Here is a 70,245-nt window from a genome sequence, read left to right on the forward strand (position 1 = left end):
TGATTCTTGCCAATTCCTAGTTTCTTCTTCACTGCTTTTAGGCTTCCTCCGTTCCTGAGAGCATGTTCAATTCTATCCATATTAAACTTCCTTATGGCAGCTGTCTTACGCTTGTTGATTACCTGCGAAAGTTCTGCCAGTTCTATTCTAACTGGAGGGTTAGAGGCTTTCATACATTGCCGTTTCTTGATCAGATCTTTCGTCTCCTGCGATAGCTTACTGGTATCCTGTCTAACGGAGTTACCACCGACTTCTATTGCACACTCCTTAATGATGCCCACAAGATTGTCGTTCATTGCTTCAACACAAAGGTCCTCTTCCTGAGTTAAAGCCGAATACCTGTTCTGTAGCTTGATCTGGAATTCCTCTATTTTCCCTCTTACCGCTAACTCATTGATCGGCTTCTTACGTACCAGTTTCTTCCGTTCCTTCCTCAGGTCTAGGCTAATTCGAGTTCTTACCATTCTATGGTCCCTGCAGCGCACTTTGCCGAGCACGTCCACATGTTGTATGATGCCAGGGTTAGCGCAGAGTATGAGGTCTATTTCATTGCTAGTCTCGCCGTTCGGGCTCCTCCACGTCCACTTTCGGCTATCTCGCTTGCGGAAGAAGGTATTCATTATCCGCATATTATTCTGTTCCGCAAACTCTACTAATAACTCTCCCCTGCTATTCCTAGTGCCTATGCCATATTCCCCCACTGCCTTGTCTCCAGCCTGCTTCTTGCCTACCTTGGCATTGAAGTCGCCCATCAGTATACTGTATTTTGTTTTGACTTTACCCAACGCCGATTCCACGTCTTCATAGAAGCTTTCGACTTTCTGGTCATCATGACTGGATGTAGGGGCGTAGACCTGTACAACCTTCATTTTGTACTTCTTAAGTTTTACAACAAGACCTGCCACTCTCTCGTTAATGCTATAGAATTCCTGTATGTTACCAGCTATGTTCTTATTAATCAGGAATCCGACTCCTAGTTCTCGTCTCTCCGCTAAGCCCCGGTAGCACAGGATGTGCCCCCTTTTTAGCACTGTATATGCTTCTTTTGGCCTCCTAACTTCACTGAGCCCTATTATATCCCATTTACTGCCCTCTAGTTCTTCCAATAGCACTGCTAGACTCGCCTCACTAGATAACGTTCTAGCGTTAGACGTTTCCAGGTTCATATTCCAATGGCGGCCTGTCCGGAGCCAGGGATTCTTAGCACCCTCTGCAGCGTCGCAGGTCTGACCGCCGCCGTGGTCAGTTGCTTCGCAGCTGCTGGGGACTGAGGGCCGGGGTTTGATTGTTGTGTTCATATAGGAGGTTATGGCCAAGTACTGCACCAGGGTGGCCAATCCTGCTCTTGTGAGGGAATGCGTTACCGGTTCTGGTCACCGGGATCAGGCCACACTCCAGGACTGTTTATGCAATTTTATCAACACGCGGATTTTTTTTTTAATCCGGTGGAAAATTGCGCGGCACCGGGATTCGAACCCCGGACCTCTTGCACGCGAGGCGGGTGTTCTACCTCTACGCCACCGCTGAAAAACACCGCTGGAACGATGTCAACAGACGCATAAATGCGGTCCAGCCGTGCGTGACTAGAGCCCTCAAACCGTGTGTACTTCACAGCACGCGCTCCTTAGAGGCGCTCTGACACATCCACAAGGTCCCAGTTCTCTACAATTCGCGACAACACTTCCGTGCTTTTGTCTCTAAACCCACGAACGCTTGTTTTATCCCGCGCACTGAGGACACAGTTGAAATCGCCCATTACTATGAGCTGTCTTCCCTTGCATAGACGCTCTTCAACGTGGTGAAAAAACTGAGCCCTTTCATCCACCTTATTGGGTGCGTACAAGCACAGAATTCGCCACTCGTTGTTGTTGAACGAAAAATCGACGACAACACACCGGCCCGACACACACGAATAAATTGCATGCACCTCTAGCCCCGGCAACTTCTTAACAAAAAGGACACAGCCAGCGGATGTGCCCACCGCATGACTGACTACGGCAAAAAACCTAGACGTGAAACGCCGCACCATAATGCCGGTCTCTTCTTCACCATCGACTTCCGTCTCCTGCACGGCTAGCACATCAATGTCGTGCTCCGTTAAAAGCCGGTAAAGTTGGCCTTGCTTTCTTTTCCCTGCCAGTCCTCGAACATTTAGAGTGGCGACTTTCAACGGACACGTTGGAGCCATTTTAACAATAGGGCAAGAGAAATATGCTAGCTTGTGGTGCTTACCTCTCGCGTCTAGCACGAGGCTAGACGCCGCCATCGCCGCCAGTGCGGTCCGGCGGAAGAACATGAGCGTGTCCTAGGGACTCCGAATTTCCGGCACGCTTGTCTACCGGAACGTTAGGGCGCGGCCGAAACGATGAACGCCGGCCTTGCGGCGCCTTTGCCGGGGGCTCCTCGGCTCCAGGCATAGCCGTCTGGTCACCGTTTGCGCTGGTTCGGGCGTGGGAACGCTTCGCCGCAGCGGAGACGCCGGTCGGCGTGCGTGCATCACTCTTGTCCGATTGCAGCTCGTTCGGACCCTTGGGCTCGACGACCTTGGGCTCCGGAGTGTTCTCCCCATCCTTTCCGGTTGTCTTGTTTGACCTAGTCAATTCATCCGCTGGTTGTTGACTCGCTGAACCGTCCCCAGTGAGGGCGTCTCCGCCGGTAAACGCTGACGAGTCAAGTGGCCCCGTCTGCTTGCCCGCCTCGTCCGTTCCCCTCGCTGCATCCTCGGCTTCAACGACGTCCATGAGTTCCGCGTTCTCGTCCGTCTTTCCCAGCCCGGTAGCCGACGTGTAGGTACGGACGCAGTCAGCGTCCGCGTGTCCGTAGCGTCTGCACATCGAGCACCGGGGCACCTTGCAGTCACGGCGAACATGGCCCGTGCCATGGCAGCGCAGGCACTGCATCGGCCTCCCGGGTACCACCACAAGGGCCAACTCACCGGCGACTCGAACCTGGTGGGGCAGGTCGTCCACTTTCATTCCCGGCTTGAGCTTGAGCAGCACGGTTCTCGTGGTTGAACCCTTCTCTCTCATGCCTTGGACGCGCCAACGCTCCCGCGTCACCTCGGTTACGTTCCCGAACGCCGCAAAAGCAGTCCGGATGTCTTCATCTTGCACTCCGTGGAGCATCCAATGCAGCCGCAGTTTAACCTGCTGGTCCTCAGGGTCAATAACAATGCAGCGGCGGCCTTTAACTTGCAGCTCCTTGAAAGCAGCCAGTTTCCTTGTGGCTTTCACGCTGTTGAACGTCACCGCCCACACATGGTTGATCTGCTACGCTCCCAACGCCACGACTTCGGGGAGCACACCAGCGTTGGCGAGGGCGTCTCGAAAATCTTCGACCCTGTAGGGCCTCACCCGCACGTCGCCGTGCAAAAACAACGTGTTTAAAACAACACGACCGGTGGGCAGAGTAGGCAGCACGATTTCATAGTCCTTTTCGTCTTCGACGCTGCTCCTGTTTCCGCGGCCGGCAAGGGCCGCAAACGCCGCTCCAGCGGAGCTCATGATCCTGCGTCCGTTCGCTAGCGCGTCAAGAAGTAGAATGCCACTATACTAATGAGGAGACATGGCAGGCGTCAGTTAAAGCACTCTATACACGATGGGAATAAAAGTGCAAAAGTTTTCGCACAACTTCGTTTGCAAGCGCGCGAAAGATACAGACAGATACTTTTTTTTTCTTTATTGCCAACATGGCACAATACAGTGGAAAAACAACATCATAACATCACATTAAATATGCTAGCTTGTGTCTGGCTAGCATATTGGGTTAAAAACGCTTTACGGTCAGCAGTTTGTCGAGATAAACACACCAATCTGGCTTTTCTTCCTTCTGTTTGTACACATCTTGTAAATATGCGATGCTTTCGTTGAGGTTGTCCCGGGCTGACCTCGCATTGACGTCCGCATTACGCACTGACATTCTGGTTTTCCAAACACTGTGCATTACTAGAATCATCAGCATATCGTACGGCACACCTTCGCTTTCGACCGGAAGAAATCGAATGCCGTAGGGTGTGAGCGGCAGTTCCTTTTTCAGGGTTCTTTGCAAGATGTCCCATAGGAATACGGCATCGCAACAATCGAGAAACATGTGCTCGATTGTTTCAGGCCTTTTGCATATTACACAGTCTATCGACTATGGTACCAACAACCCTTTTTCCTTTAGCCACGGTATTGTAGAAAGTGTGCCACTATGGAGCATGAAAAAGAAAATTTTGACTGACGATCGGATAGTCATTCTTTTAACCCTTTTTAACACATTGCTGCCTGGCCCAGGATTGTACATCCTTCGATACAAGGGAACAGGCATCATCACATCAATTAGGTCTTTGTAGAGGTGTTTTCTCTTGACCTCGCTGAGATATTCCATTGAAAATCTTACTTTTAGAAACTGGACAGCCACAACAATTTCATGCATACATCCGCGAACATTGCGTTGCATATGGGCGCATGATGACACAATGACATCTGGCAATGCGTTCGCCAATCTCACTTGCATAACACTTCTTAAAAAAGGATTTCTTTGATTGCGATAATATACGAACCTAGAGACAATTTGTCTCACGAACAAATGAATCGAACCCAGTCCTCCCGATCGCACTGGAATGAACAAATTTGTGCGGCTCATCCTTTCCCATGACGAGTTCCATACAAAGACAGCCAACACTCTATGCAGACGTTGAATACTCATGCGCGACATGTGCAACGCTCGCAAAACATACCATACTCGAGCAATAATAAAAATGTTACACACTGTGGCACGGGAAAACATTGATAGGTCTCGTCCTCCCCATTTTTGTGTTTTCTCTCGAGCCTTGTCTGTATGTTCTTTCCAGTATTCTTGTGTATCCTTGTAATGTTGTAGTGGTACGCCTAGGTATTTACTTGGAGTAGTCGTCCACTGAATGTTGGCGTACGTGACAGGCACACTATCCCATTCACCATGCCAGAAACCCTGACATTTATTCCAGTTTATTCTGCTCCCTGTGTATTGACAGAAAGCTGTGGCATCTTTTATCGTATTTGTTACACTTTCTCTATCGGTACAGAAAACAGCTATGTCGTCGGCGTAAGATAATATTTTGTCTTCACAAGCCATAATACGAAAGCCTCTTATTTCCTCATTTTGAATAATCTTTAAACAAAATGGCTCTAAATAATTGCTAAAAAAGTAGTGACGACAGAAGACACCCTTGTTTCACTGAAGAGACGACATGGATGCTTTTGCTGACTTGTTTGTTAACTATAATTGAGGCAGAGCATCCAGTGTACGACATTTTTACACCTTCCAGTATTATTTTCCCTACATTTACATATTCCATAAAGGCAAACAATATTTCATGCTTAACAAGGTCAAAAGCTTTTTTCCAGATCTATTTGGAGCATTGCCACGTGGTTGGAAAAAACATCACAACACTAAAATATTTCTTGCTATATGAATGTTCGTTGTTATGCTCCTACCTTTAATTCCGCACGTCTGGTGTGGTCCGACTATATCTTTAATAAAACCTTGTAGTCTTCTTGCCAAGACCTTCATGAATATCTTATAATCAATGTTAGAGAGGGTTTTTTGGCCGGTAAGAACCTACCAATAATTGCTTAAGTCGGTCGTCCGTTTTAGGAATGAGAATGATATGTGATTGACGGAAGGAGAGGGGAAGCTCTCCTACGTCATATGCCTCTTGTATTACCGCATGCAATACTTTAACTATAGGAGTTTTAAATTTCTTATAAAACGCTGAACCCAGTCCATCGGGACCGGGCGACTTTCCGGGGTTCAAATCATCGATTGATTTTTTCAATTTCTGTTAATGTAATTGAGGCTTCTAGGACTGATTTTGCATTCTCATCTAGTTGCGGCATAAGTGGAAGAAAAGCGTTTCCAAATCCCTTGTTTACTTCTTTCCTTTCACCGAACAATTTCCGAAAGTGCTCTACGAAAGCATCTTCTATATCACTTTTCTTATCTTTGACTGCACCTCGGTACCTTATTTCTTTGATTTATTTTTTTGGTCGCGTATCTTTTCTCGTCAGTAAGGGCGCGTTTGTTGGGCGTTTCACCCATCCACAAATGCTCTGCACGAGCCCGTATCACTGCTCCTCCATAATTTTCGACATCGATGAGCTCAAGTTGTCGCTTGACGTCTCGAATTTCTTCACTGCGCAGGCCGGGGGTAACACTTTCTTGGCTGATCAAGAAGTCTAACTGGGCTTGCAGTTCTTTTTTCGTGTTTAATTTTACTGTGCTTAAGTGCAGAAGCCCGTTCTATCGCCTTAATCTTTATTTTTTTCTTTGAAACGCTCCCATCTGCCAATTATGTTCTGGTGATCTTCAAGTAAATCATTAAGGTTTTCCATTGCGTACTCTACGAAAGGTTTGTCATCCAATAGATTGTCATTCAGTTTCCAGAGCTGGCAAGTAAATGTACTTTTTCTTTTTTTCTGCTCCAAGCGAGAAAGAGACTAAGCTGTGGTCGCTGAAAGAAACATGATTGACTGTGTAATTACTGCACAAAGGTACAAGAGCTGTCGATATATAAGCTCTATCTAGTCTAGCGTGGCTATTTCCTTGAAAATGAGTGAACTGGGGGAAGTTACATGAAAACAAAGACCGCACGTCATATAATTCGTGTTCACCCACTATTGCGCTTAAAAATATTGCACTTTTATCTCGAATAGGTCGTTTGTTCACTCTATCTTCTGGTTCACAAACACAGTTGAAATCACCCAGTAATATGACCAGCTTATCGCATAGCAGGTGTTTTTCCACTTCCTCAAAGAACACTCGCCGGTCATGTTCCTTGTTTGGTGCGTACACGTTAATAACCCTCCAATTTTTCATTGCGAAGGTGAAATCACAAACAATATTGACTGACATTCACAGATTCCTCAACAATCCCAATAGAATTTCGAAGAAATAGAGCACAACCTGCTGACAAACCTACTGCATGACTTATGGCAAGATTGTACCGATTTCTAAAAGGTGATACCATGCGATCACTTTGTTCCTGCGTTTCTACCTTTGTCTCTTGAACTGCTACGATATCCAGCTCATTTTCTAATAGCGGGCGACTAAGCTGGTACTGTCGTCTCCTAGACGCCAGACCTCTGATATTTATCGTCGCTATGCGTAGTGCTGTGCCTGATTTTAAAGCCATTTCTTTTTATATGTTCTGCAAAATGATCGCATAACAGTACCCCTTTACAATCTGAAAAATTAGTTAGCATAGTATAACACTTACAGCGAAGATGAACCTTGCAGACACATCACGTATGCAGTACAATGTGCGCTATAGGCATCTTCTAACCGGTAGGCTTCACGACACTTGCAAGTGAGTTCGCTCAGAGTCCCCACGTCTTCCCGAAGACCCCAAAGGTTGCGCTGCGCGGAGAGTCGGCGTCAAGACGGAGGTTTTTCCACCGGCCGCCGCTCAGCGGAAAAATTCGGCCTCTGCTTGAATAAAGACCGTCTTATGCCAAGTCCCTTCGGCGGTGGTTCTGTCTCTTCAACTCCATTGTCTGCTTTCTCGACGCTCTCCTCCAATGGCCGCTTGGTGGGCTGTCCACTGACGCTTTCGACGACGTCCATGCAGGTCTCTTGGGTTTCTTCCCCTTTTGTATCCTCGCTGGTAGGTTGACAGGCGTCCTTCGATGTGATGGCTTTTTCCACGGCCTGGTCTTTGGTATCCCGTTCGCGCTCTGTTGGTTGACGCCTTTCCTCCAAAAGGGGTTTGTTGGCTGCCAGCGTTACCATTTTGCGGACTGTGGTGTCCTTTGACGGCTTCGAAGCTTCTTCAGCGTCGTTTTCATCCATGAGAAGTTCGGATGAATCCTCGCCACTCGTAGGCCCGGCGACGCTGGCGTACGTCTTAGGGCATTGACCTTCTTCATGTCCGAATCTACGGCAGGCACTGCATTTTGGAACCCGGCAGTCGCGGCGAATGTGCCCCGTTGCATGACAGCGCAGGCACATCGGCGCACGGCCTGATACGACCACCAAAGCTTGTTCACCTGCGACGTTCAGCTGGTGTGGTAGATCTTCCAGCTTAACGCCTACCTTGAGACGCATGGACACCAACCTGGTTGTGGACCCCTCGTCAGTGATTCCGTGTACTCGCCACCACTCTCTGCTAATTTCTGTCACTTTTCCATAAGGAAGGAAGGCCACCCGCACGTCATCATCTGGAACGTTGTGCAACAGCCAGTGCACTTTCATCCTTACATCTTGGTTTCCAGGATCAATGACGACGCAGCGCCGGCCCTTGACCTTCAATTCGCTCGCGGCGAGTAACTTCTTCACGGCTTCGGCATTACTGAAAGTTACGGCCCACACGTGGCTCATCAGATACGCCCCTAAGGCGATCACTTCAGGAAGCAGCGATAAACCAGACAACGCGTCGCGAAAATCTTCCACTCGGTAAGGCCGCGCTTGAACATCTCCGTGAAGAAAAACTGTATTAACAACAAAACGACCTGTTGGCAAATTCGGCAAAATCAACTCGTAGCCTTCTTCAGATGAAAAGTTCCTGTTGCCGCGGCTGGCAATAGCCGCTGTAGCCGCCCCAACGGAGCTCGTCATCGCACAACCGTTCGCTTCGGTGGCCGGAAATGGAAAATCAATGGAACCCCGGTCTCCCGCGTGACAGGCCACTATACTAACGAGGAGACACGGGAGGCGTCAGTTAAAGCACTATGTACACGATGGGAATAAAAGCGCAAACGTTTTCGCACAACCTTACTCGCAAGCGCGCGAAAGATACAAACAGATACTGCAGATAATTGTCGCGGGCGCACCTAAGTGTGTCTAAAAAAAAAGTAGTAAAAAACATTACTCCCCGTCGGGGAATCGAACCCCGGTCTCCCGCGTGACAGGCGGGGATACTGGCCACTATTTTTTTTTCTTTATTCACATAATGACATACATATATAAAAACACGTTGGTCTACTTGGACCAAGGTGATAAGCTAAAATTTCTTGAAATTCACCAAATCATCAAGAATACCCAACCAGTCAGGCGGATCTGCCTGTACACGATATATCTCACGTATGAAAATAATCCTCTCAATAAAATTTTCTCGTGCTGAGCGCACATTCACATCACCGTGGGTGACCGCCATCCGTGTCTTCCAAAGACTATGGAGGCCCAGGAGCATTATCATATAGTACGGTAAGCCCTGATCGCTGTCTACCGGCAACAAACGTATACCCTGTGCTGTTATCGGCAGTTCCTTTTTAAGAGTACTTTGCAAGACGTCCCAATAAAATATTGCATCCCAGCACTCAATGAAGGCGTGCTCAAGTGTCTCCGGCTTGTTACATAGCGCACAGTTTGTCGTCCATAGTACAAATATTCCTTTGTCGGCTATCCATGTTTTGACCGGAAGGGTAGATGTATGCAATTTAAAGAAGAACGACTTTACGCTTGCTCTCACAGGCATCTTTTTGACTCTTTTCAAAACATCATGTCCTGGGCCTGCATAGTATTTCATCCGGTACAAAGACTGGCATCATAACTTCAACTAAATCCTTGTAAAGTTTCTTTCTTGTTACTGTGCTGAGGTACTGAAGGGAAAACCGAGCTTTTAGTATTCGGAGGGAGTCGACTACCTCCCGCAAGTAGCCTTTAAGCCGATAGTTTACAGGTAGTGCACTAGACACAATAAATTCAGGCAGAACGCTTTTCAAACGGACCTGGATCATCGTACGCAAGTATGAATCGCTTTGGTCTCGTAACAATACAAAACGAGAAACAATCTGACGTAAGAATAAATGAGACAATCGAAGACCACCATCTCGAACAGGACGAAACAAGTTGGTTCGGCTGACCCTTTCCCAAGTGGGACCCCAGATAAAAACAGCAAATACTCTGTGCATTTTCTGTACATTCACACGGGTCATCGACAAAAATTGGAGGACATACCACACTTTGGCAATTAAAAATAAATTACAAACAGTTGCCTTTACAAACATTGATAACTCACGACCTTTCCATCCTCCGGTTTTCTCTTTTGCACGCGACGTCTCATCCTCCCAGTATTGCACGGTACTCTCGTAGTGCTCAAGCGGCACCCCGAAATATTTCGGAGGAGACACGGTCCATTGTAAATTTGCAAAGGCAGACGGCGTGATGTCCCAGCTTCCGTGCCAAAACCCGATGCACTTCTCCCAACTGATCTCGCAGCCGGTTTGCCTGCAATATCTTTTAGCTTCGCTTATCGCCTCGCCTCTAGTACACTTTGGCGATCTGTACAAAAGATTGCGACGTCATCAGCAAATGCAAGCACTTTAACATGCGACGATTCAACTTTATAACCATTGATTTTTCCATTGCTTATTAGAGATAAACAGAAAGGCTCTAAATAAATTGCAAAGATCAGCGGTGACAATGGACAACCTTGCCTCACTGATGATCTGAGTTTAATGTTGTCTGTTAGTGTCTTATTCAGCACGATGTTTACCATGCAGTCATTGTATATCATTTTTAGGCCATCGAGTATGACTGTGCCTATGCTAGCATGTTCAAGGATACAAAAAAGAGCTTCACGCGACACACGATCGAATGCCTTTGCTAAATCTAGCTGCAACATGGCGACCCGCCCGCCAAAAATCTCACAGCACTCAAGAATACTACGGGCTACATGCACATTTGTACAGATAGAGCGACCTTTTATGCCACATGTTTGGTGTGGTCCAACAAGAAATTTGATGACGCTCTGCAGTCGTTTTGCCAACACTTTCATATAAACTTTGTAGTCGGTGTTCGTGAGCGTTATCGGACGGTACGCACCGACAGATAGCGGCGTAGCGTGGTCGTCAGTTTCTGGAATCAGCACCACGTGAGCAGCACGAAAAGAAAGCGGCATTTCTTTCGTTTCGTACGCTTCCGTGATGACCGCATGTAAAATGGGCGCCAGTTCATCGGCATACGCTTTGTAGAATGCGGCACCGAGGCCGTCTGGCCCAGGTGTCTTCCCCAGTGTTAGTTCAGTTATCGCCTGTTTTATTTCGTCTACGCTAATGGGTTTCTCCAAAAGCGCTCGAGTATCACCATCTAACCTTGGCATTAAATCAAGGGTATCCCGACCCAACAGAATGCTCCCGCTTCTTTCTACACCTATAGCGCTCGACAAATGCACGTTCAATTTCTTTAATGTCGCTGGTAATATTGTTCAGATACGTAATTTCTCGGATTTCATATTGTGTTGCGTATCTCCTTTCGTCACACAATGCGCGCTTATTAGGAGTTTCGCCCATCCAGATCTTCTCGGCTCGCGCCCTTATTACTGCTGAACGATACTTTTCGACGTCCATAGCCTCGAGCTTCCCCATAACTTCACGTATATCTTTACCGTATATCGCGGGATTTGAGACTTCCATGCTGATCATAAAATCAAGCTGGCATTGCAATTCCTCGGTTTTTTTTCTTTCTTTATGACGGAGCAGTGTTCCCCTTTCAATAGCTGTCAGTTTGACTTCGTTCTTGAATTGGTCCCATTCAGCCGCACGGGACTTTGCTGCAATGCCGGCCATGCTTTCTATTTCTTTCTTTACTTTTTCGTTAAATATATCGTCACCCAGTAGCTTAACATTAAACTTCCATAACTGCCAGTTGATTTGCGTTTTCTTTTTCTTGCCACCAAGTGTGACCATTACAAGACTGTGATCACTAAAAGAGACATGCTTTAATTCATACTTAGTGCACATGCTCACAAAGTCAACCGTGGCGTACTCTATCGAGCCGCGCACTGCTTCCACGCTGGAAGTGTGTGAAAACGGGTTGATTTCCATTCGAAAGCAGCCAGCCCAGGTCCTCCAAATCATTCTTGCGGATTAGTGCATCCAGTACCTTCGCACTTTTGTCGCGGCTAGGTACAACTTTAGCTCTGTCCTCTGCCATCAGCACACAATTAAAATCACCAAGCATAACAATACGTTTCGAACACTGCAAATAACACTCGATTCTTTCGAAGAAGGCTACGCGCTCAGTCTCGCTATTCGGTGCATAAACACAGATCACTCTCAAGGCAGACCAGAAAATAAAGTCTATAATAAGCAAGCGTCCTGCTTCCGATACAACAATGCTCACATCCGAGATGACTATGTTATTACGAATGAATATCGCGCAACCACCAGATGTGCCCACAGCATGACAAATACAAACATTGTAGCGCGTTCGAAAGGTTTCCACCATGCGGGCCGTCTGATCCTCACTTTCGATTTTAGTTTCTTGCACTGCGACTAGATCTAAGTCATTTTCAGAAAACAGGCGGCTCACTTGGTACTGCCTTCTCCGGGCCGCTAAGCCCCTGACATTCAGTGTGGCTACTCGCATTGGCTTTTCAGTTTCACCGTGCATATTATGTGAGGAGCAAATGGGTCGCACAGCGCTCACCTCTGTACATGACCACACAGCATTCGTTTCATTGCAGTCGGCCATTCCTTGCAGTGTTATGTCTGGCACATCTGCAGCTTCTTCAACGGATGGTTGCAGCGCGACAATTCATTGCCGTCCGTGTGCTTAAAAGTCTTACGCGACATGTTGTACAGGCACCCGTGAAGTGCAGACCCGAGCGCCTACTTCGGCGCCTTGTCCGCCTCGCGTTTATCCAGGGGAACGATGGGCTTCGACCTGAATGGTGAGCGACGTACCCGTGCCGCTTTCGCAGGCGGCTCCTCGGCATTCAGGCCACCATTCGGGTCGTCGACTTTCACCGTCTCGATGTGCGCCCGCTTATTCGACGATGTAGTCACGTCGGTCTCCATTGCGCTCGGCGCGTTGCGATCCGTCGTTGCTGCTGAGCCTTCATTGCCTTCTTTCGACCGGTGCAGCGCGTCCTTTGACAGGTCAGGCTGCCTTTCTTGCGGTGGCTGCTGCTCGCTAGGCAACGAAGTAACGGCCCGCTGCAAGGGGGCGGGGACCGTGGCCGGGGGCGTTGGTTGTGGTTCCAACTTCGTGCTTTCTACTGCCGCCGTTTCCTCAGCTTCTGCCTCGTCCATGACGAGCTCAGAAGAGTCAGTACTCCTTATGGGCCCTGTGACGTTCGCGTATGTAGGCGCACACTGACTTTCGTCATGACCGAAACGTTTGCAGCGCGAGCATCGTGGCACCCGGCACTCTCTGCTAACGTGTCCTTTTCCCTGGCAGCGCAAACAAAGCGGTGGCCTTCCAGGCACCACTAATAAAACAGGCTCTCCGGCGACACGCAGCTGGAGCGGGATATCATCACTTTTAACACCAGGCTTCAACTTGAGGTTCACCAGACGCGTAGTGGAGCCCTTTTCTGTCACGCCCTGAGCGCGCCAGCGCTCTCGTGAAACTTCCGTAACTTCGCCGTACGGCGCTAAGGCCTCGCGTACATCTTCATCGCTGACGTTATGGAGGACCCAGTGCATTTTAAGGCGTAAGTCTTGGTTGTTGGGATCAACCACCAGGCATCGCCGACCCTTGACAGTAATTGTTGCAGCGGTTAGCAGTTTGCTCTTAAATGTTACGGCCAACACGTGGTTCATTTGGAAGGCTCCCAAGGCGAAAACCTCGGCGAGCACTTTCAAGCTGGCCAGGGCGTCACGGTAGTTCTCAACTCTGTACGGCCGATCACGGATATCGCCATGCAAGAAAACTGTATTAAAAACAATCCGACCTTTCGGCAGTTGGGGCAGCATCACTTGGTAATCCTGGTTGTCTTCATCAACATTCCTGTTTCCGCGGCCAAGATGGGCCGCTGATACCGTTCCTTCGGAGCACATGATAGCACGTCCGTTCGCCTCGGCTCCTGGAAGTGGAATCCGGGACACTAGCCACTATACTAACGAGGAGACATGCCAGGCGTGTGTCTAAAAAAAAAAAGAAGTAAAAATATTGCACCCCGTCGGGGAATCGAACCCCGGTCTTCCGCGTGACAGGCGGGGATACTGGCCACTATACTAACGAGGAGACATGCCCGGCGTCAGTTAAAGCACTATATCCACGATGGGAATAACAGTGCAAACGTTTTCGCACAACCTTGCTCGCAAGCCCGCGAAAGAAACAGACAGATTCTGCAGATAATTGTCGCGGGTGCACCTACGTCTGTCTGAAAAAAAAAAAGAAGTAAAAATATTACTCCCCGTCGGGGAATCGAACCCCGGTCTCCCGCGTGACAGGCGGGGATACTGGCCACTATACTAACGAGGAGACATGCCCGGCGTCAGTTAAAGCACTATATCCACGATGGGAATAACAGTGCAAACGTTTTCGCACAACCTTGCTCGCAAGCCCGCGAAAGAAACAGACAGATTCTGCAGATAATTGTCGCGGGTGCACCTACGTCTGTCTGAAAAAAAAAAAAAGAAGTAAAAATATTACTCCCCGTCGGGGAATCGAACCCCGGTCTCCCGCGTGACAGGCGGGGATACTGGCCACTATACTAACGAGGAGACATGCCCGGCGTCAGTTAAAGCACTATATCCACGATGGGAATAACAGTGCAAACGTTTTCGCACAACCTTGCTCCAAAGCCCGCGAAAGAAACAGACAGATTCTGCAGATAACTGTCGCGGGTGCACCTACGTGTGTCTAAAAAAAAAAAAGAAGTAAAAATATTACTCCCCGTCGGGGAATCGAACCCCGGTCTCCCGCGTGACAGGCGGGGATACTGGCCACTATACTAACGAGGAGACATGCCCGGCGTCAGTTAAAGCACTATATCCACGATGGGAATAACAGTGCAAACGTTTTCGCACAACTTTGCTCGCAAGCCCGCGAAAGAAACAGACAGATTCTGCAGATAATTGTCGCGGGTGCACCTACGTCTGTCTGAAAAAAAAAAAAAGAAGTAAAAATATTACTCCCCGTCGGGGAATCGAACCCCGGTCTCCCGCGTGACAGGCGGGGATACTGGCCACTATACTAACGAGGAGTTTTTTTTTTTTTTTTCTTTATTGCATGGAAATATTGGTAGTGTCAAATCAATGCAGTTACATTACATATGAACATACACGCATACAAAACAAATTCACACACAGTATGCAGTCCAATGACAGTTCAAAATTCTGGCAAACAAACACAAGCGTCCAGACGCGAAATCCATTATGCCCGGCGTCAGTTAAAGCACTATATCCACGATGGGAATAACAGTGCAAACGTTTTCGCACAACCTTGCTCCAAAGCCCGCGAAAGAAACAGACAGATTCTGCAGATAACTGTCGCGGGTGCACCTACGTGTGTCTAAAAAAAAAAAAGAAGTAAAAATATTACTCCCCGTCGGGGAATCGAACCCCGGTCTTCCGCGTGACAGGCGGGGATACTGGCCACTATACTAACGAGGATTTTTTTTTTTTCTTTATTGCCGGTCTTCGACATACACATACGGCATAAACAGATACACTTCATAATGGTAAAAGCAATGACCGTCTTGGGCCGTTGCGAATAGTTAAAAACACTTGATTACCGCTAGTTCATCCAATATATGCATCCATTCGGGTGGTTCTGTTCTCGTTTTATAAGCTTCACGCAAATATAGCACGCTTTCAATGAAATGCTCTCTCGCAGGATGAATAACAAGCCTCTCATGACGCTCATCCATTCTTGTTTTCCACAGGCTATGTAAACATATTGCCATAAACATGTCACATGGCATATCTGCGTTCTCAGTTGGCAAGAAGCGGATGCCGTACGGTGTTATCGGTAATTCCTTTTTTAACGTTCTTTGTAGGATGTCCCACAAGAACATTGCATCTGAACAATCAAGAAAGATATGCTCAATCGTCTCTGGTTGCCTGCATCTTGAGCAGTTTACTGACCACGGCACAAAGATTCCCCTTTCTCTTAGCCATGGCTTCACTGGGAGCGTTCCACTGTGTAAATGGAAGAAAAAGGTTTTTGCGGATGACCGTATCGGCATCCGCTTCACTCGCTTGAGCACGTTTCTTCCTCTGGATTCAACGCGGTACATAGAACGATAGACAGGCACAGGCAATGATACATCAAGTAAATCTTTGTACAGTCTTTTGCGTTTAACAGATGCAAGGTAATTCAATGAAAAGCGCGTATGTAGGAAGTCAAAGGCCAATACGACTTCTCGCAGGAAGCCTCTGAGCCTAGGTCCTGTGCTGTAATCGGAGGACACAACGAATTGAGGCAACGCGTTGCTCAAACGTCTTTGAAGGACTGTGCACAAGAATGTATCTTTCTGATCACGTAGGAACAAAAATCTCGACACGACTTGTCTTAAAAAGAGATGAACCAACCCTAGGCCTCCACTTTTCACTGTTCTGAACAAATTAGTGCGACTAGAGCGCTCCCAAACGGAACCCCAAATGAAGATGGCAAACTGCCGGTGTATTCTTTGTATGCTGACTCTTGATGCACACAATGCTTGTAAAACATACCAAATTTTGGCCACTAAAAACACATTACACACTGTTGCTTTTGTGAATATTGATAGTTCTCTCCCACCCATCCTTGCCGTTTTCGCCTTAATTTCTGCGACCTCTCCTTGCCAATAATCTTTGGTGTCCTGGTGGTGTTGCAGAGGTACCCCAAGGTACTTGGTAGGCATATTCGTCCACTGCATTTTTTCAAAAAGTGAAGGCGTGTCTTCCCATTGTCCATACCATGTCCCAATCGACTTGCCCCAATTAATCGCACTCCCCGTCATTTTACAATACTTTGTCACAACATTAACGGTATTGCTTACACTTTGCTTGTCATCACAAAAAACAGCGACGTCATCCGCGTATGCTAACAATTTTACCTCACTGTAACCGACCCTAAAACCCCGGACATGGCTCTCTTTTATTATCTTTAGACACAGTGGCTCGAGATATAGGGCAAACAGTAGAGGCGATAAACCACATCCCTGTCTTACGGAAGACCTGACGGCAATGCTGGGAGAGAGTGTTCTACCAACGATTACCTTTGTGGAAACGCCTGCATAGCACATTCTGATCCCTTCTGTTAAGATTGTTCCCACATTCACGTGCTCCAAAACATTGAAAAGAATTGTGTGTGTCACTCTATCGAAAGCTTTTTCTAGGTCCAATTGTAACATGGCCACCCTACCAGAAAAGTCGTCACAATGCTCAAGTACTGTTCTTGCTACGTGTACGTTTGTAGTTATTGACCTCCCCTTAATGCCACATGTTTGATGTGGCCCTATCAATCGTGTTATTATACTCTGTAGCCTTCTGCCCAAAACTTTAGTGTATATCCTATAGTCTGAGTTTGTTAAGCTGATTGGTCGGTAGGCTCGCACGGATAAGAGTGATGAGGGATCAGTAGTTTTGGGTATCAGGACAATATGACTCTCGCGAAACGACGGTGGCAGTACCCGCTTTTCATAGGCTTCTGTGATAACGTAATAAAGAGCTGCAGCTATATCTGTTTTGAAAGCTTTATAGAATGATCCACCCAGTCCATCAGGTCCTGGCGTTTTCCCAGGGCTCAGGTCATCTATAGCCTGCTCTATTTCCTTGATGCTTATTGGCATTTCTAATCTATTTCGTTGTTCATCATCTAGACTTGGCAAAAGGTGTAAGAATTCATTTTCGAACCCCTGTTCGCATTGCATTTCATGTCCTAAGAGTTCGCTGTAATATTCTACAAAGGCAAGTTGGATGGTTTTCTTATCACGTACTATTTCATTACGGTATGTTATCGCATTTATCTCCTTTCGTGAGGCATAACTTTTTTCATCCGAAAACGATCGCTTTGTAGGTTGTTCTCCGCACCATAGATGTTCTGCGCGTGCGCGAATGATTGCGCCCCGATATTTTTCCTTATCGACAAGTTCCAACTGTGCTTTCGTTCGCTGTATTTCTTTAGCGAAACAACCAGGACGGATGCTTTCCAAGTTTAAATAAAAGTTGAGCTCACTTTCTAATTCTATTTCATTTCTTTTTTCTTGGTGGTGTAAAACGCTGGACCTTTCTATGGCAATTAACTTTGTTTCTTGCTTAAAACACTCCCACCTTTCCGTGCAGTCACTGTGAACACCTAATAACAGCTCTTGAATGCTATCTTGAATTCTTTTTATAAATATTTCGTCCTGCAGCAATTTTTCATTGAATTTCCAAAGATCCCAGTTGAAGCTTGACGGCTTCTTTGAACCAAGCGAAAAACGGACCAAACTGTGGTCGCTAAAATAAACATGCTTGACTTCATAATCACTGCACAATGGCAACGCTTCCCCAGAAACATAGACACGATCCAGTCTGGCATGGCTGTCCCCTTGAAAATGAGTGAACCGAGGTGTATCATTATTGGCTAAAACGTCGCCTATATCCTCTAAATTATGCTCTTCAACGAGTGCTGCCAAGAGGAGCGCACTGCCTTCGAGACGAGACAGATTACGGGCTCTGTCTTCCACTTTGCAGACACAGTTGAAATCTCCCATCATGACCATGGTTCTCTCACACTTCAAGTGACATTCCACGCTTTCAAAAAAAACCTTGCGCTCAGCTATTCTATTCGGCGCGTAAACACAGATAGCGCGGAACTTGAGATCGCAAAAGATAAAATCGCACATTATAATACGCCCGGAATCATCACTAAATACATTTTCCACATTTATACCAATATTATTGCGTAGAAAGAGCACACAGCCCCCTGCTCTACCAACAGCGTGAGAAACGCACACATAATATCTAGACATGAACGTTTGGACTAGGCGTTCGGTCTCTTCCTCAGTTTCTATCTTTGTCTCTTGTACAGCAATAATGTCCAGATTATTTTCGATGAACAGGCGATTAAGCTGGTACTGCTTCTTCTTTGCCGTAAGTCCCCGCACGTTAATCGTGCCTACGCGTAAGGGTGTTTCAATGCGTATCGCCATTTCTACGGTGAAGAGATCAAGACCAATAGATATCAATAAATTTGTAGCTCACGTCAGTGACGAAGGATCACTCACATTACCGTGGCGAGTCTGCGTTCAGCCTGCACTGTTGACTGGTCTTCCATCGGCAGATCAGAAGCAGCAGGATTTTCCACCACCCCCTCCCGACCCCCCCCCCCCCCGGCACGGGAAAAAACACGCGAACGCACGACCTGTTAAGTCCGCTGCGTCGCCGCCGCCTTTCTGTCCGGCGGTATGGTTGGCGTTGGTCTAAAGGTTGGCCTCCGACCAGTTGCTGTCTTCACAGGTGGTTCGCCCGCACTTTGAGTGCTCGCATTCTGCTCTTCGCCGGTACTTTCTTCGTGCGTTCTTTTGGCCGCTGCCGCTGCTTTGCTGGTTTCCGTAGTGTCCATTACGCTTGAATCGTCCTCACTCGTTGCTACGGTGGGTTGCTTGCTTGTTTCAGCGTCCTTAGCTGATGTAGTCTTGCCAGATGTCGGTATGGCTTCACTCGCAACCTGCTCTACATCTCGTTTCGTAGAATTTGTGGCTGGGTCTTTCTTTGAAAGTGGCGCCAGAGATGGTCTCGACGCACTGGCACTTTCCTCTGCGTCGACTTCGTCCATGAGGTGCTCGTTGACGACTTCCTCACTTCTCGATGGCCCCGCAACGTTTGCATACGTGCGCACGCACTGACTTTCTTCGTGGCCGAAGCGTTGACACACAGAGCAACGTGGCACGCGGCACTCGCGCCTGATGTGCCCCGTACGGTTACACCGAAGACACAGTGGAGCACGACCTGGCACGACCACTAGCGCCATTATGCCTGCGACTCGTAGCTGATGCGGTAGATCGTCACGTGCAACGCCTGGCTTCAGCTTGAGGGTCACTGTACGCATAGACGACCCCTTGTCCGTGATGCCTGGTACACGCCATTGCTCTTTTTGGACGTCGTTGACTTTCCCGTATGGAGCAAACGCCGCGTGTACGTCTTCGTCGTGCACATTGTGCAGCAACCAGTGGAGTTTAACCCGGACATCCCGGTTGTGTGGATCCACAACCAAACACCGTCGTTCCTTGACTTGAACTTCTGTATACTTCAGCATTTTCTTTGTCGCCTCTGCACTCTCGAACGTCACCGCCCAGACGTGGTTCATCTGGAAAGCCCCCAAGGCGACCACCTCGGGGAGCAATTTCAAATGAGCCAGCGTGTCGCGAAAATCTTCGACACGGAAAGGTCTCGCTTTCACGTCGCCGTGAAGAAAAACTGTGTTTAAAACACACGAACCTGTAGGCAGTGGCGGCAAAACAACATGGTATTCCGGTTCAACGGACGCAGGCATCCTGTTTCCGCGGCTTGGCATAGCCGCAAACACCCACAAGTGGAAAAAAATAGAGACAGCTACTGGGGTGGAGTGTCAAGTGCGGCACCGCTTGCGCCTACAAACAAGAAGGAAAAAAGAAACACTCCCCGCCGGGGAATCGAACCCCGGTCTCCCGCGTGACAGGCGGGGATACTGGCCACTATACTAACGAGGAGATATGCGACGCGCCAGCTAAAGCAGTATATAGACGATTTGAAAAAAAAATGTGCAAAAACGTTCACGCAATATTACCCACAAGTGGAAAAAAATTGAGACAGCCACAGGGGTGGAGTGTCGAGTGCGGCGCTGCGTGCGCCTACAAACAAGAAGAAAAAAGAAACACTCCCCGCCGGGGAATCGAACCCCGGTCTCCCGCGTGACAGGGGGGGATACTGGCCACTATACTAACGAGGAGTTTTTTTTTTTTTCTCTTTATTGCATGGAAATATTGGTAGTGTCAAATCAATGCAGTTACATTACATATGAACTCACACGCACACAAAACAAATTCACACACAGTATGCAGTCCAATGACAGTTCATAATTCTGGCAAACAAACACAAGCGTCCAGACGCGAAATCCATTCAGGTACGGGAACATATGTAGCAACCACACTACGGACTTGAGCAGTCTCTTCACGGAAGATAGACCTTGTCGAGCGAGGTGGCTCGGCATGTCTGTCGATCATTCGACTTCTCCATAATGAATAAAGTCCTAATAACATAAACAAATCGTATGGTGTATTACTGGCTGTCTTTTTGAAAGGAAGGAACCGGATACCATAACATGTGAGAGGAAAGTCTTTTTTGAGAGTTCTTTGTAGAATGTCCCAAAAATGAAATGCGTCACGACAAAGTATAAAGCAATGCTCTATTGTCTCGGGTTGATTGCAAAGACTACAATTTGTATTCCAGGGTACGAACAGTCCTTTTTCCTGAAGCCACGTTTTACTGGCAGTGTGGAGGTGTGCAGCTTAAAGAAAAACGTTTTCGCTGCAGGCGCAATGCACATTCTACGGACACGGCAAAGAACATCTTGGCCAAATAGAGACAGATACGGCTTTCGGTACAGAGGTTCAGGGAAAAGGTTATCTATAAGTGCTACATTTAGCGACGTGCGATTAACGGTAAACAAATATTCAAGCATGAATCGGGCTTTTAAGAAGGAAATAGTGTCGACAAGTTCCTTTAGGAAGCCCCATAACGGTAGTTCTTGAGCAAAGTTTGTCGTGACATAAAGAAAAGGCAGGTGTGACGCAAGACGTGCTCGATTAACTGCGAGAAGGAATGGATGACGGACATTTTTATGGTAAAATAAGCGCATGACCAATTGTCGCACAAACAAATGCACAAGACCCAGGCCTCCCTTTTCAAGCGGGAGAAAAAGGTTGTCCCTTCTCATAGCTTCCCATGATGAATGCCAAATAAAACATGCAAATATTCTATGAAATGCCTGGACATGGACACGTGAGCAGTGTAAGACCTGCAGAACATAAAGAAGCTTTGAAGAGAGAAATGTATTGCATGCCTTAGCTCTCGCAAAAATGGAGAGATCACGTCCCTGCCAGGTTGTCACCTTTCGACGAATAGTGGTTATCGTGGACGTCCAATGAGGTCCACTATTACGGAAGTTATCGAGAGGTACTCCAAGATATCGCAACGGAGACTGATTCCAATGAATGTTCGCGAATATAGAGGGAGTGAGTGCCCACATGCCTAGCCAAAAGCCTCTACTTTTTTCAAAATTTACAGTAGCTCCTGCAGTCTCACAGAAACGCAGGGTAGCGTCTATTGCCTTGGCAATGCTTGGCTTATCGACGCAAAAGAAGGCAATGTCATCTGCACAAGCTAGCACTTTAATTTCCACATCGGCATACCTGTATCCTTTAATGCTCGAGTCGCAAAGCACGCTTAAGCAAAGCGGTTCTAAGTATATGGCGAAGAGTAAAGGCGAGAGAGGACAACCCTGACGAACGGATGACTGTACCTGTATTACATGCGACGCGCAGGCTAAAGCAGTATATAGACGATTTGAAAAAAAAAGAAAGATATGCAAAAGCGTTCACGCAATCTTACCCACAAGTAGAAAAAAATTGAGACAGCTACTGGGGTGGAGTGTCGAGTGCGGCGCTGCGTGCGCCTACAAACAAGAATGAAAAAAGAAACACTCCCCGTCGGGGAATCGAACCCCGGTCTCCCGCGTGACAAGCGGGGATACTGGCCACTATATTAATCTCTTTTTAGGACAAGTCGTGTCGAGATTTTTGTTCCTACGTGATCAGAAAGATACATTCTTGTGCACAGTCCTTCAAAGACTTTTGAGCAACGCGTTTCCTAAATTCGTTGTGTCCTCCGATTACAGCACAAGACCTAGGCTTAGAGGCTTCCTGCGAGAAGTCGTATTGGCCTTTGACTTCCTACATACACGCTTTTCATTGAATTACCTTGCATCTGTTACACGGAAAAGACTGTACAAAGATTTACTTGATGTATCATTGCCTGTGCCTGTCTATCGTTCTATGTACCGCGTTGAATCCAGAGGAAGAAACGTGCTCAAGCGAGTGAAGCGGATGCCGATACGGTCATCCGCAAAAACCTTTTTCTTCCATTTACACAGTGGAACGCTCCCAGTGAAGCCATGGCTAAGAGAAAGGGGAATCTTTGTGCCGTGGTCTGTAAACTGCTCAAGATGCAGGCAACCGGAGACGATTGAGCATATCTTTCTTGATTGTTCAGATGCAATGTTCTTGTGGGACATCCTGCAAAGAACGTTGAAAAAAGGAATTACCGATAACACCGTACGGCATCCGCTTCTTGCCAACTAAGAACGCAGATATTCCATGTGACATGTTTATGGCAATATGTTTACATAGCCTGTGGAAAACAAGAATGGATGAGCGTCATGAGAGGCTTGTTATTCATCCTGCGAGGGAGCATTTCATTGAAAGCGGGCTATATCTGCGTGAAGCCCATAAAACGAGAACAGAACCACCCGAATGGATGCATGTATTGGAAGAACTAGCGGTAATCAAGTGTTTTTAACTATTCGCAAGGGCCCAAGACGGTCATTGCTTTTACCATTATGAAGTATCTGTTTATGCCGTATGTCTACGTCGAAGACCGGCAATAAAGAAAAAAACTATACTAACGAGGAGACATGAGAGGCGCCAGCTAAAGCAGTATATAGACGATTTGAAAAAAAAAAGATATGCAAAAGCGTTCACGCAATCTTACCCACAAGTGGAAAAAAATTGAGACAGCTACTGGGGTGGAGTGTCCAGTGCGGCGCTGCGCGCGCCTACAAATAAGAAGGAAAAAAGAAACACTCCCTGTCGGGCAATCGAACCCCGGTCTCCCGCGTGACAGGCGGGGATACTGGCCACTATACTAACGAGGATTTTTTTTTTTTATTCGCTGATTGGTACATCACGTGCAAAGAACAACAGAACAAAACGCATTTACAGCAAAAAATGACACTCAAAAATGTTTAAAAACGTCAAACACGCTTTGTTTGACGTGGGGATGATTATAATGACATGAGGTCATTCAGAACGGGTAGCCATTTCGGCTGTTCTTCGCCTGCGCAATATACATCCCTGGTGTGAGCTATACTTTCTGTAAAGTATTCTCTGGCTGGGCGTGCGTTTACATCCGCATGCCTCACCGCCATACGCGTCTTCCAAATTGCGTGCATACTCAACAACAAAAACATATCATACGGTATGCCACTTTCACACTGAACCGGCAGAAAACGAATACCGTATGGTGTTATAGGGAGGTCTTTCTTTAAAGTTCGCTGAAGGATGTCCCAGTGAAATACGGCATCCCAACAATCCAAAAAGATGTGATCAATACTTTCCGGCTTAGGGCACAAGAGGCAATTGGTACTCCACGGAACAAATAGGCCCTTTTCCTCTAGCCATGGTTTCACGGGCAACGTACCAGTATGTAGCTGAAAAAAAAAAAGGTCTTGGCTGATGGCCGTACTACCCTTCTTTGTATTCTTTTAAAGATATCTTTTCCGGGCCCGATTGCATACATGGTGCGATACAAGGGTTCTGGCATCATTTCGTCGATAAGATCTTTATACAGCCTTTTTGTCTTAACTTCGCACAAGTACTGCAGAGAAAAAGGAACCTTTAATATACTGAAAGCCGATACTACTTCGCGCAGATAACCACATATACCCATTCGCCCTGCACAAGAAGTCGATACAATGAATTCAGGTAAATAACAGCATAGTCTAACTTGTAACATTGTGCGCAGGAATGGATGACTCTGATCTCGTAGAAAAGTAAACCTCGACACCATCTGTCTTAAAAACAAATGGGCAAATCCCAGCCCACCAGCTCTCACTGATCGAAAAAGATTTGTACGACTCATGCGTTCCCATTGGGATCCCCAAACAAAAGTGGCAAAGATTCTGTGTATCTTCTGAATGTTTAGCCTATGCGTGCACAGCACCTGAAGCTTTTTTTTTCTTTATTACCTTCTTGGTACATGACAATGAAAGACATACAAAACACTAATATCGCTTTACAAGTAAAAGATGTGAGCGGTGCACTGGCCAGCTCACACCAAAGGATTAAAAGCGTTTCAGTTTGGCGAGGTCATCCATTAATGGGAGCCATTCCGGCTGTTCTTTTTGAGCCTTAAACACATCTCTTACATAAGACACATTTTCAATGAAATACTCTCGTACAGGGAGGATAGTTTCATCTGCATGCCTAAACGCCATTCGATTTTTCCATATACTGTGTAAGCTGATAAGCATAAACATGTCCCACGGCACTTCGTCAACGCTATCTACCGATAGAAATCTTATGCCGTAAGGTGATATTGGAAGCTGCTTTTTTAAAGTTCGTTGCAAGACGTCCCAGTGAAATACAGCGTCTGTGCAGCGAAGGAACATGTGATCTATAGTCTCCGGTTTTCTACAGATTAGACAGTTTGTGGACCATGGGACAAATATTCCTTTCTCTTGTAGCCATGGTTTCACGGGCAGTGTGCCAGTGTGCCGCTGAAAGAAGAATGATTTTATTGAGGGCCGCACCGACATCTTTTTCACTCTCTTCAGTACATTCCCTTCATAGCCAACACAGTATATGGAACGGTACAAAGGTATAGGCAACATAGTATCAATAAGGTCTTTATAAAGTTGTTTCCTTCTAACATCAGCAAGATACTGTGCAGTACTGTGTACTGTGACTCGGCAGCAGTGGCGGCATGTGGACGCTTTTCTGAACATAACACTGCTTTTCGCAGCTCCTGTTTCTTCCGCAATCCTGTCGCCGGCCTGAAGTGGGCGTCTACCTGGGCTTCGATCGTCGTGGCAGTGGCACGTGTGTGTGGAAACCAGCGATAAACTGCAACCAGAGCGGCGCTGCAGGCTGCCGGCTGCGGGGATAAAAGGCTGGACTCGTGAACCACACGGCACTCGGCAGCAGTGGCGGCATGTGGACGCTTTTCTGAACATAACACTGCTTTTCGCAGGTTGGTAGCGTTTCTATTACGCCTTTGTAGCTGAAAATTTGCTGTCGCTGCCCTGCTGCCAACTTGCAAAACCTGTGTATTTTGGTTGTTGCTTGCTTCTTGAATTGGTTGTTGCTGCTTCTTGAAGTCCCAATGTCGGGAAACAATACTTGCCTTTCCTGTAATGAGGCTGTTGACCCCAAAGAGGCGTTTATGTCTTGTGTGGAATGTACCCAATCTTACCATATTGGAAACTGTGCTGGTCTCACAGAAAAGCAATTTAAAAACCGAAGTGCGTCATCAAAGCAAAAAATGGACATGTCCCAGTTGTAAAGCAGCTAAGCAGAAAGAAGAAAATCAGAGTGATAGAGTAACTCGAGAAGAGTTTGCCGGATTGCGGTCCCTATTGATCAGCATGAATGAAAAGCTCGATGGGCTGGTGCCCCTGAAAGAGACGGTTTCTAACATCGAAAAAAGTATTGAAGTAATGTCTGACAAGTATGATGAATTGCTGAAACGTCTTGCTGTAGAAGAAAGCGACACAAAAAATGTGAAAGAAAGGGTAGAGAAGCTTGAGCAAAAGGCCCGATGTAGCGAGACGGAGACTGAAAAGCTAGTCGCTGAAATCAATGAACTTTAATGGAGAAGCCGTCGGTTAAACTTGGAATTCCATGGAATCCAGGTTACTCCGAACGAAGACTTGTTGATGAAAGTAAATAGCGTGGCAGGTTTGTTAGAAGTCCCAGAACTGAGCAAACTCGATGTTGATACCATTCATCGCCTTCCGGCGAAAGCAGGCAAGGTCCCAGGAATAATCGTTCGATATGCCCGACAAGCCACCAGGGATAAATGGTTGGAAAATAGGCGGAAACTTAGAGACAATGAGAGCAGTACTTTTATACTAGAGAATATGACAACCCGATGCCGGCAACTGTTTCTAACAGCGAAAGAGTTGGCAAAGAAAAAGGGCTACAAATATGTCTGGTTCAGAAATGGCAAGATTTATCTGCGTAAGGCAGACGGTGATTCTTCTGTCATTGTGCGCAGTGAACGTGACCTTCCGACATGATCTATCTGAACAGTCAATCTTGATCATATTGCTTCTTTTAATATTTTATGTGTGAATCAACACGTCACAACTTTCTTCTGCCACATGAATTGAATGCTGTTGTCTCGGGCTATCAAATAAGCGCTTTGAAATGCCTTCACATAAATGTTCGTTCCCTTTGTAACAAAGAAGATTCTATCGAGCATTTTATTTCGAGTTTTTCATTTCAGTTTGATGTGGTAATGCTCACTGAAACGTGGTGTAAAAATGATCATTGTCACTTCGGGTTTACACCTTATCAGTCATTCTCCTTAAATCGCCCAAATCGTCGTGGCGGAGGCGTAATGATGCTACTAAAGAAAGGGATGCAATGTGAACTGCTTTCTCGTTTCTCTGTTTCTTGCTGTGATTACGAGGTTTTGACTGCGAAAGTGAACAATTCTGTTTTTTCTGTATGTTATCGCCCGCCCGATGGGAATGTTGAGAGCTTTTTTGCGTTCTACGAAGAGTTCTTATCATTTATTTCTGAGGCTGGTTACTTTGTTCTATCTGCTGGCGATTTTAATATTGATTTGTTAGGAGATTCAGCAGCCAAAACCACTATGAATATGCTCATTACTTCAAACGGGTGCTCAAACCAAATCAGTTTGCCTACTAGGATCACAGAACATAGCGAAACTTTCTTAGACCTAATTATTACTAACTCGGTAAATGAAAATAACATTGCGGGTGTGATGACCTGCGACTTGAGTGACCACCTTCCTACCTTCATAATATTAGATAGACACAATCATCATAGTAAAAAACAATTTATAAATGTTCAACTAATAAATCCTACTCGCCTAGATGCCTTTAGGAATGACGTGCTAAATTCTGATTTCGAATATCTTCTTGCGATTAATTGCGCTGACAAGGCGTATAACATGTTCGTTGATCACATCGCTGAAATATATAAACGATATTTTCCGCTCAAGCAACTGAAACTCGGTAGGAAAATACGCAAGCCTTGGATCACCCCAGAGCTCATTAAAAAGATGAATAAGAAGAATACTATGTACCATCAGTTCATAAAAACTAAAAATCCCCAAAAACTTAAGGAGTTTAAGATATACCGAAATCAGCTAAATAAAGAAATAAAGTTAAGCAGACAAAACTATTTTCATGCGGAACTTGACGCCTGCTCTCGTAAGCCTGATCTTTTGTGGAAAAAGTTGAACACTGTTTTAAATCGCAGTAACTCGTCCCCAAAAACAGATAAACTTAAAATCGGTGAAGTCGAGATATCCGGTTGCGCCCTGGCAAACTTATTTAATAACTATTTTGTGCAGTCTGGTGATTATTTTCCAGTGTCTGAATTTTCAAGATTCATGCCCCCTAGTAACCAATCTACTTTCTTTCTTGAGGCCGTTAGCGAAGAACAAGTTCGGTCTGTTTTTATGTCTCTTCAAAACAGCTCTAGTTGTGACGTTGAAGGTATGCAAGTTCGACCGCTTAAACATATTATGGATCTTATCGCACCGATTCTTACCCATATATTTAATCTTTGTTTTTCAAGTGCCGTTTTCCCACAAAGAATGCAGGTGGCTAAGGTTACGGTACTGTTCAAGAAAGGTGATCGAAATGACATCAAGAATTATCGCCCTATCTCAGTGTTGCCAATATTTTCAAAGGGTTTAGAAAAGATTATTCATGAGCGCCTTTCAATTTTTTTTCAGAAATATGACCTTTTAACCCCAGCTCAATTTGGATTTAGAAAGCATAGGTCTACGGAACTAGCCTTGATAGAACAAAAAGAGTTTATTTTGTCACAGTTTTCAAATAAGATGGTTGTACTGGGCCTGTACATTGACTTCACGAAAGCATTTGACTGCATTGTTCATTCCATTTTACTCAAAAAACTTGAATTGTATGGAGTGCGTGGCCATTGCTGGAATCTTATAAAATCTTACCTTGGCTATCGGCGGCAGTATGTTCAAATGGGTGAGCACTGTTCCGACCAAAAACCGATTGCAAGAGGAGTGCCTCAAGGCAGCATTCTTGGACCTTTTCTTTTTAATATCTATATAAATGATCTGGTAAATACATGCGCTGAAGCCAAATATATATTGTACGCCGACGATGCCAGCATATTTTTTTCCGCTACAGACTGTGAGCAAATCAGCTATATAGCAAACTCCGCCCTTCTAAAAATTCTGGAATGGTCTGTAGCAAATCAGTTAGAAGTTAACACCAACAAAACTAAGGCTGTGCTATTTAGACCGAAATCAAAGCTGGTAAATATGAACGTAGAACTTATTTATGGTACTAGAAAAATAGAAATAGTAAGTAGTATTAAAATTCTTGGGGTCACGTTTTCGCAAAATATGTTGTGGAATATTCATGTAGATTCTGTTTGCACTAAATTGTCAAGTGTCGTTGGTATTTTATCCAGGTGTAGGTCTATATTACCTTTCAGCGTAAAAAAGCTGATATATAATTCTCTTTTTTACTCTCACCTCTCTTACTGCTTTTTGGTATGGGGATCTACCACAGTAACAAACTTAACAAAGGTGTACGTCCTACAAAAAAAGATAATTAGGCTTATTTTTGATGTCCCCTACAATTCTCATACACATACTCTGTTCATTAAAGCAGATATAATGCCTGTCTGGAAATTGTTTAGCTATAGACTAATTGTTGCCTTTAAGTGCGAATTAAAAGAAAATCGAAACTTCTTTCGCAACCTAGCCAAGCTAGAAATAAAGCCTACATCCTACACTATACGTCAGTCTGAATACTGGAAGGTGGTCACTCCCCGCGCTAACTATTCTATGGGTACACTATCGTACTTTTTGCCTAAACTTCTTAATGATCTGAATAAATGTGGAATTGATTTAGGTCGCACTACAGTTCGCGAACTGCGCCACGTGATATGTCATTCTAATATTGATTTCCTTGTGATACATTAAATCGAATCAATTTTGCGTTTCTGTATGATTGTATTCCTGTATGTTTCATGTATGCTCCAGTGCTGCCTTGTAGAGGGGACCGTGGGCTCTAGTCAAGCTGTTTCAGCAGCTTTTACCCACGGCCCCTCCATCGTTTGATGGAAATAAAGCTTATTATTATTATTATTATTATAAAAGCGAACTTTCAAACACTGAAAAGCGCGCACAACCTCCCAAAGAAAGCCCCGCACCCGTACGCGTCTCACAGGGCTGTATGATACAACATATTCAGGCAGTGCCTCTTTCAACCAAATTTGCATTACCATACGCAGGAAAGCATCTTTTTGGTCTCGGAGGAACATAAATCTTGACACAAGTTGCCGAAGAAACAAATGAGCCAAACCTAGGCCACCCTTTCCAACGGACAGAAATAGATTTGTCCGACTTGTCCTCTCCCAACTCGACCCCCAAATGAACACTGCGAAAACTCGGTGCAATCTCTGGACGCTGGTCCGTGACATACACAGTGCCTGCAGCACATACCATACCTTGGCCACCAAAAAGAGGTTACATACTGTGGCCCGAGCAAAAATTGAAAGATCGCGGCCACCCCATTTGTGCGTACATTCGCTGTGCGCTCATTTTCCGCTTCCCAATATTTTGCAGGTTCTTTGTATTGGTCTAGTGGCATTCCCAAGTACTTGACAGGTGACGTCGCCCACTGAACGCTCTCAAACATTTCAGGCGCATAATCCCATTTTCCGTGCGAGAAACCGAAACACTTTTCCCAGTTTATCACACTTCCGGAGGCTTTGCAAAACCTAGCCGCGTCCTTCACCACTTCAGTTAGACTTTCCCTATCTTCGCAAAATATGGCGATATCATCCGCATACGCAAGTACTTTAACTTCAGTGGACAATTTTGTGAAGCCACGCACTTTTTCGTTTGATATAATGTTCAGGCAAAAAGGTTCGAGATACAGTGCAAACAACACTGGAGACAATGGGCACCCTTGCCTCACGGAAGAACGAACTGTGATACTTTCACTCAGCTGCTTATTAACAATAAGGTTTGCCGTACAACCAGCATATGCCATTTTGACACCTTTCAAGAGCACTCGGCCGACATTCACGTGTTCGAGGATACAAAACAGAACTTGGTGGTTGACGCGGTCAAAGGCCTTTTCCATGTCCAGTTGCAACATGGCTACAAGTTTATCAAAAGCATCGCAGCATTATAATATGCTCCGTGCTACGTGAATATTGGCGTTATCGTACGTCCTTTAATCCCGCACGTTTGGTGCTGGCCTACGATAGCTTTTACTACATTCTGCAACCTTCTGCCCAGAACCTTCATGAATATGTTATAGTCCAAACACGGGTCCTGGCACGAGCTGAAGACTCCATCGTGAAGCACGGCCTGGAAGCCTACGTAGCTTAGCCACCCTTATCCCTTACCCCTTCTAATAATAAAGTTGACACTCACTCACTCCACATTCGTGAGACTTATGGGCCGATACCCTCTGTCTGACAATCTCTTAACCGGGTCTTCACTCTTCGTAACTAGGACGACGTGACTGCTTCGGAAGGACGGAGGCATCATCTGCTTTTCGTATGTTTCGTGAATTACGCTGTGTAGAATATGCGCCATGTCAGACTTAAACGCTTTGTCAAAAGCTGCGCCCAGCCCGTCGGGACCAGGTGATTTGCCGGAGCTTAACTCGTCGATTGCGCTCTCTACTTCCGCTGCACTAATCGATGCCTCGAGCCCCAGCTTGACTTCATCCTCTAAGATAGGCATCGGTGCCAAAAACTCCGCCGCGAGGCCTTCTTCAACACGTGACTCGTGACCCAGTAGTCCTTCGTAATAATCAACAAACGCACGTTGAATAGTATTAGAGTCACGAGCCATTTCGCCCTTGTACTCTATCGCTTTTATATCGTTCTTTACCGCATATCGTTTTTCGTCGCACACGGACCGCTTAGTCGGCGTCTCGCCAAACCACAACCGTTCTGCACGTGCGCGTATGACCGCTCCTTTATATTTCTCTTTATCCATCAGTTCTAACTTATTTTTTGTTTCTTTTATTTCTTTTTCGTACTGGCCCGGCTGAGCACTTCCCAACCTCAGCAGCAAATCTAAGCGGCTCTGAAATTCTTTTTCGTCTGCCTTGTCGCTAAGACGCAGCGCACTCGCTCTTTCTATAGCGATCATTTTTATTTCTTCCTTAAAATGTTCCCATTTTCCAATAACGTCCCTCTGATCACCCGTTTGCAAACAGTCAATTTTTTCTTTTACTGTAAACACAAAACGTTCATCCTCAAGAAGCCTTATATTAAATTCCCATAGTTCGCAGTTGAACTTCGACCTTTTGGTCTTCGTTCCTATTGTAACCATTACCATGCAATGATCGCTGAACGCAACGTTTTTAATCAAGTAGTCACTGCACATTGGGACCAGGCCAGCAGACGCATAAACCCTGTCAAGTCTTGCATGACTTGCTTGTTGGATATGTGTGAACTGCAGACGGGCACCTTCTGACAGAGCACTCCCGACGTCTTCCAAATCGTGCTCCAGGACAATTGCATTCAAAAGTAACAAGCTCTATTTTCGACTGGTCGCGTTAGTAACTGTGTCTTCGGGCATGCATACGCAGTTGAAGTCACCCATCAGAATAATGTATCTAGGAGACTTGAGATAGGGCTGAACCATTTCGAAGAAAGCTTTGCGCTCATTTTCTTTATTTGGGGCATACACACACATTACGCGCCACTGTAAATCAAGATACGAAAAATCACACATCACAAAACGCCCGTTGTTGAAAACTAACAGATTCTTCAATAACACCTAAAGAATTTCGAATTAAAATGGCACACCCTCCTGACGAACCAACAGAATGACACACGCATACATTGTAACGGCTTCTAAAAGGCTCAACCATGCGGTTCGTCTGAGCTTCACTTTCCACCTTGGTCGCTTGCACTGTCAATACGTCCACACCGTTCTCAAGCCGGAGGCGACTTAATTGATACTGACGCCGCCTCGCTGCCAGTCCCCTTACATTAAAGGTGGCAAATTTAATTGCTGCTTCTGTTCTGCCTGCCATTTACGCGACAAATTAAATAGGCCGAACGGCTTCGTGCTCACCTTCAGTCTTAATACACCGAGAAGTGAAGCTCAGCAATTTTCCCTTCTCAAGAGTTCTCGAGCCCACCCAAGAGGCGTGCTCGCTTTCTGCAGCAGGCTGGCGTAGCCTCAGCGCGCTGGTCGTCGTAGTCCCGTTGTGGGTCGCCTCTCGTCCCTTGTCCCTCTCGTCCCTCTCGTCCCAATTTCTCCTTTATTGTTTGCTATTTACTTAGAGCCCTTTTGTTTGAGCATAATTCACAGTAACAAAGTACGTGGTTTTAAGCTTATGATGGCGGAGGTCAAATTATTGTCTTATGCTGATGACATTGCCGTTTTCTGTGAAAACAGAGAAAGTATTAGCGAAGCTGAGACAGTAGTCGACAAGTATTACAAGTGGTCCGGTAGTGCAATAAACTGGGATAAATGCGTAGGTCTGTGGCATGGCACCTGGGAATCAATGCCAGATTTTTTCGAAAATGTGAAATGGAGGGACGTACCCACAAAGTATCTCGGGGTGCCACTATAGGGATATAAAGATCCAGATGAATATTGGAAGGACGAAACAGAAATGCTGAGAGAGAAAGTAAATAAGTGGGGAGGGAAGAACTTCTCGATATTCGCCCGGTCAACAGTCTGCAATATCTTTTTAGCAGCAAAAGTTTGGTACGTGCTTCAGGTGCTGTGCAATTCCACTTCCGGCCACCGAGCGTGACGGACGTGCGCATCATGTGCTCCAACGGAGCGGTATCAGCGGCCCAGCTTGGCCGTGGAAACAGGTTTGCTGGCTCGAGTGACGAGGATTATGAAGTTACTTTGCCGCGGCTACCAACAGGTCGAATAGTTGTAAATACGCTGTTTTTGCACGCCGACTTCAGAGCAAGGCCCTACAAGGTCGAGGATTTTCGCGACGCACTGGTTCGTTTGGCACTGCTCCCCGAGGTTGTCGCCTTGGGGGCGTACCAAATGAATCACATCTGGGCTATCACGTTCAAGAGTGTTGACGGAATGAAGAAGCTGCTTTCAGTCCGTGAAGTGACTGGTAAAGAACGACGGTGCATTGTCATTGATCCCGACGACCAGGACGTGAGGATGAAGATCCACTGGATTTTGCACAACGTGCAAGACGAAGATGTGCGAACAGCCTTTGCACCTTACGGAACGGTGACGGAAGTCGCCAAGGAACGCTGGCGCGTTCAGGGAGTCATGAACAAAGGTTCGTCAACGCGTTGTGTATCCTTGAAGATGAACCCTGGAGTCACAATTGCTGACCTGCCTCACCAGCTACGCATCGCTGGAGAGCAGGCCCTCGTTGTGGTTCCTGGAAGAGCCCCGCTTTGCCTAAGGTGCCATACTTCAGGACACGTCCGACAGCAATGTAAAGTTCCCCGTTGCAGTCAGTGTCGTCGCTTCGGCCATGACCAATCGCAGTGCGTCAAAACGTACGCAAATGTCACAGGGCACATGAGAGGAGAAGAAGACTCCGAACTTCTCATGGATGCGGACGAATCCGAGGAGGCAGCAAGAACAGCAGAAAAGAATACGCCGCAGGCAGCGCCTAACGACGTCAAGGGGGGCGTGGCAGCGACACAGACTGAAGACCAGACCACTGCGTCGAAGCAGGCTGTTGTAGCCCCGAAGATTGACGCAGCGGAGCTAAGCACAAGTACTGCTACGGAAACAGTACATGGAAAACCTCAAGAGGAGGGGAAGGCATGGACGTCGTCCAAACAAGCATGAGTAGTGCTCCAGCAAAGAGGACACACGACAAGGCCTGTGTCGAAGAGGTTCAGCATCCTTCTGCGAGTGTCGACGAACAACCCCCCAAATCGGGAGGGCAGCGCCGGCCGACGTTTCGCCCGAAGGCCAACATGCCGCCGGCCAAAAAGCCGGCGAAGACTACACCGACGTAGCAACCATGGCTCCCTTCTGGCTTGACGAGGGACGAGAGGTGACCCACAACGGGACTACGACGACCAGCGCGCTGAGGCTGCGCCAGCCTGCTGCAGAACGCGAGCACGCCTCTTGGGTGGGCTCGAGAACTCTTGAGAAGGGAAAATTGCTGAGCCTCACTTCTCGGTGTATTAAGACTGAAGGTGAGCACGAAGCCGTTCGGCCTATTTAATTTGTCGCGTAAATGGCAGGCAGAACAGAAGCAGCAATTAAATTTGCCACCTTTAATGTAAGGGGACTGGCAGCGAGGCGGCGTCAGTATCAATTAAGTCGCCTCCTGCTTGAGAACGATGTGGACGTAGTGGCAATGCAAGCGACCAAAGTGGAAAGTGAAGCTCAGACGAACCGCATGGTTCAGCCTTTTAGAAGCCGTTAAAATGTATGCGTGTGTCATTCTGTTGGTTCGTCAGGAGGGTGTGCCATTTTAATTCGAAATTCTTTAGGTGTCATTGAAGAATCTGTTAGTTTTCAACAACGGGCGTTTTGTGATGTGTGATTTTTCGTATCTTGATTTACAGTGGCGCGTAATGTGTGTGTATGCCCCAAATAAGGAAAATGAGCGCGAAGCTTTCTTCGAAATGGTTCAGCCCTATCTGAAGTCTCCTAGATATATTATTCTGATGGGTGACTTCAACTGCGTATGCATGCCCGAAGACAGTTACTAACGCGACCAGTCGAAACCAGAGCTTGTTACTTTTGAATGCAATTGTCCTGGAGCACGATTTGGAAGACGTCGGGAGTGCTCTGTCAGAAGGTGCCCGTCTGCAGTTCACACATATCCAACGAGCAAGTCATGCAAGACTTGACAGGATTTATGCGTCTGCTGGCCTGGTCCCAATGTGCAGTGACTGCAATGTGCAGTGAAAACGTTGCGTTCAGCGATCATTGCATGGTAATGGTTACAATAGGAACGAAGACCAAAAGGTCGAAGTTCAACTGGGAACTATGGATGTTTAATATAAGGCTTCTTGAGGATGAACGTTTTGTGTTTACAGTAAAAGAAAAAATTGACTGTTTGCAAACGGGTGATCAGAGGGACGTTATTGGAAAATGGGAACATTTTAAAGAAGAAATAAAAATGATCGCTATAGAAAGAGCGAGTGCGCTGCGTCAAAGCGACAAGGCAGACGAAAAAGAATTTCAGAGCCGCTTAGATTTGCTGCTGAGGTTGGGAAGTGCTCAGCCGGGCCAGTACGAAAAAGAAATAAAAGAAACAAAAAATAAGTTAGAACTGATGGATAAAGAGAAATATAAAGGAGCGGTCATACGCGCACGTGCAGAACGGTTGTGGTTTTGCGAGACGCCGACAAAGCGGTCCGTGTGCGACGAAAAACGATATGCGGTAAAGAACGATATAAAAGCGATAGAGTACAAGGGCGAAATGGCTCTTGACTCTAATACTATTCAACGTGCGTTTGTTGATTATTACGAAGGACTACTGGGTCACGAGTCACGTGTTGAAGAAGGCCTCGCGGCGGAGTTTTTGGCACTGATGGCTATCTTAGAGGATGAAGTCAAGCTGGGGCTCGAGGCATCGATTAGTGCAGCGGAAGTAGAGCGCGCAATCGACGAGTTAAGCTCCGGCAAATCACCTGGTCCCGACGGGCTGGGCGCAGCTTTTGACAAAGCGTTTAAGTCTGACATAGCGCATATTCTACACAGCGTAATTCAAGAAACATACGAAAAGCAGATGATGCCTCCGTCCTTCCGAAGAAGTCACATCGTCCTAGTTACGAAGAGTGAAGACCCGGTTAAGAGGCCCATAAGTCTCACGAATGTGGACTATAATATATTCATGAAGGTTCTGGGCAGAAGGTTGCAGAATGTAGTAAAAGCTATCGTAGGCCAGCACCAAACGTGCGGGATTAAAGGACGTACGATAACGACAAATATTCACGTAGCACGGAGCACATTAGAATGCTGCGATGCTTTTGATAAACGTGTAGCCATGTTGCAACTGGACATGGAAAAGGCCTTTGACCGCGTCAACCACCAAGTTCTGTTTTGTATCCTCGAACACGTGAATGTCGGCCGAGTGCTCTTGAAAGGTGTCAAAATGGCATATGCTGGTTGTACGGCAAACCTTATTGTTAATAAGCAGCTGAGTGAAAGTATCACAGTTCGTTCTTCCGTGAGGCAAGGGTGCCCATTGTCTCCAGTGTTGTTTGCACTGTATCTCGAACCTTTTTGCCTGAACATTATATCAAACGAAAAAGTGCGTGGCTTCACAAAATTGTCCACTGAAGTTAAAGTACTTGCGTATGCGGATGATATCGCCATATTTTGCGAAGATAGGGAAAGTCTAACTGAAGTGGTGAAGGACGCGGCTAGGTTTTGCAAAGCCTCCGGAAGTGTGATAAACTGGGAAAAGTGTTTCGGTTTCTCGCACGGAAAATGGGATTATGCGCCTGAAATGTTTTAGAGCGTTCTGTGGGCAACGTCACCTGTCAAGTACTTGGGAGTGCCACTAGACCAATATAAAGAACCTGCAAAATATTGGGAAGCGGAAAATGAGCGCACAGCGAATGTACGCACAAATGGGGTGGCCGCATTCTTTCAATTTTTGCTCGGGCCACAGTATGTAACCTCTTTTTGGTGGCCAAGGTATGGTATGTGCTGCAGGCACTGTGTATGTCACGGACCAGCGTCCAGAGATTGCACCGAGTTTTCGCAGTGTTCATTTGGGGGTCTAGTTGGGAGAGGACAAGTCGCACAAATCTATTTCTGTTCGTTGGAAAGGGTGGCCTAGGTTTGGCTCATTTATTTCTTAGGCAACTTGTGTCAAGATTTATGTTCCTCCGAGACCAAAAAGATGCTTTCCTGCGTACGGTAATGCAAATTTGGTTGAAAGAGGCACTGCCTGAATATGTTGTATCATACAGCCCTGTGAGACGCGTACTGGTGCGGGGCTTTCTTTGGGAGGTTGTGCGCGCTTTTCAGTGTTTGAAAGTTCGCTTTTCTGCACAGTATCTTGCTGATGTTAGAAGGAAACAACTTTATAAAGTCCTTATTGATACTATGTTGCCTATACCTTTGTACCGTTCCATATACTGTGTTGGCTATGAAGGGAATGTACTGAAGAGAGTGAAAAAGATGTCGGTGCGGCCCTCAATGAAATCATTCTTCTTTCAGCTGCACACTGGCACACTGCCCGTGAAACCATGGCTACAAGAGAAAGGAATATTTGTCCCATGGTCCACAAACTGTCTAATCTGTAGAAAACCGAAGACTATAGATCACATGTTCCTTCGCTGCACAGACGCTGTATTTCACTGGGACGTCTTGAAACGAACTTTAAAAAAAGCAGCTTCCAATATCACCTTACGGCATAAGATTTCTATCGGTAGATAGCGTTGACGAAGTGCCGTTGGACATGTTTATGCTTATCAGCTTACACAGTATATGGAAAAATCGATTGGCGTTTAGGCATGCAGATGAAACTATCCTCCCTGTACGAGAGTATTTCATTGAATATGTGCCTTATGTAAGAGATGTGTTTAAGGCTCAAAAAGAACAGCCGGAATGGCTCCCATTAATGGATGACCTCGCCAAACTGAAACGCCTTTAATCCTTTGGTGTGAGCTGGCCAGTGCACCGCTCACATCTTTTACTTGTAAAGCGATATTAGTGTTTTGTATGTCTTTCATTGTCGTGTACCAAGAAGGTAATAAAGAAAAAAAAAGCTTCAGGTGCTGTGCACGCATAGGCTAAACATTCAGAAGATACACAGAATCTTTGCCACTTTTGTTTGGGGATCCCAATGGGAACGCATGAGTCGTACAAATCTTTTTCGATCAGTGAGAGCTGGTGGGCTGGGATTTGCCCATTTGTTTTTAAGACAGATGGGGTCGAGGTTTACTTTTCTACGAGATCAGAGTCATCCATTCCTGCGCAACATGTTACAAGTTAGACTATGCTGTTATTTACCTGAATTCATTGTATCGACTTCTTGTGCAGGGCGAATGGGTATATGTGGTTATCTGCGCGAAGTAGTATCGGCTTTCAGTATATTAAAGGTTCCTTTTTCTCTGCAGTACTTGTGCGAAGTTAAGACAAAAAGGCTGTATAAAGATCTTATCGACGTAATGATGCCAGAACCCTTGTATCGCACCATGTATGCAATCGGGCCCGGTAAAGATGTCTTTAAAAGAATAAAAAGAAGGGTAGTACGGCCATCAGCCAAGACCTTCTTTTTTTTCAGCTACATACTGGTACGTTGCCCGTGAAACCATGGCTAGAGGAAAAGGACCTATTTGTTCCGTGGAGTACCAATTGCCTCTTGTGCCCTAAGCCGGAAAGTATTGATCACATCTTTTTGGATTGTTGGGATGCCGTATTTCACAGGGACATCCTTCAGCGAACTTTAAAGAAAGACCTCCCTATAACACCATACGGTATTCGTTTTCTGCCGGTTCAGTGTGAAAGTGGCATACCGTATGATATGTTTTTGTTGTTGAGTATGCACGCAATTTGGAAGACGCGTATGGCGGTGAGGCATGCGGATGTAAACGCACGCCCAGCCAGAGAATACTTTACAGAAAGTATAGCTCACACCAGGGATGTATATTGTGCAGGCGAAGAACAGCCGAAATGGCTACCCGTTCTGAATGACCTCATGTCATTATAATCATCCCCACGTCGAACAAAGCCTGTTTGACGTTTTTAAACATTTTTGAGTGTCACTTTTTGCTGTAAATGCGTTTTGTTCTGTTGTTCTTTGCACGTGATGTACCAATCAGCGAATAAAAAAAAAAATCCTCGTTTGTATAGTGGCCAGTATCCCCGCCTGTCACGCGGGAGACCGGGGTTCGATTGCCCGACGGGGAGTGTTTCTTTTTTTCTTCTTATTTGTAGGCGCCCGCAGCGCCGCACTCGACACTCCACCCCAGTAGCTGTCAATTTTTTTCCACTTGTGGGTAAGATTGCGTGAACGCATTTGCAAATTTTATTTTTTTTCAAATCGTGGATATACTGCTTTAGCTGGCGCCTCGCATGTCTCCTCGTTAGTATAGTTTTTTTCTTTATTGCCGGTCTTCGACGTACACATACGGCATAAACAGATACTTCGTAATGGTAAAAGCAATGACCGTCTTGGGCCCTTGCGAATAGTTAAAAACACTTGATTACCGCTAGTTCTTCCAATACATGCATCCATTCGGCTGGTTCTGTTCTCGTTTTATGGGCTTCACGCAGATATAGCACGCTTTCAATGAAATGCTCCCTCGCAGGATGAATAACAAGCCTCTCATGACGCTCATCCATTCTTGTTTTCCACAGGCTATGTAAACATATTGCCATAAACATGTCACATGGAATATCTGCGTTCTCAGTTGGCAAGAAGCGGATGCCGTGCGGTGTTATCGGTAACTCCTTTTTTCAACGTTCTTTGTAGGATGTCCCACAAGAACATTGCATCTGAACAATCAAAAAAGATATGCTCAATCGTCTCTGGTTGCCTGCATCTTGAGCAGTTTAGAGACCACGGCAGAAAGATTCCCCTTTCTCTTAGCCATGGCTTCACTGGGAGCGTTCCACTGTGTAAATGGAAGAAAAAGGTTTTTGCGGATGACCGTATCGGCATCCGCTTCACTCGCTTGAGCACGTTTCTTCCTCTGGATTCAACGCGGTACATAGAACGATAGACAGGCACAGCCAATGATACATCAAGTAAATCTTTGTACAGTCTTTTCCGTTTAACAGATGCAAGGTAATTCAATGAAAAGCGCGTATGTAGGAAGACGAAGGCCAATACGACTTCTCGCAGGAAGCCTCTGAGCCTAGGTCCTGTGCTGTAATCGGAGGACACAACGAATTTAGGCAACGCGTTGCTCAAACGTCTTTGAAGGACTGTGCACAAGAATGTATCTTTCTGATCACGTAGGAACAAAAATCTCGACACGACTTGTCTTAAAAAGAGATTAATATAGTGGCCAGTATCCCCGCTTGCCACGCGGGAGACCGGGGTTCGATTCCCCGACGGGGAGTGTTTCTTTTTTCATTCTTGTTTGTAGGCGCACGCAGCGCCGCACTCGACACTCCACCCCAGTAGCTGTCTCAATTTTTTTCCACTTGTGGGTAAGATTGCGTGAACGCTTTTGCATATCTTTTTTTTTTTTTCAAATCGTCTATATACTGCTTTAGCCTGCGCGTCGCCTGTCTCCTCGTTAGTATAGTGGCCAGTATCCCCGCCTGTCACGCGGGAGACCGGGGTTCGATTCCCCGACGGGGAGTGTTTCTTTTTTCATTCTTGTTTGTAGGCGCACGCAGCGCCGCACTCGACACTCCACCCCAGTAGCTGTCTCAATTTTTTTCCACTTGTGGGTAAGATTGCGTGAGCGCTGTTGCATAAGTTTTTTTTTTTTTTCAAATCGTCTATATACTGCTTTAGCTGGCGCGTCGCATGTCTCCTCGTTAGTATAGTGGCCAATATCCCCGCCTATCACGCGGGAGACCGGGGTTCGATTCCCCGACGGGGAGTGTTTCTTTTTTCATTCTTGTTTGTAGGCGCACGCAGCGCCTACAGTGCAAACGTTTTCGCACAACCTTGCTCGCAAGCCCGCGAAAGAAACAGACAGATTCTGCAGATAATTGTCGCGGATGCACCTACGTCTGTCTGAAAACAAAAAAAGAAGTAAAAATATTACTCCCCGTCGGGGAATCGAACCCCGGTCTCCCGCGTGACAGGCGGGGATACTGGCCACTATACTAACGAGGAGACTTGCCCGGTGTCAGTTAAAGCACTATATCCACGATGGGAATAAAAGTGCAAACGTTTTCGCACAACCTTGCTCGCAAGCCCGCGAAAGAAACAGACAGATTCTGCAGATAACTGTCGCGGGTGCACCTACGTGTGTCTAAAAAAAAAAAGAAGTAAAAATATTACTCCCCGTCGGGGAATCGAACCCCGGTCTCCCGCGTGACAGGCGGGGATACTAGCCACTATACTAACGAGGAGACTTGCCCGGTGTCAGTTAAAGCACTATATCCACGATGGGAATAAAAGTGCAAACGTTTTCGCACAACCTTGCTCGCAAGCCCGCGAAAGAAACAGACAGATTCTGCAGATAATTGTCGCGGGTGCACCTACGTCTGTCTGAAAAAAAAAAAAGAAGTAAACATACTACTCCCCGTAGGGGAATCGAACCCCGGTCTCCCGCGTGACAGGCGGGGATACTGCCCACTATACTAACGAGGAGACATGCCCGGCGTCAGTTAAAGCACTATATCCACGATGGGAATAAAAGTGCAAACGTTTTCGCACAACCTTGCTCGCAAGCCCGCGAAAGAAACAGACAGATTCTGCAGATAATTGTCGCGGGTGCACCTACGTCTGTCTGAAAAAAAAAAGAAGTAAAAATATTACTCCCCGTCGGGGAATCGAACCCCGGTCTCCCGCGTGACAGGCGGGGATACTGGCCACTATACTAACGAGGAGACATGCCCGGCGTCACTTAAAGCACTATATCCACGATGGGAATAACAGTGCAAACGTTTTCGCACAACCTTGCTCGCAAGCCCGCGAAAGAAACAGACAGATTCTGCAGATAATTGTCGCGGGTGCACCTACGTCTGTCTGAAAAAAAAAAAAAAAAAGAAGTAAAAACATTGCTCCCCTTCGGGGAATCGAACCCCGGTCTCCCGCGTGACAGGCGGGGATACTGGCCACTATACTAACGAGGATTTTTTTTTTTTCTTTATTACCGACATGGCAACAAGGCTACAAAACAAGACATTTTAACAATACACAACGGTCATGACAAAATCTCTACCATTGGTTGGCAGTCACATGGCTAAAAAGGCTTGAAATTCGCTAGCTCAGTCATCACACTGAGCCATGTTGGTTTTTCTTTTTGAATATTATACATTTCCTTACTATGACATATGCTTTCAATGAAGTATTCTCTAACAGGCCGGGCATTTACTTCGGCATGTCTCACGGCCATTCTAGTTTTCCATAAACTATGTAAGGACACCAGCATGAACATGTCATAGGGTACTTTGTCTTCATTTAGAGTAGGCAGGGAACGAATCCCATATGGTGTAATCGGCAAGTCCTTCTTTAGCGTTCTCTGTAAGATGTCCCAATGGAACACAGCATCCCAGCAGTCAAGAAAAATGTGTTCTACTGTTTCGGGTTTCCGGCATAGTAAACAGTTGACGCTCCAAGGCACGGAAAGTCCTTTTTCATCTAGCCACGGTTTCACAATTAAAGTATTGGTGTGGAGCTGGGAAAAGAAGGACTTTACCGACGGGCGTACTGGCATTCGTTTTTCTCTTTTTAGTACGTCCTTTTCAGGTCCAATGCAGAACATCGAGCGATACAATGGCACCGGTAACATTGTGTCTACCAGGTCCTTATATAAGCGCTTTCGTGGTAACCTGTTTAAGTATTCCATGAAAAACCGAACCTTTAGGAGCTGAAAAGCCAAGACTACCTCTTTTAAGAAACCACGCGCTCTGCCTTGACTGCACCGATGTGACGATACAATAAACTCAGGTATAGCCTCGCTCAGCCTTGTTTGAAACATAGTTAATAAAAATGGGTCATTTTGGTCCCGTAAGTAAACAAACCTCGACACAATCTGCCTAATGAACAAATGTGCCAGACCTAATCCTCCATTTTTAACCGAACGAAAGAGATTAGTGCGGCTGGTACGCTCCCAGCTTGAACCCCATACAAACACCGCGAGTACTCTGTGTAAACGTTGTATGTTAGCCCTTGACATGCACAACGCTTGGAGCACGTAAGAAATTTTAGCGACGGCAAACAGGTTGCACACTGTCGCACGCGCAAACATAGAGAAATTGCGGCCTCCCCATTTAAGTGTACATTCACGAACCCTTTCAGTTTCGGCATTCCAGTAATCAACGGCGTCAGGGTAGTGCTCAAGCGGCACCCCTAGGTACTTTGCCGGCGTGACTGTCCAGCGGATATTTGCAAACGTATTCGGATGGTCTTCCCAGTTGCCGATCCATACCCCTAGGGATTTATCAAAGTTGATAGCACTGCCTGTCATTCTGCAGTATGATAGAGCCTCTGCGACCGCGATTTCGATGCTTTCTTTATCCCGACAAAACAACGCGATCTCATCCGCGTATGCCAGGACTTTCACTTCCGCGGACTGCCCTCTGAAAACCGATATTCTATTGTCATTCTTGATTTTCCTACAAAGCGGCTCTAGGTAAATTGTGTATAAAAGAGGCGACAAACCACACCCTTGGCGCACAGATGACCGGATGCTAAAGGTTTTGGTAACCTCCTTGTTTATAATGAGGCTGGCGGTACAGTCTTGATAGCACATCTTTACCCCATCTAAGATCAAATCCCCTACCTTTATGTGTTCTAGAATACTGAAAAGAATTTTAGGGGCCACGCGGTCGAAAGCCTTCTGCATATCTAACTGTAACATGGCACAGTGTTCACCTAGGTCGTTACAGTATTCTAAAATGCTTCTGGCAATATGAATGTTTGTGTAGATGGACCTTCCTTTAATGCCGCATGTTTGATGCGACCCTACTATGCTGGTCACCACTCCCTGTAATCGCTTTCCGAGCACTCTTGTAAATATCTTATAGTCCACATTCATTAGTGATATCGGCCGATAACCGTCGACAGCTAACAATTTTTCTGTGTCCTCTGATTTAGGTATCAGAACTACGTGCGATGTCCGAAAAGATGGAGGAACCAGTTTTTGCACATAGGCCTCCTTAAACAACCGTAACAGGATCTCACTGACATCACTTTTGAAGGCTTTATAAAAGGCCGCTCCGAGTCCATCAGGTCCCGGGGACTTGCCTACAACTAAATCATCTGTGGCTCCTTCCACTTCGGTGATGCTCAGAGGCCACTCCAGACGCTTTTGAATGTCTTCCTCTAATTGCGGCATGTTTGACAAAAAGTCCGTCTTGAATTCTTCTGTGACGTCTTTAACAATCCCGAATAATTTGCTATAGTGATCAAGAAACGCCTCTTCAATTTTTTGAGGTTGGCTCGTGATCTCGTTCTCGTATTGAATCATCCTGATTTCATTTCGCCTCGCGTATGCCTTTTCGTCAGATAAGGCTGGTTTGGTCGGTGTCTCACCTAGCCAAACCCTTTCAGCTCGTGCCCTTATAACCGCTCCTTTGAACTTGTCTTCTTCGATAAGCTCGAGCTGGCTTTTCAGTTCTTTTATTTCTTTTGTTCGGCTCCCAGGTCTCTCGCTTTCCACGGTGTACAAAAACTCAAGCTCACGTTGCATTTCAGTTTCTTTTTTCCTTTTATTAAATTTCTCTTTAGTGGCTTCTTCTATAGCACTGATCTTGACTCCTTGTTTAAAGTTCTCCCATAATTCTAGCACGTTGCCATCTTCGGCCTCGATCAAATTATCTAACTTTTCTTTCACGCTTTCACAAAAGTATTGGTTCATTAACAGCCCATCGTTAAACTTCCACAAATTCCAGTTAAATATTGATTTTCTTTCTTTCGTACCTACACTAAAGGTTACAAGGCTGTGATCGCTGAACGAGACGTGTTTCACACTATAGCTGCCGCACATCGGAACAAGCTCCAGTGCGACATACCCTCTATCTAGCCTTGCGTGACTTTGCCCTTGAAAATGCGTGAATGCAGGCGTGCCGGTAGTACACAGGAAATGGCCGACGTCGTCCAGATTAGATTCTTGCACTAGTGTGTTTAAAAATAAAGCACTTTTGTCACGCACTGGAAGGTTTTTCACTCGATCGGCCGCGAAACATACACAATTAAAATCTCCTAGCAATACGACTTTCCTGTCACACTGTAAATGCTGTTTACTCTCTCAAAGAAAGGCACACGCTCATTTTCAATGTTGGGGGCGTAGACACATATCACGCGCCAACCTGCGTCCAAAAAAGAAAAATCCACAAAAACCATTCTTCCACTTTTACAAGAAAAGACCCCTTCTTCTCTAATTCCCAGGTTGTTTCTAATGAAGATAGCGCACCCCGCGGAAGTCCCGACAGCATGTGATACACAAACATTGTATCTATTGCGAAACTGCAGCACCATGCGATCCATCTGTTCCTCACTTTCTATCTTTGTCTCCTGCACCGCTGCTATATCAACATCTGTTTCTAAGAAAAGCCTGCTAAGCTGGTATTGCCGCTTTCTGGCACAAAGACCGCGGACATTTATAGTAGCAAAACGAAGTGCAGTGTTTTGAGCCATTGTTATGTTTTTTGAAGAACAAACGAACCGCGTGGTACCCACCTCATGCGTCTGGGGCCAAAGCTGCCTTCGCTTTTTGCACAAACCTTCCGTAGCTGCCATGGCAGCCTTAGGAAGGCACAGTTGATGTCCCTGTCATGGCGTTCCATCGTCCCTTGAGTTTGGCTTGATCACTAGGTGGACTAGAAGAGACGCCGCGAAGCACACGCTCTCGCGGCTACGTCGGCGGCGTCTCCGTCGCCCTCCGGTCCGGAGGTACGTTCGGACGCGGTCTCAGCGTTGACCGCCGAATGATCGCCGCCTTTCGCGGCGGTCCTTCCGAGATCCTTGCAGCCAGGGCCTCATGCTCGTCCAGCGTAGCGTCGTGGCCGCGCTTGGAGACTGAGGCTCCACTCCTTCCCTCGCTTACTTCCATGACGGCTGGCTCCTCAGGTGACTTCGACGGCGTTGAGGCCTCCTGCACTTTCACGACGCCGGTGGCGTCGCCAGCTGCGTCGGTCAGCTTTCGGCTTTCCTTGTTAACACTTGCGTCTTGGGGCATGTCGGGCGGGGTTAACGTTGCCGCATCAAGTACCTCGAGCTTCGGCGTTGCTTCGCTTGCGGCTTCTTCAGCGTCAGCCTCGTCCATGACGAGTTCCGCAGTGTCTTCTCCTCCAACCGGCCCCGCAACACTTGCGTACGTCTTCACGCACTGAGATTCTTCGTGTCCAAAACTTCGGCAGTGCGTGCAGCGAGGAACTCGGCATTCTCGTCTGATGTGGCCCTTACTGTGACACCGCAGGCACAATGGCGCTCTTCCAGGTGCGACTAGAAGGGCCATGTCACCGGCTACGCGAAGCTGGTGTGGAAGGTCATCGACCTTAATGCCGTTATGGAGCTTGAGGCGCACCAGGCGTGTCGATGACCCCTTGTCTTGGATCCCTTGAACTCTCCACTTTTCCTTCGAGACCTCGGTCACCTTTCCGAACGGAGCAAGCGCTACACGCACATCATCGTCGGCCACATTGAAAAGAAGCCAATGAAGCTTCAAACGCACGTCCTGGTTTTCCGGATCAATAACCAAACAACGTTGGCCCTTCACCTTCATTTCGCCGCATTCCAAAGCTTTCTTCATCCCTTCCATGCTCTTGAAAGTCACAGCCCATACGTCGCTCATGTGGTATGCCCCCAACGCTACCACTTCAGGGAGCAAACCAAGACACGCCAATGTGTCCCGGAAATGTTCGACTCGGTAACGCCTCGACCGGACATCCGCGTGAAAAAATAAAGTATTCAAAACACTACGACCTGATGGCAGAGTAGGCAAAACCACTTCGTATCCCTCGGTATCCATTCCGTCGATCCTGTCACCGCGGCCGCTGTTAGCCGCAACCACCGCTCCTTGGGAGCCCATGAAACGCACGTCCTTCCACCTCGGTAGCCAAGACGCATCCACCACTATACTAACGAGGAGACATGCCCGGCGTCAGTTAAAGCACTATATCCATGATGGGAATAAAAGTGCAAACGTTTTCGCACCACCTTGTTCGCAAGCCCGCGAAAGAAACAGACAGATTCTGCAGATAATTGTCGCGGGTGCACCTACGTGTGTCTAAAAAAAAAGAAGTACAAATATTACTCCCCGTCGGGGAATCGAACCCCGTACTCCCGCGTGACAGGCGGGGATACTGGCCTAGGGTTAGAAAAAGCACGTGCTGAAAGGAACCACATCGACGGAATAGAATGGCGCGGGACCTTATCAACAGACACAGATGACATCAAAGCAGCTTTTCATGAGCATTACCAGGCGCTATTCTCGCACCACAAAGTAGACGCTACCACATTTGGGAATGAGTTCTTGCATGCTATACCCCGACTGGACGACGAAAGAAAACAAAGATTGGAACTAGAGATAACAGAATCCGAAGTTGAACAGGCCATAGACAACTTAAACCCCGGAAAATCGCCTGGACCAGACGGCTTTAGCGCCGGTTTTTATAAAGAATTTAAGCACGAAATTAGCCCTCTATTGAATGTAATCTTTCATGAAGCTTACAAATGGAACACATTGCCTCCGTCTTATGGGTCGTCACACACAGTACTCATTCCTAAAACTGATGATGCAGCGAAATTAAGATCTGTTACGGCGTATCGTCCCATAGCACTCGCCAATATCGAGTATAAAATCTTTATGAAGATATTGGCGCGAAGATTGCAGTCAGTGATACAGGACATCGTCGGGCCTCACCAGACATGTGGGATTAAAGGCCGGACTATTGTTACTAATATTCACAAAGCGCGCAGTGTACTTGAGTGCTGTGATGATTGTAATGGTTGGATTGCCATTTTACAGATTGACCCGAGAAGGCTTTTGATTGCGTCGCTCATGAAATCTTGTTTGCCGTTTTAGACTATGTCAATCTCGGATCTGTAATCTGCGAGGGGCTCGTTCTGACGTACCGTAACTGCACGACCACATTGATCGTGAATAAGAGTTTGGGGGCTCCCATTAGGCTGCAACGTTCTGTGCGTCAGGGCTGCCCCCTCAGTCCTCTGTTGTTTTGTATCTACATTGAAACCCTGTGTATGACATTGATTGAAAACAATAGAATTACGGGATTTAAGCTTCAAGCAGTAGAAGTGAAGCTGCTGGCTTATGCAGATGATGTCGCTGTTTTTGCGGAGGATCAGGGGAGCATAATTGAGGCTGTCAAATGTGTCCGTAAATTTAGCCATGTCACTGGTAGTGGAGTTAACTGGTCGAAGTGCCTCGGACTCTGGCATGGATCGTGGCCAACAAAGCCAGATCATTTTGCCAACGTGCATTGGATGACGACCCCAGGCAACTACTTGGGCGTCCCGCTCGATGCCTATCGCGATAGCGAGCAGTACTGGAAAGGGCAGGTCAAAGACACACGGGAGAGAGCTGAGAAGTGGAAAGGCACTAATCTATCTATTTTTGCCAGAGCCACCGTTTGTAACCTTTTCTTTATCAGCAAGCTTTGGTACGTAGTGCAAGTATTGCACTGTTCACGGTCAAATGTTCAGAAGCTACACAGGATTTTCGCCGTCTTTGTCTGGGCGTCGGAATGGGAGCGCTGCAGCCGGACCACCTTGTTCCGGCGGGTAAAAGACGGGGGACTGGGATTGGGCCATCTCTTTGTACGGCAGTTGGTAAACCGGTTCTTGTCCTTTAGGGACACAACCGACCCTTTCTTGCGCATGGTATGTCAAATGAGGCTGAGTAGACGGCTGCCAGAGTATGTGGTTTCAACCGAAGAGTTTTCTGGAGGGATTCGAGGGTTTTACAAAGACGTTGTATCGAGTGTCCGATTTCTTTCAGTGCGCTTCTCGAATGATTACCTGTCCGGTGTGAACAAAAAGAAACTGTACTGTGCTTTGTGCGACGTTCTTTTTCCAGTGCCATTGTACAGGTCCTTGTACGGTGGAGTCCCAAGCAGCGATGTTTTAAAGAGAGTAAAGAAAATGCAGGTCCCGCCAGGAACGAAAACCTTCTTTTTCAAATTACACACGGAAACGTTACCAGTTAAGAAGTTTTTGGAGAGAAAAGGAGTTTATTTACCGTGGGGAACGCACTGTTTAATTTGCAAGCAGCCAGAGACAATAGATCATGTTTTTTTAAACTGTTGGGAAGGCGTGTTTTTCTGGGATGTATTGCAGAGGACACTAAAGAAAGAATTTTCACTAGACCCGTATGGCATTCGTTACTTAAGCATAGATAATGAGGACGGGGTGCCTTTTGACCTAATTATGCTCTCGGGCCTCCACTGCATTTGGCGCGCGAGAATGGCAGGATACCATGTCGATAAAGATGCGCAGCCTGCACGAATGTATTTCAGAGAACAAATGCACTGGTTTGTCGCCCTCCATAAAGCGACAGAGGAACCACCCGAGTGGCTCCCAAGAGTAGAGCCGTTGGTGTATTTGCGCGAATTTTGATTAGACTGAGACAGTACGATACTGGTTGAATACGTGCACACACAGCAAATGTATATTGTACTTTGGTTTTCGTTACAGTGGTTACTCTCTGTTGTGAAAAGTTATGAACCAGAAATCTGGCAATAAAGAAAAAAAAACACTATACTAACGAGGAGACATGCCCGGCGTCAGTTAAAGCACTATATCCACGATGGGAATAAAAGTGCAAACGTTTTCGCACAACCTCGTTCGCAAGCCCGCGAAAGATACAGACAGATACTGCAGATAATTGTCGCTTGTGCACCTACGTGTGTCTAAAAAAAATTACCGACGATTACGTTACTTCCTGATGCGAAATTTGAGCGCAGCAAATAAGCTGTTTCACCGTTTGCGAGCCTTTGTTTGCGTTTGGCCTCGGCCTCGGCCGCGCGAACGGTAGAGTCTTCTCTGCGACGGCGATGAGCTTCTGCTTCAGCCTCGCTTACTGCTGGTTGCTCTCGCCGGCGGCGATGAGCCTCCGCTTCGGCGGTGCGAACGGCAGGGTCTTCTCGGCGGCGGCGATGAGCTTCTGCTTCAGCCTCGCTTACTGCTGGTTGCTCTCGACGGCGGCGATGAGCCTCCGCTTCGGCGGCGCGAACTGCAGGGTCTTCTCGGCGGCGGCGATGAGCTTCTGCTTCCGCCTCGCTTACTGCTGGTTGCTCTCGACGGCGGCGATGAGCCTCCGCTTCGGCGGCGCGAACGGCAGGGTCTTCTCGGCGGCGGCGCTTAGCCTCTGCTTCGGCGACGCGTACTCCTGGATCATCTCGACGGCGGCGACGGTAAGCTTCTGCTTCGGCGGCACGCACCTCTGGATTCTGACGGCGACGGCGCTGGGCCTCTGCTCTGGCAGCTCGTTTAGCAGCAGCAGCAGCAGCAGCAGCAGACGGAGGACTTCCATCGGTCGTCTCGCTCATGGCTCAGAAAGAACTGGCAGATAATTTCGCAGTGGCGAACGGCAGCGGCAATTTCGGCTCGGGCGGTGCACATATACAGATCCGCCGCCACCGATCTGGCTCTCTGATTGCCACCGCACAGGGCGAACGGCAGCGGCAATTTCGGCTCGGGCGGTGCACATATACAGATCCGCCGCCACCGATCTGGCTCTCTGATTGCCACCGCACAGGGGTTGCATTGGAGGAGGAGCGAAGAAAGGAATTAAGTTCGAGCCGGCGCTTTGACAACCGGAGACTCGCAGGAAGAGGGGGGAGGGGGGCGGCGTGTACACCCAGCGGCAAACGATGGGGGCAGAAGCGCGCGCAGCAAGCGGACAACACGATAAAGGGAGGAGGGAAGAGATAGCAGCGACTGACTGATGCCGCTGACGCCGATAGTGAGTCAACCCCAGCTGCGGAGTTGGTTTCAGGGACAACGCCGCCGATGCCGACACAAACAATATGATACCCTCGCTTCCGCAGCGCTAAGAACCAGGTATAGCCGTGGGAAGGTGGTCACGTATTCGTCGACGTGCCGGGGCCTACGTGAAATAACCGGCGCGTCGGCAACTGAAGAGCACCCTATCCGCCACACAAGAACAGGGGGGGGGACCCTTTCCTCCTCTTTCTGCATGGCGGCGACGGTGTTCTATGCAGTCACGCTATCTTGACTCTCTAGCGGCGTCAGCGGCATCCAGCGGTATCAGTCGGTCGCTGCTAGCGCTGGGGGGATGAAAGGGGGGCGGAGCTGGTTACGAGGCCGACGACAACGCCGACGACGACGCGAAACCCAGGAACGGACGCCAAAGAGCTGCGCTCTAAAAAGTAGAAACATTACTCCCCGTCGGGGAATCGAACCCCGGTCTCCCGCGTGACAGGCGGGGATACTGGCCACTATACTAACGAGGAGACATTCGAGGTGCCAGCTAAAGCAGTATATACACGATGGGAATAAAAGCGCAAAAGTTTTCGCACAACCTTGTTCGCAAGCGCGCGAAAGATACAGACAGATACTGCAGATAATGGACGCGGGCGCACCTACGTGTGTCTAAAAAAAAAAGTAAAAACATTACTCCCCGTCGGGGAATCGAACCCCGGTCTCCCGCGTGACAGGCTGGGATACTGGCCGCTATACTAAAGAGCAGATTTTTGTTTTTCTTTATTTCCGGTCATTGGCCCGGATAAAAAATACACATTCACAAATAATCAAAAGGCACACTCACAATATGTTAAAAACGACCGCAGAACTTGTGCGGCTGCGCTTGTGCTAAAATTCCCTTATCGCCAATAATAATTCCACACGTGGCAACCACTCTGGGATGCACTCCAACAACTTTTGTTCCTCTACAAAGTTCCGTATGCTTTCTTTGAAATACTGGCGAGCCGCTCTTGCATCGAGATCGGTGTGCCTTACCGCCATTCTACATTTCCAAATGCTATGCAGGGCAATAAGCATGATCACATCGACTGGGGTACCATCATCACTTTCTGTTGGCAAGTAACGAATCCCATACGCATCTAGGGGGAAATCCTTTTTGATTGTGCGCTGGAGCACATCCCAGAGGAAAACGGCATCCCATCAATGCAGAAAAACATGTTCAATTGTCTCCTCCTGCTTGCGAATTGTACAATGAGTGCCCCAAGGAACAAAGAAACCTCTTTCAGCCAGCCACGGTTTGACAGTCAGCGTTCCGGAGTGCAATTTAAAAAAGAACGTCTTAGCGCCTGACGGTACTAGCATCGCCTTAACGCGCTTCAGAACATTGTGCCCATGGCTAGCTCTGTAGAGAGACCGATATAAAGGCACAGGAAGAACAACATCACACAGGTCCTTGTACAATTTCTTCCGGTTGACGTCTCTCAAATATTGAAGTGAAAAACGCGCTGACAAAAACCTGCATGAAACCACAACTTCACGTAGAAAACCCATAAACACCCCCTGGCAAACTGCCCGCTGACACAACCATTTCGGGCAAGTGTTTGCCCAGGCGAAGTTGGCAGACAGTCTATAAAAACGGGTTTTTTGCGTCCCTGAAGAAAAAAAAGCGATTGACTACCTGTCTCAAAAACAAATGTGACAATCCAAGTCCTCCATTTCGAACTCGAAGAAACAAATTGGTGCGACTTGATCTCTCCCAAGACGATGCCCACACAAACACTGCGAACACCCGGTGAATTTTTTGGATGTTTACCCTTGAGCAATGCAAGACTTGGAGGATGTACCAAAGTTTGCTCACTAAAAATATGTTGCAAATTGTGGCTCTGGAAAACATAGACCAATTCCAGCCATTCCATTTGTTTACCCTGTCCCGAAGGTTATCCACTTCACTCCTCCAGTACGACTCACTGTCTTTGTAGCACTGAAGGGGAACACCCAAGTATTTCACCGGAGTCGTAACGAAACTCATGTTGGCAAAAGTGTCTGGGGCCCCACGCCAATCCCCGTGCCAGAATCCCAGGCACTTACCCCAGTTTACCGCGCTGCCGCTTACAGCACAAAAACTTTTAACGCATTTGAAAGCCTGCGTTATACTGTCCGAATCAGTGCAAAACACAGCAATATCGTCTGCATAAGCCAACAGGCGGACTTCAACCTCGTGCAGTTTAAACCCGCGGACACAGTCATCCTCCATGACACCCAAACAAAAAGACTCAATATACAAGCAAAACAACAGCGGCGAGAGAGGGCTGCCCTGACGCACCGAACGCTTAACTTGGATTCGCGCTCCCACCACCTTGTTGACAATAAGCCGCGTCGAGCAGTCCCGGTACGCCATGGCAACCCCCTCTCTAATTATTCTACCCAAATTCACATGATCTAGAATGCACAAAAGAATGTCACGAGGCGCCCGGTCAAACGCTTTCTCGAGATCAATTTGGAGCATTGCCACTCGTGCACCCATGGCATCGCAACATTCGAGGATACTGCGTGCTACGTGTATATTTGAGAAGATAGCTCGGCCTTTAATGCCACACGTTTGATGCGGCCCCACAAGCTTCGCAATGACAGTCTGCAACCTCTTTGCTAAGATTTTCATCCTTATCTTATAGTCTCCGTTAGTGAGACAAATTGGGCGGTAAGAAGTTACTCTTCGCAATGCAACGGGATCTTCTGACTTGGGTATAAGAATAGTGTGGGAAGATGAGAAGGACGGGGGTAGTACTTTGAGCTGGAATGCTTCGTTATATACATCCGCTAAGGCTGGTAAGATCGCACCTTTGAAATATTTATAAAAGGCTGAGGTTAGACCATCAGGGCCAGGGGACTTCCCCGGATGCATACTTTCAATAGCACTTTTCACTTCCTCTTCCGAAATTGGTTCCTCCAATATTTCTTTCGTACTTTCATCTAGCCTTGGCATCAGCGACAAAAAGTCCTTTTTAAAACGATCAATGTCGACTGCGCAATAAGTGAATAAACCACTGTAGCGCTCGAAAAAAGCACGCTCGATATGTTCTGCTGCGTCGCTAACTTTTCCGCAATATTCGATTTCCGCTATCTGATTGCGGCGCGCATGCCACTTTTCTGAGCCTAACGCTCTTTTCGACGGTACTTCTCCCATTATCAGCCTTTCAGCCCTTGCCCGCACCAAAGCACCGCGGTATCTTTCGATATCGAACTGTTCTATTTTATGTTTCAGTGCGCGAATATCGTCCATGAACATGCCGGTCATCCTACATTCCTCACTGATCAATTTTTCTAAATTCCTGCGCATCTGTTTTTCTTCTGCTCCTTTTTCTCTGCATATAGCGCTCGCACGCTCTAAAGCCTTGATTTTAACCGCCTGCTTGAAGTTCCATTTCTCACCAGATGTCGTGTTATCAACAGCATTCATTTCTTCAACTTGCTTCGTTACATCCGCTGTAAACATTTCTTCGCTTAGTAATTTCGAATTTCCATAGTTGCCACTCGAAGCCCTTTTTCTTTTCTTTCGTGCTTGCTACTAAAAAGCTGACCAAACAGTGATCACTGAATGAAAGTGCACTCACATGGTACTCCTTACAAAGGGGTATCAAATCAAGGCTCACATACACTCTGTCAAGACGGGCGTGGCTGGCTGCCTGAAAGTGGGTGTACTGCGTAGTCCTCCCACCACCGAGACATTCAGCCACGTCTTCCAAACCATCGTCCCTTATCATATCGCTTAGGGCAATGGTGCTTGCATCCTTGTACGGTCGGGCGCTAGTTTTATCACGGGCTGAAAGAACACAGTTAAAATCACCGGCAATAATGAGGAGCCTATCACACTGGGTATACTGTTTTAGCTGATCGAAAAATCTGCGTCTTTCCTCAGCGACAGTCGGCGCGTACAAACAAATAACACGCCATTCCAATGACGATAGTAAAAAATCGCAGACAATAAGCCGACCTGACGGGCATGACGTCACAGCTTCTACTTTTGCTCCAAGACTATGTCGGATGAACAAAGCGCACCCGGAAGAAGTTCCCACAGCATTGCTCACTATAACACAGTATCGAGCTAAGAATTGACGCACCATGCCCCCGGTTTCGTCATCGCCCTCAACTTTCGTCTCCTGTACTGCTAGAATGTCCAGGTCATGTTCGCAAACTAGTCGATAGAGCTGACTTTGCTTCCTCCTTGAGGCAAGCCCACGTACGTTTAATGTGGCCACACGAAATGACCTATCCATAGACAACATTGCGAGGCGCTGAAAACCCGGGGGCATGACGCTCACCTCACTACTGCGCTTTTTTCCTGGGTGCCTTGTCACGGTGCAGTCCTCAGGGAGGCAAAGGCGGCGTTTCCGCCGTCTTGCGCTCCGTCGAAGTGTTCGGCTGAAGCCGAAGGGAAAGACGCCGCACGGGAGCCGTTTTCGCAGGCGCCTCGTCCGTTGCGACGGCGCTGGGCCCCTTCTCCTTTTCGCCTGCTTCGCGGGGCCGCTTTGCGGTCGCACTGGCACAGTCGCTATCGATGCCTGTCATCGGCACTTCCTCGGGAGTAGTCTCTACAGCTCCGCCGGAAAAAGTGTGGCCCGTACTACTTGGAGCAGCTTTCTTACTCCGGTCCTCCACGGCTTCATGCAGAAGCCCGGCTTCGGGCTTACCTGGAGCTTCAAGGAGGGCGTCCTGTGGAGTGTTCGGGGTACCCTCTTGGGTAGTCGGGTTTCGGCACACTCCTGCTGTTTCCTAGGAGTCTGCCTCATCCATAAGGTGGTCCAATGCATCGTTTGCCTGGACTGGTCCGGTCACGCTGGCCTACGTATTCGGGCAATCCGCGTCCTCATGGGCGAAGCGGCGACAACGACTGCAGCGAGGCACTTTGCAGTCCCGAGGTATGTGCCCGGTGCTCTTGCAGCGCAGACAGAGCGGAGCGCGGCCTGGAACAACGACGAGAGTCAGCTCTCCGGCTATCTTGAGCTGGTGTGGAATGTCGTCGACTTTGACGTCGCCATGCAATTGCAGTCCAACTGAGCGAGTCGTCGAGGCCTTTTCAGTGACGCCTTGCACACGCCACTTTTCCCGTGTCACCTCCAACACTTTCCCGTAGGGTGTCAGGGTCACACGAATGTCTTCGTCGGTCACGCCGTGCAGCAACCAGTGTAGCTTTAAGCGAACCTCCCGGTTGTTTGGATCGATGAGCAAACATGGGCGATCCTTTACCTTCACGTTGACAGCGGTGAGCAATTTCTGAGCGGCGTCAGCACTCGTCATTGTTACAGCCCACACGTGGTTCATCTGATACGCCCCCAACGCCAAAACGGCGGGTAGTGCACCTAGATTGGCCAAAGTGTCCCGGTAGTCTTCGACACGGTAGGGCCGAGCTCTTGGGTCGCCGTGCATGAAAACTGTGTTCGCGACGATGCGTCCGGATGGCAGATTGGGCAGAATAACCTGATAATCTTCGGCAGTAGAAGCAAAAAACCTGTTACCGCGGCCCGCCTGGGCCGCCGAAACCGCTCCATGGGAGCAAGCCATCCCGCGACCGTTTCGCTTGAAAGCCGGAAGTGGAATGATACTAACGAGGAGACGCGGGAGGCGTCAGTTAAAGCACTATATACACGATGGGAATAAAAGCGCAAAAGTTTTCGCACAACCTTGTTCGCAAGCGCGCGAAAGATACAAACAGATACTGCAGATAATTGTCACGGGCGCACCTACGTGTCTAAGAAAAAGTAGTAAAAAACAATACTCCCCGTCGGGGAATCGAACCCCGGTCTCCCGCGTGACAGGCGGGGATACTGGCCACTATACTAACGAGGATTTTTTTTTCTTTATTGCCGGATTTCTCCTCGTACAATGGACAGGAATTCTTGCTGGAATTCGACATACATACACTTAGGTTGTATTAAAAACGAGACTCGTACTTTGTCGCGTGTTGTTAGGTTAGTACGGCTCTTGGGTTAGCAACTGATCAAACACAGGTAGCCATTCTGGAGGATCGGAAAGTGTCCTGTAGACGTCGCGGACGTACATAATAGCGTCTCTGAAGTACACTTTTGACGGTTGTGATTTAACATTCTCGTGTCTTACATCCACTCCCGTCTTCCATACACTGTGCATTGTCAACAACATCAGGAGATCACAGGGCACTTCCCCTGTCTGACCAAACGGGATAATCGAATCCCGTGAGGTGTAAGTGGAAGTTGCTTTTTGAGTGTCCTTTGTAAGATGTCCCACAGAAAAACAGAGTCTGAACAGTCTAAAAATACGTGCTCGATGGTTTCGGGCTTATTGCATATTGTACAGTTAGTACTCCAAGGGACAAAAATGCCTTTTTCTTAAGCCAGGGTTTTACAGGGAGCGTGCCGGTGTGAAGAAAGAAGAAAAAAGTCTTGGTCGACGCTCTAAAAGGCACCTTTCTAACGCGACTCAAAACATTACGTTCTCGTCCTAGTACATATAAGGAACGATAGATCGGCACAGGACACATCACATCAAGCAAGTCTCTGTACAATTTCTTCTTTGTTACAGCCGAGAGATATTCAGTCGAAAAGTGGCTTTTCAAAAAACGAAAAGCATCAACTTCTTTCATAAACCCTTTCAATGGAACATGATTAGTAGAATACGATGACACTATATATTCGGCTAATGCCTGGCTCTAAAACACTTGACAAATACTCTGCAGGAAAGCATCGTTCTGTTGCCTCAAGAAAAAGAACCGCGTAACAACTTGTTTAAGAAATAAATGCGATAAGCCTAGCCCTCCGTTTTTAACCAACTGAAATAAGTTTATACGACTAGTACGCTCCCAGTTCGACCCCCAGATAAAGACAGCGATCAGTCTGTGTAACTTTTGCACAGACATCCTTGCCATGCAAAGCACTTGCATCATATAGAAAACTTTTGTTACCATGAACATATTACACACAGTTGCACGTGTAAAGATTGTGAAATCGCGTCCGCCCCATTTTGTTGTTTGGGATTTAACCCGGTCAATTTCACCCACCCATTGGTTTTTGTTTCCGCGATAGTGTTCCAAAGGAATGCCAAGGTATTTGCCCGGCGTATCAGCAAACCTTATACCTTCGAATTGTGTCGGCCTCTCGTCCCATTCACCGTGCCAGAATCCTAGGTATTTTTGCCAACTAATGGCGCTTCCAGTTAGGCTGCAAAATGTTTTTGCTTCCGTAATGGCACTTTCGATGCTTCTTTGAGTTCGGCAAAAGATTGCGATGACGTCTGCGTGTGAGAGGATTTTAATTTCGTGCGTTAAGAAGCGATAGCGGCATATAGTTTTGTTGTTCAGAATTTTTAAACAGAACGGTTCAAGATATATGGCGAATAGCAGGCTTGAGGCTGGGCATCCTTGGCGCACACTAGACCTTACTGAGATTCCTTCGCTAAGCATTTTGTTAATGATAAGCTTAGTATTAAAGTTTTTATATGCCATTTTCACGCCTTCACTTATTACGCTGCCTACGTTAACTTGTTCTAGCACTGCGAACAGTATGCCATGTGCAACTTTGTCGAAAGCTTTCTCTAGATCTAGTTGAAGCATTGCTATCTTTCCGGAAAAAGCGTCACAACCTTCTAGTATGCTTCTGGTGGTATGTATGTTTGTGAATATGCTTCTTCCTTTAATCCCGCATGTTTGATGTGGGCCAACTATGGCTGTAATTACTGATTGGAGTCTTCTTGCTATTACTTTCATAAAGATCTTATAATCTACATTTGTCAAGCTTATGGGCCGATAAGACTCTACTGACTGCAATTTGGAAGGTTCATCGGTTTTAGGAATTAAAACTACGTGACTTAGTTTGAACGATGGAGGCATTTGTTTACTACCGTAGGCTTCTGCTATAACATGGTATAGTATTTCTGCTACTTCATTTTTAAAAACTTTATAGAACGCTGATCCGAGGCCGTCTGGCCCCCCAGGCGTCTTTCCTTTGCTCAAATCTTCAATTGCTTGTTTGATTTCATCTCTAGTAATTTGTCTTTCAAGTTCTAGTTTAATATCCTCGTCAAGCCTTGGCATTTGCTTAACATATTCCTTTATAAATATATCATTTACTTGCACTTCGTTGCCGAGCAAACTACGCTATCGCTCTACAAATGCTGTTTCAATGACGCTCTTATCTGTCGAGACTTCGTTTCGGTAGCGAATTTCATTTATTTCGTTTTTTGTTGCATATTTTTTTTCTTCACCAATCGCCCTCTTAGTTGGTCTTTCGCCTAACCAAAGCCTTTCTGAACGCGCTCTAATAACAGCCCTCTAATAATCGCGCCTTTATATTTTTCTTCTTCCATCTGTCTTTTAACATCTTCGACTTCACTTTTAAACAAACCCGGTATTGTAGTCTCTGCATTCAAAAGGAAATCAAGTGTGCTCTGTAGCTCTTTTTCCTTTTGTTTTTCTTTATGTCGTAGTATGCATGATCTGTCTATTGCACTTTGTTTAACTTCGCACTTGAATTGTTCCCAAGCTTGGATGAAATTTTTGTGACTCGTGGACACTATTTCCAATTTCTCGGCTACTATTTGAACAAATGTGTCATCGGTTAAGAGCTGTTCATTTAATTTCCACAGTTCCCAGTTGAATGCAGAGACTTTGCGCTTTCTACCTATTTCAAACATTACGAAGCTATGATCACTAAAACTAACATGTTTCACGGCATAGTTACAGCACAGAGACATAACATCCGAAGAGATATAAACGCGATCTAATCGTGCATGGCTTTCGCCCTGAAAGTGGGTAAATTGCACTTGATTTCCACGGAATATGTCCCCTACATCAACAAGGCCACATTCATCCACCAGCGCCTTAAGCTGTAGGGCACTTTTGTCCCGTACTGGTTCATTCTTAACTGAGTCTTCGGGCATGCAAATATAATTAAAATCGCCAAGCAAAATGAGTTGCCTGTCGCACTTTAGAAATCCAGCGACATGATCAAAAAAAAAATTTCTTTCTGAAATTTGGTTCTTGGCGTACACACATATAATTCGCCATTGTACTTGGTTTAAATAAAAGTCGCACAATGCTAACCGTCCGTCATCAGAGGTGATAACACCCTCTTCAACGATTCCGATACCTCGCTTCAGAATGATAGCACAACCGCCAGACTTTCCAACGGCATGGCAAACACAAACGCTGAAATCTAATGCGTAAGTTTGGACCATGCGGTCCGCCTGCTCCTCGCTGTCTATTTTTGATTCCTGTAAGACTAGAATATCGATGGTATTTTCTTTTAGCAGACGTCTTAACTGCACTTGCCGCTTTCTTGCCGTGAGACCGCGCACATTTAGCGTGCCCATTCTTAATGCCGATAAGGACGTTGAATTCATAGAAAGCGAAAGGTCAAGCGGACCGCTGGGTGATTGTGCCGAATTGACAGGGCGCACACTTACACTGCTATTTAGCACTGATTCGGGGTGCTTCGTCAAGCATGGCGAAGCCGAGGTGTTTTCCTTGTCGGTAGGCATGGCGACGTTTCGTGCTGCGCGTCCCGCTCCAGTCTAGCGGTAAAGTCGTCCATCGGACAGCGCCCTCCGCTAACGCGGAGGCCCTGTCGGTGTAGTCCTCCTGTCTGGAGGCACGTTGGGCTTCACCTTCAGGGGAGCCCTACGGTAGGACCCTGCCTTTGGGGGCGGTTCACCGGCGTTGACCTTCTCTCGGTTGTCGTCTTCGATTGTATTTTCCCGTGGTCTCTTTGAGACGGCGACGCCAGGGTTGGTTTTTCCTCCTTCCGAGTTGATGCCTTCCATTGCGGTTCCGCTCTCTTCCGTCTCGACTGTTTCGCTAACGGCAGCACAGTTGCTAGGAGTTTTCACGGCCTCTGAAGTATTCTGAGGCTCGTCGTTCTTTCCATTTTGACTGACCACCGCTTTCATAGGTCCCTTGTTTTCCGATGGGACAGAAGGCGTGGCACCCGACGTTGTCGGCTTCTCGTCTCCACTGACGGTCTCCTCCGCGTCGACTTGGTCCATGAGGTGCTCATCGACGGCGTCGCTTCGCCCAGTTCCGGTCACACTGGCGTAGCTACGCGCGCATTGACTCTCGTCCTCGCCATAGCGACGACAGAGCTTGCAACGCGGAGCTCGGCACTCGCGCCGTATGTGACCGGTGCCATGGCACCGGAGGCAGAGCGGGGGTCAGCCTGGTATATGCACGAGCGCATGGTCTTCCCCGACGCGAAGTTGATGAGGCAGGTCTTCCACGGTAACGCCTACCTTCAGCCGTAGGGACACCAGGCGCGTGTGGGAGCCTTTGTCGTTGCAGCCTGCAACGCGCCCCTTTTCCCTCGAAATTTCGCTGACCTTGCCAAAAGGCGCCAGGGCGCCTCTGACTTCGTCGTCCGGAGTCGTATGTAGAAGCCAATACAGCTTCATCCTGACGTCTTGATTTCGAGGGTCTATGACCATGCATCAGTGGTCCTTTACGCTGAAGGTTGGAGCAGACAAAATCTTTTGTTTGTCCTTTTTGTCTTTGAAAGTGATGGCCCAGACGTGGTTCATCTGATAGGTACCGAGGGCCTCCACTTCTGGCATCAGCTGCAGATTGTCAAGTGCCTCACGGAAATGCTCGACTCGGTAGGGCCTCGCCTTCACGTCTGCGTGCAAAAAAACGGTCGTTGTAACTGTCGATCCTGTAGGTAATTGCGGCAAAATAACCTGGTAGTCATCCTTCGGTGTGTCGTTCAACCTGAGACCACGGCCCTGCTGGGCCGCTGTAACCGCCCCTTCGGAGCAAAACATTCCGCGACCGTTCACTGCGGTGGCCGGAAGTGGAATATCTATACTAACGTGGAGACATGGGAGGCGTCAGTTAAAGCACTATATACACGATGGGAATAAAAGTGCAAACGTTTTCGCACAACCTCGTTCGCAAGCGCGCGAAAGATACAGACAGATACTGCAGATAATGGTCGCGGGTGCACCTACGTGTGTCTAAAAAGAAAGAAGTAAAAACATTACTCCCCGTCGGGGAATCGAACCCCGGTCTCCCGCGTGACAGGCGGGGATACTGGCCACTATACTAACGAGGAGACATGGGAGGCGTCAGTTGAAGCACTATATACACGATGGGAATAAAAGTGCAACAGTTTTCGCACAACTTCATTCGCAAGCACGCGAATGATACAGACAGATACTGCAGATAATGGTCGCGGGTACACCTACGTGTGTCTAAAAAAAGAAGTAAAAACATTGCTCCCCTTCGGGGAATCGAACCCCGGTCTCCCGCGTGACAGGCGGGGATACTGGCCACTATACAAACGAGGATTTCTTTTTTCTTTATTACCGACATGGCAACAAGGCTACAAAACAAGACATTTTAACAATACACAACGGTCATGACAAAATCTCTACCATTGGTTGGCAGTCACATGGCTAAAAAGGCTTGAAATTCGCTAGCTCAGTCATCACACTGAGCCATGTTGGTTTTTCTTTTTGCAAATTATACATTTCCTTAATATGACACATGCTTTCAATGAAGTATTCTCTAACAGGCCGGGCATTTACTTCGGCATGTCTCACGGCCATTCTAGTTTTCCATAAACTATGTAAGGACACCAGCATGAACATGTCATAGGGTACTTTGTCTTCATTTAGAGTAGGCAGGAAACGAATCCCATATGGGGTAATCGGCAAGTCCTTCTTTAGTATTCTCTGTAAGATGTCCCAATGGAACACAGCATCCCAGCAGTCAAGAAAAATGTGTTCTACTGTTTCGGGTTTCCGGCATAGTAAACAGTTGACGCTCCAAAACACGGAAAGGCCTTTTTCATCTAGCCACGGTTTCACAGGTAAAGTATTGGTGTGGAGCTGGAAAAAGAAGGACTTACCGACGGGCGTACTGGCATTCGTTTTACTCTCTTTAGTAGGTTCTTTTCAGGTCCAATGCAGAACATCTAGCGATACAATGGCACCGGCAACATTGTGTCTACCAGGTCCTTATATAAGCACTTTCGTGGTACCCTACTTAAGTATTTCATGGAAAACCGAGCCTTTAACAGCTGAAAAGCCAAGACCACCACTTTTAGAAAAAAACGCGCTCTGCCTTGACTGCACCGATGTGATGATACAATAAACTAGGTATAGCTTCGCTCAGCCTTGTTTGAAACATAGTTAATAAAAATGGGTCATTTTGGTCCCGTAAGTAAACAAACCTCGACACAATCTGCCTAATGAACAAATGTGCCAGACCTAATCCTCCATTTTTAACCGAACGAAAGAGATTAGTGCGGCTGGTGCGCTCCCAGCTTGAACCCCATACAAACACCGCGAGTACTCTGTGTAAACGTTGTATGTTAGCCCTTGACATGCACAACGCTTGGAGCACGTAAGAAATTTTAGCGACGGCAAACAGGTTGCACACTGTCGCACCAGCAAACAGAGAAATTGCGGCCTCCCCATTTGAGTGTACATTCACGAACCCTTTCAGTTTCGGCATTCCAGTAATCAACGGCGTCACGGTAGTGCTCAAGCGGCACCCCTAGGTACTTTGCCGGCGTGACTGTCCAGCGAATATTTGCAAACCTACTCGGATGGTCTTCCCAGTTGCTGATCCATACCCCTAGGGATTTATCAAAGTTGATAGCACTGCCTGTCATTCTGCAGTATGATAAAGCCTCTGCGACCGCGATTTCGATGCTTTCTTTATCCCGACAAAACAACGCGATGTCATCCGCGTATGCCAGCACTTTCACTTCCGCGGACTGCACTCTGAAACCCGATATTCTATTGTCATTCTTGATTTTCCTACAAAGCGGCTCTAGGTAAATTGCGTATAAAAGAGGCGACAAACCACACCCTTGGCGCCCAGATGACCGGACGCTAAAGGTTTTGGTAACCTCCTTGTTTATAATGAGGCTGGCGGTACAGTCTTGATAGCACATCTTTACCCCATCTAAGATCAAATCCCCTACCTTTATGTGTTCTAGAATACTGAAAAGAATTTTATTGGCCACACGGTCGAAAGCCTTCTGCATATCTAACTGTAACATGGCACAGTGTTCACCTAGGTCGATACAGTATTCTAAAATGCTTCTGGCAGTATGTATGTTTGTGTAGATAGACCTTCCTTTAATGCCGCATGTTTGATGCGACCCTACTATTCTTGTCAATACTCCCTGTAATCGCTTTCCGAGCACTTTTGTAAATATCTTATAGCCTACATTCATTAGTGATATCGGCCGGTAAGCGTCGACAGCTAACAATTTTTCTGGGTCCTCTGATTTAGGTATCAGAACTACGTGCGATGTCCGAAAAGAAGGAGGAACCTGTTTTTGCGCATAGGCCTCCTTAAACAACTGTAACAGGATCTCACTGACATCACTTTTGAAGGCTTTACAAAAGGCCGCTCAGAGTCCATCAGGTCCCGGAGACTTGCCTACAACTAAATCATCTATGGCTCCTTCCACTTCGGTGATGCTCAGAGGCCACTCCAGACGCTTTTGAATGTCTTCCTCTATTTGCGGCATATTTGACAAAAAGTCCGTCTTGAATTCATCTGTGACGTCCTTAACAGTCCCGAATAATTTGCTACAATGATCGAGAAACGCCTCTTCAATTTTTTGAGGTTGGCTCGTGATCTCGTTCTCGTAATGAATCATTCTGATTTCATTTTGCCTCGCGTATGCCTTTTCGTCAGATAGAGCTCGTTTAGTCGGTGTCTCACCTAGCCAAACCCTTTCAGCTCGTGCCCTTATAACTGCTCCTTTGAACTTCTCTTCTTCGATAAGCTCAAGCTGGCTTTTCAGTTCTCTTATTTCTTTTGTTCGGCTCCCGGGTCTCTCGCTTTCGATGGCGTACAATAAATCAAGCTCACGTTGCATTTCATCTTCTTTTTTCCATTTAATAAATTTGTCTTTAGTGGCTTCTTCTATAGCACTGATCTTGACTCCTTGTTTAAAGTTCTCCCATAATTCTAGTACATTGCCATCTTCGGCTTCGATCAAATTATCTTACTTTTGCTTCACGCTTTCACAAAAGGATTCGTTCATTAACAGCCCATCGTTGAACTTCCACAACTTCCAGTTAAACTTCCATTTTCTTTCTTCGGTACCTACACTAAAGGTTACAAGGCTGTGATCGCTGAACGAGACGTGTTTCACACTATAGCTGCCACACATCGGAACAAGCTCCAGTGCGACATACCCTCTAACTAGCTTTGCGTGACTTTGCCCTTGAATATGTGTGAATGCAGGCGTGCGGGTAGTACACAGAAAATTACCGACGTCATCCATATTAGATTCTTGCACTAGTGTGTTTAAAAGTAAAGCACTTTTGTCACGCACTGGAAGGTTTTTCACTCGATCGGCCGCGTAACATACACAATTAAAATCTCCTAGCAATACGACTTTCCTGTCACACTGTAAATGCTGATTTACTCTCTCAAAGAAAGGCACACGCTCACTTTCTGTGTTTGGGGCGTAGACACATATCAGGCGCCAACCTACACCCAAAAAGGAAAAATCCACAAAAACCAGTCTTCCACTTTCACAAGAAAAGACCCCTTCTTCTCTAATTCCCAGGTTGTTTCTAATGAAGATGGCGCACCCCGCGGAAGTCCCAACAGCATGTGATACACAAACATTGTATCTATTGCGAAACTGCAGCACCATGCGATCCGTTTGTTCCTCATTTTCTATCTTTGTCTCCTGCACCGCTGCTATATCAACATCTGTTTTTAAGAAAAGCCGGCTAAGCTGGTATTGCCGCTTTTTGGCACAAAGACCACGGACATTAATAGTAGCAAAACGAAGTGCAGTGTTTTGAGCCATTGTTATGTTTTTTGAAGAACAAACGAACCGCGTGGTACCCACCTCATGAGTATGGGGCCAAAGCTGCCTTCCTCTTTTGCACAAACCTTCCGCAGCTGCCATGGCAGCCTTAGGAAGGCACAGTTGATGTCCCTGTCATGGCGTTCCACCGTCCCTTGAGTTTGGCTTGATCACTAGGTGGACTAGAAGAGACGCCGCGAAGCACACGCTCTCGCGGCTACGTCGGCGGCGTCTCCGCCGCCCTCCGGTCCGGAGGTATGTTCGGACGCGGTCTCAGCGTTGACCGCCGAATGGTCGCCGCCTTTGGCGGCGGTCCTTCCGAGATCCTTGCAGCCAGGGCCTCACGCTCGTCCAGCCTAGCGTCGTGGCCGCGCTTGGAGACTGAGGCTCCGCTTGTTCCCTCGCTTACTTCCATGACGGCTGGCTCCTCAGGTGACTTCGACGGCGTTGAGGCCTCCTGCACTTTCACGACGCCGGTGGCGTCGCCAGCTGCGTCGGTCACCTTTCGGCTTTCCTTGTTAACACTTGCGTCTTGGGGCATGTCGGGCGGGGTTAACGTTGCCGCATCAAGTTCCTCGAGCTACGACGTTGCTTCGCTTGCGGCTTCTTCAGCGTCAGCCTCGTCCATGACGAGTTCCGCAGAGTCTTCTCCACCAACCGGCACCGCAACACTTGCGTACGTCTTCAAGCACTGAGATTCTTCGTGTCCAAAACTTCGGCAGTGCGTGCAGCGAGGAACTCGGCATTCTCGTCTGATATGGCCCTTAGACACCGCAGGCACAGTGGCGCTCTTCCGGGCGCGACTAGAAGGGCCATGTCACCGGCTACGCGAAGCTTGTGTGGAAGGTCATCAACTTTATTGCCGTTATGGAGCTTGAGGCGCACGAGGCGTGTCGTCGACCCCTTGTCTTGGATCCCTTGAACTCTCCACTTTTCCTTCGAGACCTCGGTCACATTTCTGAACGGAGCAAGCGCTACACGCACATCATCGTAAGCCACATTGAAAAGAAGCCAGTGAAGCTTCAGACGCACGTCCTGGTTTGCCGGATCAATAACCAAACAACGTTGGCCCTTCACCTTCGTTTCGTCGCATGTCAAAGCTTTCTTTATCCCTTCCGTGCTCTTGAAAGTCTAAGCCCATAAGTGGCTCATCTGATATGCCCTCAACGCTACCACTTCGGGGAGCAAACCAAGACGCGCGAATGTGTCCCGGAAATGTTCAACTCGGTAAGGCCCTCGACCGGACATCCGCGTGCAAAAATAAAGTATTCAAAACATACGACCTGATGGCAGAGTAGGCAAAACCACTTCGTATCCCTCGGTATCCATTCCGTCGATCCTGTCACCGCGGCCCCTGTTAGCCGCAACCACCGCTCCTTGGGAGCCCATGAAACGCACGTCCTTCCACTTCGGTAGCCAAGACGCGTCTTATACTGTCCACTATACTAACGAGGAGACAAAAGAGGCGTCAGTTAAAGCACTATATACATGATGGGAATAAAAGCGCAAAAGTTTTCGCACAACCCTACTCACAAGCGTGCGAAAGATAGAGACAGATATTGCAGATAATTGTCGCGGCCGCACCTACGTGTGTCTAAAAAAAAGAAGTAAAAAACATTACTCCCCGTCGGGGAATCGAACCCCGGTCTCCCGCGTGACAGGCGGGGATACTGGCGACTATACTAACGAGGAGACACAGAAGGCGTCAGTTAAAGCACTATGTACATGATGGGAATAAAAGCGCAAGAGTTTTCGCACAACCCTGCTCACAAGCGCGCGAAAGATACAGACAGATTTACAGATTACAGACACACGTACCAGATTTTCGTCAAGAGAAACATGTTGCACGCTGTAGCTCTCGCAAATATTGACAAGTGACAGGCGTTCCATCGGTCGGCTTTTCCTTTTAGTTCTTTTGTCCGCTCCTTCCAGTACTCGCTACTATCCTTGTAGGCATCAAGGGGTGCGCCAAGGTACTTAACTGGCGTCGTGACCCAGGCTACGTTCGAAAAGTAGTCTGGTGTGAAGGCCCATCTTCATGCCAAAACCCCAAACATTTCTGCCAGTTAACGAAGCTGCTAGTGACGTTACCAAACTTTCTGACGATACCAACAGTATTCAATACACTCTGCTTATCTTTACAGCACACAGCCACATCGTCAGCATATGCCAATAGCTTCACATCTGCTTATTGAAGACAAAAGCCCTTAATATTTTCATTTTCGATGATGGCCTGACATAGCGATTCTATGTAGACACAAAACAAGAGTGGACTGAGTGGACAACCCTGGCGAACGGAGCGCTTCACGTTAATGGGGGCCCCCAACATCTGATTAACTATAAGTCTGGTATAGCAGCTCCGGTACGCCATGGTCACCCCCTCAGTGATTATGTGGCCAAAATTAACGTGTTCAAGAATGGTAAGCAATATCTCGTGAGAAACACAATCAAATGCTTTCTCAAAGTCTAGCTGGAGGATCGCAACTGCATCACACATGGCATCACAACACTCCAGCACACACTTCAACTTATGAATGTTAGTAAAGATGGTTCTTCCGCGAATGCCACACGTCTGGTGTGGGCCGACTACTTCCTTAATGACTGACTGCATACGCCGTGCCAGCACCTTCATCAGTATTTTGTAGTCGCAGTTAGTAAGCGCTATGGGTCTGTAGGAGGAAAGTTGCTTGAGCTTCTCGGTCTCTTCTGTTTTAGGTATTAGTACTGTATGGGACTGGCCAAAGGATGGTGGAAGTATTTTCAGTTCGTATGCTCCATTGAAAACGGCTGTGAAGATGGGAGCTAGGTGGCCTTTAAACGATTTGTACCAAGCGGCACAAAGACCGTCAGGTCCTGGCGACTTGCCAGGATTCAGGTCTTCGATGGCCTTCATCACTTCATGTTCTGTTAGTGATCGTTCTAAGGTTTCTTTAACTTCGCTCGACAGCTGTTGCATTCGTTGCAAAAATAAATTCTTGAAATCGTGCATGTTGACAGGCCTGTATGCCAAAAGTTTTATGTAATGCTCAAAGAAGGAACGCCCTATGTTATCATTATCCGTTAATACCACCCCTTCATATTCGATAGCCTCAGTCTGCTTACGTCTCGAGTGCTTTTTTTCTAGCCCCAGTGCTCTTTTCGTTGGCGTTTCCCCGCATGATAGCCTTTCTGCTCTCGCGCGCACGAGCGCACCTCGGAAGCGATCTTCGTCGAACGCCTCGAGCTTCTTCTTAACAGCGCGCATATCTTCTTGATGGGCGCCCGGTTGCATGCATTCGAGCTTCGCCAATTTTTTCAATAATGATTTTAAATCCTTTTCTCTGGCCTTTTCTTGATATCGGAGTACGCCACTTCTTTCAATTGCTTTCATTTTATTGCTTTGCTTCAGCAACTCCCATTCCTCACCAAGCCTCATAAAACTATCTGTTCCAAACGAATTCAGAGCACCCACTACCTTTTCGTTGAAGTTTTCATCCCGTAGCTGTTCTGCATTCATTTCCAGAGTTCCCAGACGAATTTGTTTCGTTCTTTATTGCTGCCCATCCTGCATTTTACTAGGCAGTGGTCAGAATACGATATGGCGGTAACGGTATAGCACTGACATTTTTCTACTAAATCATATGAAAGATAGATACGGTCCAATCGTGCGTGACTTGTGCCCTGAAAGTGAGTGTACGTCACGTCTCGGTCAGCCCTAATACAGTCAGCGATACCTTCTAATTCGAATTCGTGCATTATCTGCGCCAGGATGTCGCTGCTTTTGTCATAAACTACGCGTCGCGTAGACCTATCCTCGGCGTTAATACGCCATTGAAATCCCCAACACAGGCTATCGTTTTTTGCACAGAGAAGTGATGCTTTAAGTTCAAAAAGAAAGCTACCCTCTCTTGCACTGTACTAGGTGCATAAATGCACAACACGCGCCATTGGACATCGCAATAACTGAAATCACGAACGACAAGTCGACCGGAAGTGCACGAGAAGTAACCGTCTATAACCAGTCCTGGAAGCTTCCTCACGAACAACACACACCACGCCGAAGTCCCTAAGGCGTGGCTCACTACCGTGTAGTCGTTGTACGTGAACCTTTGCACCATGCTCCCGGTCTCCTCCTCGCCGTCTACCTTGGTCTACTAGCAGTCTATAAACCTGACTCTGTTTCCTTTTGGCGGCCAGACCTCGAACGTTTAGCGTGTCGAGGCTAAGCGACGGGTAGGTAGCCATTATTGATGAAAACTGGAGGGGAGAAGGCCCGGAGCATGGTGCTCACCTTAACGTCTAGCTG

The 70,245-nt window shown here is 47.1% G+C and overlaps 4 protein-coding genes and 14 non-coding genes across 18 annotated transcripts; 2 read left to right on the forward strand and 16 right to left on the reverse strand.

Moving 5' to 3' along the window:
* Positions 1–7,398: 7,398 nt before the first annotated feature.
* On the reverse strand, positions 7,399–8,577 carry LOC126529389 (uncharacterized). Its single transcript, XM_050176989.1, has one exon. It carries the CDS (start codon positions 8,575–8,577, stop codon positions 7,399–7,401), a length of 1,179 nt encoding a protein of 392 aa, XP_050032946.1.
* Positions 8,578–14,100: 5,523 nt separating this feature from the next.
* On the reverse strand, positions 14,101–14,172 carry TRNAD-GUC (transfer RNA aspartic acid (anticodon GUC)). The gene has a single exon. It is a non-coding gene; the product is annotated as a tRNA-Asp (tRNA).
* A 170-nt stretch (positions 14,173–14,342) lies between these two features.
* TRNAD-GUC (transfer RNA aspartic acid (anticodon GUC)) lies at positions 14,343–14,414 on the reverse strand. The gene has a single exon. It is a non-coding gene; the product is annotated as a tRNA-Asp (tRNA).
* A 168-nt stretch (positions 14,415–14,582) lies between these two features.
* Positions 14,583–14,654, reverse strand: TRNAD-GUC (transfer RNA aspartic acid (anticodon GUC)). The gene has a single exon. It is a non-coding gene; the product is annotated as a tRNA-Asp (tRNA).
* A 170-nt stretch (positions 14,655–14,824) lies between these two features.
* TRNAD-GUC (transfer RNA aspartic acid (anticodon GUC)) lies at positions 14,825–14,896 on the reverse strand. Its single transcript has one exon. It is a non-coding gene; the product is annotated as a tRNA-Asp (tRNA).
* Positions 14,897–15,233: 337 nt separating this feature from the next.
* Positions 15,234–15,305, reverse strand: TRNAD-GUC (transfer RNA aspartic acid (anticodon GUC)). Its single transcript has one exon. It is a non-coding gene; the product is annotated as a tRNA-Asp (tRNA).
* Positions 15,306–19,026: 3,721 nt separating this feature from the next.
* On the reverse strand, positions 19,027–30,825 carry LOC126529396 (uncharacterized). The gene is made up of 2 exons (XM_072287680.1): positions 30,768–30,825; positions 19,027–20,216 (listed from the first exon to the last, which is right to left on the reverse strand). The coding sequence occupies exons 1-2, from the start codon at positions 30,823–30,825 to the stop codon at positions 19,027–19,029; spliced, it is 1,248 nt and encodes a 415-aa protein (XP_072143781.1).
* Positions 20,279–20,350, reverse strand: TRNAD-GUC (transfer RNA aspartic acid (anticodon GUC)). Its single transcript has one exon. It is a non-coding gene; the product is annotated as a tRNA-Asp (tRNA).
* Positions 30,826–40,855: 10,030 nt separating the features above from the next.
* On the forward strand, positions 40,856–40,927 carry TRNAD-GUC (transfer RNA aspartic acid (anticodon GUC)). Its single transcript has one exon. It is a non-coding gene; the product is annotated as a tRNA-Asp (tRNA).
* Positions 40,873–43,495, reverse strand: LOC126530641 (uncharacterized). Its single transcript, XM_050177904.2, has one exon. The coding sequence runs from the start codon at positions 43,493–43,495 to the stop codon at positions 42,488–42,490; it is 1,008 nt and encodes a 335-aa protein (XP_050033861.2). The 3' UTR covers positions 40,873–42,487.
* Positions 41,103–41,174, forward strand: TRNAD-AUC (transfer RNA aspartic acid (anticodon AUC)). The gene has a single exon. It is a non-coding gene; the product is annotated as a tRNA-Asp (tRNA).
* Positions 41,341–41,412, reverse strand: TRNAD-GUC (transfer RNA aspartic acid (anticodon GUC)). Its single transcript has one exon. It is a non-coding gene; the product is annotated as a tRNA-Asp (tRNA).
* Positions 41,580–41,651, reverse strand: TRNAD-GUC (transfer RNA aspartic acid (anticodon GUC)). Its single transcript has one exon. It is a non-coding gene; the product is annotated as a tRNA-Asp (tRNA).
* On the reverse strand, positions 42,060–42,131 carry TRNAD-GUC (transfer RNA aspartic acid (anticodon GUC)). Its single transcript has one exon. It is a non-coding gene; the product is annotated as a tRNA-Asp (tRNA).
* Positions 43,496–46,102: 2,607 nt separating the features above from the next.
* Positions 46,103–47,862, reverse strand: LOC126530642 (uncharacterized). The gene has a single exon (XM_050177906.2). It carries the CDS (start codon positions 47,276–47,278, stop codon positions 46,103–46,105), a length of 1,176 nt encoding a protein of 391 aa, XP_050033863.1. The 5' UTR covers positions 47,279–47,862.
* A 3,749-nt stretch (positions 47,863–51,611) lies between these two features.
* TRNAD-GUC (transfer RNA aspartic acid (anticodon GUC)) lies at positions 51,612–51,683 on the reverse strand. The gene has a single exon. It is a non-coding gene; the product is annotated as a tRNA-Asp (tRNA).
* Positions 51,684–56,925: 5,242 nt separating this feature from the next.
* On the reverse strand, positions 56,926–56,997 carry TRNAD-GUC (transfer RNA aspartic acid (anticodon GUC)). Its single transcript has one exon. It is a non-coding gene; the product is annotated as a tRNA-Asp (tRNA).
* Positions 56,998–62,150: 5,153 nt separating this feature from the next.
* Positions 62,151–62,222, reverse strand: TRNAD-GUC (transfer RNA aspartic acid (anticodon GUC)). The gene has a single exon. It is a non-coding gene; the product is annotated as a tRNA-Asp (tRNA).
* Between the last annotated feature and the right edge of the window lie 8,023 nt (positions 62,223–70,245).

The sequence above is a fragment of the Dermacentor andersoni genome, chromosome 4 (genome assembly GCF_023375885.2).
Source record: "Dermacentor andersoni chromosome 4, qqDerAnde1_hic_scaffold, whole genome shotgun sequence".
Classification (NCBI taxonomy): Eukaryota; Metazoa; Arthropoda; class Arachnida; order Ixodida; family Ixodidae; genus Dermacentor; species Dermacentor andersoni.

Bases quoted from the DNA above. Each gene is read 5' to 3' on its own strand.
- LOC126530641 (XM_050177904.2), bottom strand. From the start codon at position 43,495: ATGTTTGCGCGTGCGACAGTGTGCAACCTGTTTGCCGTCGCTAAAATT.
- LOC126529389 (XM_050176989.1), bottom strand. From the start codon at position 8,577: ATGACGAGCTCCGTTGGGGCGGCTACAGCGGCTATTGCCAGCCGCGGC.
- LOC126530642 (XM_050177906.2), bottom strand. From the start codon at position 47,278: ATGGGCTCCCAAGGAGCGGTGGTTGCGGCTAACAGCGGCCGCGGTGAC.
- LOC126529396 (XM_072287680.1), bottom strand. From the start codon at position 30,825: ATGTTGCAACTGGACATGGAAAAGGCCTTTGACCGCGTCAACCACCAA. The intron at 20,217-30,767 runs GTATCCTCGAAC...ACTCCACCCCAG, and splicing joins CAACCACCAAGTTCTGTTTT to TAGCTGTCTCTATTTTTTTC.